At 34.5% G+C, this 72089-nt stretch overlaps 4 protein-coding genes across 4 annotated transcripts; 2 read left to right on the top strand and 2 right to left on the bottom strand.

Moving 5' to 3' along the window:
- Positions 1-10824: 10824 nt before the first annotated feature.
- On the bottom strand, positions 10825-19345 carry LOC133172667 (elongin-B-like). The gene is made up of 4 exons (XM_061307613.1): positions 19242-19345; positions 17130-17273; positions 15448-15547; positions 10825-11323 (listed from the first exon to the last, which is right to left on the bottom strand). The coding sequence occupies exons 1-4, from the start codon at positions 19326-19328 to the stop codon at positions 11208-11210; spliced, it is 447 nt and encodes a 148-aa protein (XP_061163597.1). The 5' UTR covers positions 19329-19345; the 3' UTR covers positions 10825-11207.
- An 8745-nt stretch (positions 19346-28090) lies between these two features.
- Positions 28091-28611, bottom strand: LOC133172138 (interleukin 17-like protein). Its single transcript, XM_061306961.1, has one exon. The coding sequence runs from the start codon at positions 28609-28611 to the stop codon at positions 28099-28101; it is 513 nt and encodes a 170-aa protein (XP_061162945.1). The 3' UTR covers positions 28091-28098.
- A 3305-nt stretch (positions 28612-31916) lies between these two features.
- LOC133172698 (mitogen-activated protein kinase 7-like) lies at positions 31917-38414 on the top strand. Its single transcript, XM_061307648.1, has 8 exons — positions 31917-32475; positions 32736-32921; positions 33180-33287; positions 33451-33662; positions 33951-34425; positions 35256-35384; positions 35517-36747; positions 36869-38414. The coding sequence occupies exons 1-8, from the start codon at positions 31923-31925 to the stop codon at positions 37026-37028; spliced, it is 3054 nt and encodes a 1017-aa protein (XP_061163632.1). The 5' UTR covers positions 31917-31922; the 3' UTR covers positions 37029-38414.
- A 2905-nt stretch (positions 38415-41319) lies between these two features.
- On the top strand, positions 41320-48307 carry LOC133172139 (uncharacterized). Its single transcript, XM_061306962.1, has 8 exons — positions 41320-41368; positions 43184-43228; positions 43440-43790; positions 43989-44237; positions 44328-44405; positions 46216-46287; positions 46514-46672; positions 47568-48307. Exons 1-8 carry the CDS (start codon positions 41320-41322, stop codon positions 48305-48307), a joined length of 1743 nt encoding a protein of 580 aa, XP_061162946.1.
- Positions 48308-72089: the final 23782 nt, after the last annotated feature.

Consider the following 72089-nt stretch of genomic DNA (forward strand, 5'->3'; position numbering starts at 1 on the left):
TTTAATTTAATTTAATTTAATCAGTATTTTATTATGTAAAGTCAGTTTACATAATTGGATTGGACATCAGGCATGGCCTATATAAGTCCTCTCCAAGAAGGTCAAGGTTACAAATGTTAAGAATTGACAATGATTTACAATCATGATGAAATAATTCATAATAAGTTACATTAATTTCTTCTTTTTTTTTTTTTTACCAGAAATGGGAAAAAAAGAGAGAGATAGATTAATAAATTCACAAGAGTTATTACTTAGCATGTATACTCACTATACAATATAATGAAAAAATAAAAGAGTGCAAAGAATAAGTAAACAAATGAAGTGCAAAAGACAAATATGCAAGGAAATTAAAAAAAAGAAAAAAAAAAAGCAAAGAAAATAATATTAATAATAACAAATAAATAAATCTGGAACAAGCAAAAACACTGGATAATAATAAAGAAGAAAGAAAAAAAAATGAAAATGCAAAAGACAAATATCCAAGAAAAAATACAATATATATACTTGGAAATGCTGAGATTTGAAATAAGTATAAATATCAAAAATATTAGGAAATTAATATTAAAACTTAAATATGAAATAATATCAAAATCGCTTTGAAAACTTGATGTATAGTTGGACTGCTTCAAAAATTAAACAGTTAGTTTTATCAGGTAATTGCCTATCACCAAATAGCAAATTATTCAAAATTTGATCAGGAGAGAGGGTTTCTAAATCTATTATACTCTGAAGACTGTCAAAAAGTATCATTCTCTGATTATTATAGACAGGGCATTCTAAGAAAAAATGATAGTTATCCTCGTTTGGATATCTGCACTTAGTACAATATGCCATTTCACTTAAATAATGATTATACAAGTGAGCATTTAGATTACTAGATTCATTACGTAGTTGACAATGTATAATGTTTTCCTTGCGATTACCATAATTAAAGATCTTGACATTTTTTATTCTGTCTATAGTAGGTTTCTTTAAGATATTCTTGAAACTTGAATAGGATTCAATACATTTTGTTTCTAATGGTAAATTGTTCCATAATTGTATAGTAGAAGGCAGAAAACTGTTGAAATATGACACTGTCCTTGCTTGAGGTATGACAAAATTAAAATTACCAATATTCCTAAGATTGTAACCATGATTTGGTGGCATAAAAGGTAGGACCATTTCTTGCAAATAGAGAGGGGCTATACCATACACAATTTTATAAAATAACAAGAGTTTTTGTCTTTCGGAAACGGGAAATTGTCCAGGTAAGATGATTACTTAATTGCTATAGTCTATATCAAAGTTTTGAATTCGGAGAAAGAGAATCTACGGAAAGAATAGGAAGAAAAAAAATCTGTCCGTCTGTAAACTTTTCACATTTTCGACTTCTTCTCCGGAACCACTGGGCCAATTATTGCAGCCCGGAGGACCGGGCTGCTCTATACATATAAGTTTAAGTGTGAGTATATCGGGATTGAGGTGGGAGAAGTTATTCAGAATTAAAGGTTTTCTAAACATTAAAAAGATTGTTAATCAGAATGTTCTTTCCCTTTATAAATTACAAGATACACAATATATTTACTTCCATAAAGTGAATCTGTAAAAATATATATGTTTTTCATATTTAATATATAAAGTTGCTTATCATTTACTATCGAAAAAACGACAGGTCCCTTTTTTTTGAACATCGAATTTCACTTATCGCATAAAAACGTAAAAACGTACTTTACACAGCTCGTGTTTTATATTCTTAAGGTGAAAGACATTTTTGAAAATAGGTGATGCATGTGTCTGGTTTCAAATTATATTTTATGCAGCCAAAATTTACTTGAGGAATTGATAAAGTTTAAAAGGGTATCGTTTTTGTTCGATTTTCATCCGACTATAAGTTTTCAAAATATTCTCGACTATCGTCTCCATCATTTAGACGCATGACTTTTTCACACATATCGAAGCGGTTTGATGATCAAGACTCATTTCCATTGTTTACTTTATTTATTTCTTGTTAATTTTGTGTAACAGAGTTGAAAGTGGCTATGCGTTGTATATGTAGTGAGGCCACGCTCCTACTAGCACTAGCTAGTGGGTTAACCCTTTAGATCAGTCGGTAGAGCGTTGGATTTTAAATCTGAGGGTTATAGGTTCGAACCACAGTGTGAACACACCTGGCTAATCGATCATATTTGCATTAGATATTTTGATTTATTTTGGTAATTGCAGAAGAAAAAATATTTTAAAACATAAAAAATATCATAAATACTGTCTAATCAAAACTATAATTATATTTACTAGTATATGATACTTGTTTTAAATTAAAAAGAAACAGGATGAACTGTGATAAGGATATTTGTCTAAACTAGAACTGTCCAAAAGGGACAAATACCCCCCGCTGGGTTTTTCAGAGAAGGTACCAAGTCACTAATGTTTTCTAGATGTGAGAGGTATTCACAATTTGCTTAAACATTTAGAGTGAAAATTTAATTACTCATTATATTTTTTTAATGAATGAAACTAAGGTGCAGTCTAATAAAACATCAACACTAATAATTACAGTGTTTTTTATTACATTGAAAAAATAGTTTGCAAGTATCTGTCATCTTTGTGAGACATGACACTCTGCAAATTGATTGTTGAAAAAAAAAACATAATTAATTATACAAAATCAAATTGATCTTAATACCTTTATATCAAACTCATTTTAAAAATAAAAGGCTGGTTCCAGTAACTATGTATTTTGACAGACATAAATTACAATTAAGAGACTTAGACAACAGAGATCTTTATATCTTTCTGCCCAATTTCCAGGAGATATAGATAAGACCTGCTTGATCAGAGATGCCCTAACAGCTTCCCACACTGAACTCATTAATCTTTAACTGGATGCATGTCCACTCATTACACCCAAGGGACAAATGGATTTACACTATCTGCTGTGTAATGTAAAAACAGTTTTTAATACTTTGCGATTTTTTTTTAGTTCTAATGAGTAGTTTTAAGCTGTAGTTCACATTTTTGTACAGATGTTCTAGATTCTATGTCTCAAACCTTAGACATGAACCCGAAATGACCAAGTCAATAAAAATAAAAAAACACCTGTAAAATGCAGAAAATTATCAAATAATGTTGAAAATACCAGGTGCACATCTTCATATGGTAAATAATAAGTGTAAAAATTATCATACAAATCTATACAATAGTCTCTGGGAACAGATCCGGACAAAACCACATAATAAAGATAAAAAAAACACCTGTAAAATGCAAAAAAAAATTCCAATCATGATGAAAATACCAGGTGCATACCTTCATATGGCGAATAATAAGTGTACAAATTTTCAGACAAATCCTTACAACAGTTTCCAAGAAATGGTCCGGACAAAATCTCGTCTACGGACAGACGGACATGCTGATTCCAATATAACCCCCCCCCTAAACTTCGTTTGCGGGGGGTATAATTATCAAAGGAGAAACTTCAGACGTACATGTACTGTGATGCAGCATATTCTAGAACTTGTGTAAATCAGAAGTTGATTCTCAAAAACTCGAGTGAACTTTTAGAAAATTTAAAAGAACAAACTTTTTCAGAAGTTATAGTAACATGAAAATGTATGACTTTTCTAAACTTAAAACAACCAACCCTAACGGTAAATTAATAAAACTAGGCTTTTGATATCATAGAGACTAGTCTGCTTCTTCAATAAAAATGGAACTCCAAAATTTTTCATATCTTGTGATTGATCATCAACAAAAATATTTATTTTGTTAAAAATCACTCTGATTCTACACACAAGTACTCTGAAGATGATATTTAAAGGATGCTGGAGTTTCTCATTCAGAACATCTATGTAATCTTTGGAGAACTGCATGGTCTTCCACAAACTGTTGGATTTCGATAGGCACTAATTGTGCTCCTTTATTAGCTCACCTGTTTTTATATTCCTATGAAACAGAATTCATTCAATACATTTCTTTCATATTTGGATGTTTTACTGACTATAGAGTGTTTCTCGTGAATTTATAAAGCAAAACAGAGCATACGAGGGCTGTTCGGAAATTATTGAGACATTGTGTATATTTTTTTCTAATGAACGTCTTTCGGTGAAAATTTGCTCATACGTTTGACAAACACTAAGAATTAATAAAAGCAAAACATATTTTACAAATATTTTATTCCTTCTTTTCAATTGTATTATAATGTGTCAATGGTAGGGGTACCCAACGCAGTCACGAAATCAGATACTGAAAATATGTAACACCAACGTTCAAACTCTCGGTGGACTCATAGTAAGAGCAAAAATATTTCAATTTATGTATATAATTTTTCAATTTTATTTTGACTTCATTTTGTTCAAGTTTGTTAGAATTTCGATCAGAAATACGGAGAACATAAAAACTTTTAAGCGCGGTATAAAGAAATCTGATGACGACAAAATGGATTTTGAGGTCAAGGCGTCGCAGCGAGCATACCTAAAATTTTGTGTAGCGCTATGGAGAACTCTTTTCCAGACTTAAAGGGGGAGGAAATAAGCACCTCCTTCAAATTTACCTGGTCTTAGAACCCCTGTCAATCATCTGAAATTAAGCCTGGGATTGGATACTTGGATTTGATTGACATTTAGTTTTCTGCCGTTGTGTATATCTTGTGTACCTTGTCTGAGCTTGTACCGACCATCGAATTTACATTCAGGCCTTTGATGTCAACCGCAAATGCCAGCGTGATAAAGAAGCAATCTAAACATTTTTTAATGCATAAGAATATGCCATAAATATAATCATTTTGTCAAATAATTAAATAATCAAATAAATGATAAGAAAAATCATGCTTACATATTAAAATTGTAATTTAAAAAGGGGGGATTTCATTTCACGATTACAATCGATAATTATAATTTGTCAAAACATAATTTAACTGACGTACATTTATTCTACCCTAACAAAATATACCAACCCGCGTTTGAAATATGGAATTAAATAAAATTATTTTTTTTAAGACAAGTATGACAAAATTGTAATATTGCTCAAGTGAAACTTTATAAGACATATACGTGTCGCTTTTCTTCAAGACATGGTGACGAAATTACAGTATAATAAACAGTTTTAACAGAGAAACTATAACATCTTGCTTTGCATATAATATTCGAAATTATGAATCCCGAAGGAAAAAAAGTACAATGCAGGTGATTCAATTCCCGTTTCACCTATAGCTGTCGGGGGAATCACTCCCGCTCCAAAGCCCTGGCCATTTTTACATGCGTCATGGAAAAATCACGTAGGAATTATCCTCTAAAAATATTTATTTATTCTATTATATTTCTACATAATTTAGCCTCCAAATAGTGTTTCTGAGTTTGTTTTAATATTAGTGAGAGAAAGAATTTGAGTAGAATTATGTCCGCAACAAAAACATTTCGCATGCTTATTTCATAATTTTACGGTCAACATTTCAATTGACCTACACAAGAAAAACAATGACTTCGTTTTTCTAAGTCGTAGGAAAACGTATACAGGTAATACATTCAGGTAACATCCTGTGTATAAAAGTAGGTATACACAAGCCAGCGTCGTTCCCTTGGGGCTTCTCACCCGCTTCGATTAAGCTCCACCCCACACCAAATTTACCTGAGGAAAACCGACCGGTTCAAAACCTCGGCCTTTAACGACCTGCTAAACCAATAACATTGTGTAAAAACATATCTAAGGGTTTGTTTTTTCATTGGTATATATATTTTTTACCAATAATTTCAACCAGAGTAAAAACAAAAGCTCCGGACAACCATCAATTATTACGGACTAAATAACGTTGACGCGCGTTGCATAAATCGGTACTGCATGATGCTAAGTCAACCTGTATATATGATACATGTATATTTTACACTGGGGTACCAACAGCACACTTTTTTTTTTAAAGAATCGTTTAAGAAAAAAGACAGTTTGATTTTTGAAATGTTGTATGTGACGACAAAGAAAGAAGAGTAAACGTTTCCCGATGTTTCACTTGCGAAAACATCTCCGGCTGACGTGACGTTAAAATGACGTAGCGATGCTGCTCAAGGTTGATATAGACATGTTTATAATTTCACCGGAACGTATCTAATTATCCTATAACTTAGAATTTTGCACATTTGTTGTTTCATATTTGCATATTTTTCCAGAAAAAGACGTTAATGGTTATCTTACAACCCATCGTCGGTAACCCACCGGTGATTCACATCGATTCTCTCTATCATCACAAGGTAGCTTGTGGACTCAAAACCGTGGTTTGCGACGATGCTTACAACCAAGTTTTATTATAAACGTGATGACTTTAACTTTTCAATCGTCAACTTCCCTTACTTATGCAGCAATATTTACATTCAGTGTGATTTTCTTTATGAAATCCATTAGAAATCTACAACGTTCAAATCTCTATAACACACACCAAACCTTGTCACTGCGCGGTAGGATACACAGTAGGACCTACATGTATATGCATTTTGAATACTCTATATAGGAACACCAAAATGTATATTGACAAAAAAAAAAAAAATTACCCTGTAAAATTTAAAATACAACAAATGTGTGTTTAAAATTAATTTGTTATTTTTTCCCTCGCAATGTTCATTTGCGTTATATAACTTTCCACGTCACATACGGCTCTTACGTCCAGTTATGAATGGCGCTGAATTCATAATAAAGATTAACGAAATAAACATTTATGAAGAGAGAAAATTAGAGAATGTAAATATAATTTACCGGGTAAGCATTGAATTCTTATTTTTGGATGTCGTCTGCCCTATAACACACCTGGCTCTGCCGACAAATTATACCGCGCTAATGCGCGGTATTCAATTTTCGGCACGGTAAATATACCCTTATCACCTGCATATGGGGTGTATATCTCTCAGTTGATTCGATACGCAAGAGCATGCTCTATGTATGAATAATTTCTAATACGAGGTAATTTATTGACGAACAAGTTAATTGATGAAACAAGAATATCAACAATCTCGTTTAAAGTCATCATTTTTCGTAAGTTCTATGGTTGATAAAATGACCTTGTCAGCAAATACAATCTATCATTAAGTCATATGATGACTGACGTTTTTCATACTAATTGTTAGGCCATTATTTACACACTGAATTGTCAACGGATTTTTCCGTTATTTACCGATCATGACAAGGAGCAAACGGCGGGTGTGACCGGTCGGTAGGGGATGCTCACTCCTCTATGGCACCTGATCCCACCTCTGTTTTCAGAGGCCAGTGTTTGCTCTGCTCCCGGTTTATATTGTTTAAATGGACTTTGAGCTTGAATACTGTTCGTTATCTCCACAGTTCATTTTATTCGTTCTTTATAAAATGTTGATGAATTTTCATGAATTTATCTCTGGTCTTTATGGAGTAAAAGTAAATGTCTCAATAATTTCCACAGCCCTGGTAGCCCCATGCTAGAGTCTTTCGGAAAATAGGATGATTGATCGATTGATTATTGCTGTTTTACGCGAGTCGACAACATTTCAGCCATATTTCAATATATAAACTAAGTTAAACCAAAAAGATTTTAATATAACAGTATACAATGATATCAAAAGAACATAACCTATTTAAGATGTTTGTTTAAATATCAATGCTAACTCAATAAATCTCCATATGTCCCATGCAAAATCTGAAAATTTCGTTGCTCTTGTCTGAGATAATTTTGACCATAATATAATTATAACTAGATTTACTTAATATCATAAAATATTGAAATATTTTGGATGTTAGTAAATGCGTTAGATTGGAAGCCATTCGGTATACTAAGTGCGCTGTACCTCTTTGACTGCGGAATATTCCGTCTTCCTGATCAATACACAGGGCTTACAGCAGGTGTGACCGGTTGATAGGGGATGCTTACTCCTCCTTGACACCTGATCCCACCTCTGAAATTTCCGGGGATCCGTGTTTAATGCCCTGTTCACAGTTTTGTACTGACTGTAGATTTTTTTGAGATCGATCACTGTTTCTTACCATCTAGTAAATGATTTCCAACATTGTGTTTTGTCCAAGCTATAGGCTGATAGCAGACGACTATGTATCGCACTTCACCCCCCCCCCCTTTTTTTTCTCACGATGGGCAAATGCAGAAAGATTCTGCAAAGACAACTTGTATTTTGAACTTATTTGATAGCATCATTTTTTCCAGTTGAAGTTTGATCCAGAGAGTAATTGCTTGTAGAATGTTTGGAGCACCTATATCCAAGAAATCATGTCAAAGACTAACCGGGATAAAACTATAACTAGATCTGTAACTTTTCATTATGCAGTCACACACAAACATTCAGCTTATGAATTCGCAATTTTAGCTTCTTTTCATGAACTCCTTATGGAGGAGAACTAGACATAAATAACTCAACAACCAAAAAAAATATATATATATAGAAATATGTCCATAGGACGTGAAAGCCCCTCTGGGGGTATATATCACGCAACATGAAAATTTGCATAAGTGTATGAAGTTTTATGAGAATATCTTAAATAGTTTCTTTAAAATTGAAATTGAAATCTAAAAAATTGGATATAGATAATAAATTCTCACCATATTATGTATAAGTGCATAAGCTTACATAAAAATATCCTAAACGATTTCTTTAAAACTAAGCAAAATGCAAATTTATGAAAAGTGAGGTCAAGATCACGGGAGAGGTCGAGGTCGACAGTTTTTGATGCAGTTGAATAGCTCTCTTTAATACGTATCAGCAAATTGAGTTTGATAAAAATATCTTGAATGTTTTTTTTTTTGAAACCGAGCTAAAGACTAATACCCGGTATATGAAAAGCGAGGTCAAGGTCAAAAGAAACTTAAAGGTAAAAAAAAAAAATGGTGATGCAGTTGAAAAGCTTACATCAGTATGTATGAGCTAATGAAGTTTGATAAAAATATCTTCAATAGTTTCTTTGAAACTGAGTTTTGAGCTGATTAAACGCAAAGCGCAACGGAAGGACAGACGGATGAAAGGATGGAGAGATGGAAGACAGACATGACAAACTTTATATGCCCTGGCCATATTCATGGCGGGGCTTAAACCAGAAGTTTCTGACGAGACTGTAGCTCTACTGGTTTGTACTTATAACACAGGAAGAGAAAAGTATCATTTGGACTCGAAACTTTGTAACAGCAATAAATAGAATAATGATCCTTGGTTTAGGCTCTTTTTGTGGCAATCGGACTAAAATTGTAGGCGAAGCCTTTTGAGAGAATTTTACTGAAATAGGAGTAGTGTTTTGAAAGTATTTCACAGAAATTTCTATTTTTTGTAACCATGGCACCACCATTCTCCGAAATTAAAAATTAATATACAGAATTATGTATCTTAGTGTAGTCTACTTATGTACCACGTAATATTAAAATCAGATCAAAACTGTAGGAGGAGTAGCGTTTTCAAAGTATTTCACAGAAAATTCTATTTTTAGTAACCATGGCAACGCCAATTCAACCGATAAACAGAATTATGTATCTTAGTGCAGTCTACTTGTGTGCCAAGTTATATTGAAATCAGATCAAAACTGTAGGAGGAGTGGAATTTGAAAGTATTTCACAGAAATTTCTATGATTAGTAACCATGGCAACATTGTTCATCGAAATCAAAAATTGATATACAGAATTATGTATCTTAGTTTAGTCTACTTGTGTGCCAAGTTATATTGGAATATTGGAGTAGCGTTTTGAATTTTGAAAAATTGTTTACAGACGGACAGACACACACATTGGTATCGCATAAGCTCTTCTGGTCTCTGACCAGTAGAGCTAAAAATCGCTTTCATGGACAGGACTAGGTTACAAGGATGATTGCATTGTGATACAGACACTTAGCTGTATTATTAAAGTATGGATTGCAAAGTCAAACCTGTTTTTTTTTTCAAAAATTTATGCATATTGATATATGATTTTAGATATACATGTACTTGATCCTGCTTATTTTGGAGGAAATATTTCTTTGTCACACGAAAATCTGTTTCCAGCAGAGGTCTAAATTAAGTAAACTGTACATACACATATTTCTTGCCATTTCAATAAATTAATGGAGCAAAATAAATTGTATCATACAATACCTGCAATATGTGACCTTTATAAAAGGGCTATATACGATAAGTCAATTTTGGCACCGATAAATTAGTATGTTCCACAGAGATTCAGGGTAGATTGTTTTCCAATTTTGTAAGTTTACATTAGACACGTCTTCCATTCATTTTTCTAATATATGCACTCACTTAGTATATCGGTAATATGACATCAGAAATGATGCTATTTTTGCAATCTAATCAAAATGTATATGCATTTTTCTTGATGTTCTTCCTATGGGAAACAGAAGGGGTGCTTGAACAAGCAAAATTTTTCTGTATGTAATTAGTGATTGATAGATATATCTTTGATGAAATATGTTTGTTCCAGCCTGCACTTAATATTTTCTGGAAGAAAATTGCTTTAGAATGAGCAATTTATACAAAATATGCCAATATTGCAGGGAAAAGTGAACTTTATGATGTTATATATCTAAATTAAAGGTATCTAGATAATACTGAAAATCATAACTAAACATAACCAGTATAGCTGTGTAAAGTTTTAATACAGGTTTGACTGCACATCTCTCAGAATTTTTTATACAGGTTTGACTGTATATCTCTCAGAATTCACTACAACATCTTTCATAATTCTTCATATAGGTTTCACTGTAAAGCTTTCAAAATTCTTAAATTCAGGTTTGACTGTTCATTTACAACATTTTAATACAGGTGTCTGTAGTTCTTTCAGAATTGTTGGACTTAGTAAACAGTTGTATGCAGTAGAAGTGTACTTTGTGAAGCAAAACAGTGAACACCATCTGATACTTTTTTTTTTAATTATTTAAAAACAAGAATGTAACTTTCTTAACACTGAAACAATTTTCAAACTTGAAATAAGTTGTACATAGTATTGTTTTTGTTATGTAACACGCAGGGGTAATTGAAGATGGTACAAACTGTTATTAAATTCCAGCAAAAATGATCCACTACTTTAGAGAGTAAATGCTTCCATTACATAATGCATTGCTGCTTTATATTAAATAGCACATGGAACAAAAACTATTTCTTAAAGCTTCAATAGACACAATATGCAGGACACTGGTCACAAGGATAAGACATTGTACCATTGGCTTCAGTCTGAACAATTATATAAACTTACTAATGAACCACTTGAAGAAGAAATAAGTTAACTACAAATAAGATTAAGACGCCGTTTGTTCTTGTGCATGTGCTGATGTGGAGTCTTGTTGCTTCATCACATCTGGTAGTTCGGGGGGACTGGATAGGGGCGTGATCTCTAACTGCTCAAATTCACCATCTTCAATACATCAAAAGAAAATATAAAGATACAAAATCTCTAAAAATACGGCTATATAGAAAAACAAGAAGTGTTTGTGAAACACAGATGCCCCCGTATGAGAGTTTATGGCGAAGGTTAAAGTTTCTCAAATGCAAGTCAAAATCCAGGCCAAAAGATAAAAAATGTTGGTACCCAAAGAAAGGTCTTGTCTCGAGGAATATACCTGTGAAATTTGAAAGACCTAGCTGCAACTGTTCAAAAGTTATGGCGAAGGTTAAAGTTTTTTAAAAGTAAGTAAAACGTCAAGGTCAAGGTCAAAGTGGTTAGTATCCAAAGGAAGGTCTTGTCACAAGGATTACATATGTGAAGTATGAAAGCCCTAGCATCAACCTTTCAAAAGTTATGACCAAGGTTAAAGTTTTTTAAAAGTAGGTCAAACTCCTATGTCAAGGTTAAAGGGTCAGAGTGGTTGGTATCCAAAGGAAGGTCTTGTCACAAGGATTACATATGTGAAGTATGAAAGCCCTAGCACCAACCATTCAAAAGTTATGGCCAAGTTAAAGTTTTTTGAAAGTAGGTCAAACTCCTATGTCAAGGTCAAAGGGTCAAATTTGTTGGTATCCAAAGGAAGGTGATGTCACAAGGATTACATATGTGAAGTATGAAAGCCCTAGCATCAACCATTCAAAAGTTATGGTCAAGGTTAAAGTTTTTCAAAAGTGGGTCAAACTCCTAGGTCAAGGTTAAAAGGTCAAAGTGGTTGGTATCCAAAAAAGGTCTTGTCACAAGGATTACATATGGGAAGTATGAAAGCCCTAGCTCAAACCATTCAAAAGTTATGGCCAAGGTTAAAGTTTTTCAAAATTAGGTCAAACTCCTATGTCAAGGTCAAAGGGTCAAAGAAATTGATATCCACAGAAAGGTCTTGTCACAAGGAATACACGTGAAGTTTGAAACCCCAAGCACCAACTGTTCAAAAGTTATGAACAAGGTTAAAGTTTTTTCAAAAATAGGTCAAACTCCAAGGTCAAGGTCAAAAGGTCAAAGTTGTTGGTATCCAAAGGAAGGCCTTGTCACATAGCATACACATGTGAAGTTTGAAACCCCAAGCACCAACTGTTCAGAAGTTATGGCCAAGGTTAGAGTCTCATAAAATTTTGCAAAAGTGGGTCAAACTCCAAGGTCAAGGTCAAAAGGTCAAATATGATGGTACCCAAAGAAAGGTCTTGTCACAAGGAATACACATGTGAAATATGAAAGTCATAGCTCCAACCAATCAAAAGTTATGGGCAATGTTAAAGTTGACAACAGACAGACAGACAAACAGACAAACAAACAGGACAAAACAATATACCCCCAGGATCTTTCGATCTGGGGGCATAAAAATATAAACAAACGAATTCAGTGAAAATACAAATTATTGATATATGACAACTAAAAGTGGGCTCTCTTTATTTCTTCAAACTATATGATCTACAACTGTATGATCCCCTGAAACCAAGGGACTAGCTGCCATATTACAAGGCATTGTAAAGCCTAGCTGCAGAACTGTAGCTCTCTGCTTGAGAAAATTCAGACAGACAAAGCAGAGAGCAACAGATCCAAGCGTTGTAAAAACCTTCGATTTACGCCGCCGCTTTTTTGTCGCTCGCTTCGGATATTATTTCTTGTATTTTATGCTTTCCCCCGCTTTAAAAACAGTATACGATAATTAACCATATATTTTACTCCTATTCTTGATACCTTAGTTACCTTTCAACGGTCTCAAACAGACCTTAATGGTTTTGGAATGTCGGTTTAAAAAATTCCCATTCCGACGTCCATGTTGGGGGTCGTGCGAAAAAAAAGTCTTTCAAAAAACATATACTTGCCAAGAAAATGTAAGTAAAAAATTCAGGAGATTCAAATATCATGTAGATATTGTCTACAAAGAATACAATATGTATGTAAAAAAGAAATGAGATAAATAAATTCGGGTGTTTTATTTCAGGATGACACCAACGTCGACGTCGGAATGCATTTTTTGAAACTGATATTCCAAAACCACATAAAGCCGTCTGGAACCGTTGAAAGGTAAATAAAATATCAGGAATAGGAGTAAAATATATGGTTAATTATCGGATATTATTTTTAAAGTGGGGGAAAGCATAAAATACAAGAAATAATACCCGAAGTGAGCGACAAAAAAGCGGCAGCGTAAATCGAAGGTTTTTATAATGCTAGGATCTGTAGCTCTCTGCTTTGTCTGTCCAAATTTTCTCAAGCAGAGAGCTACAGTTCTGCAGCTATGTATAGCTTATCTTAGGCGATGTGATGCAACTAACATCTCTCCATATTTGTGGATCTATATGGTCAATCAAATTAAAATAGAGTGTTAATTTTTAAATTAAGCATAACAATATTTTTATGTCACTAATTTATATGCATTTTAAGTATTTTAAAGGCCACCGCTATAAAGATAGGACATTTTTCCTGTTCAATATATGTTGGTGAATACTGTCCAATCCATGGTAAATTCTGGTTCATTCCAAAAAAATCTTTTTTTAATAATATTTTCTCAAAAATAGCATAAAATTGTGTCACAAATTCATATTTTAATCACATTATACATGTTTAGTTCCATTTTCATAATATTTGGTCGGTAGTGATATCGGTAAAACTTGTCAAGTACCAGGGTGTCCCATGCATGGTAAAGTCACTCTACAATCTTATTAAAATCAGATCCTTTGATCTGCTCACATAGATAGGATCTGAGGAAACTCCATTTAGGGTCATCTCCTGGTGACCTTTCTAATAAAAATATTCGTTAAAATTTTGACTAATCAGAGAGATCGTACTTAAGCGACATTCGGGAAAAAGAATGTAGAAGTGAAAGTAGCTGTGGAGAAGATCTTATCATTTCATACAAAACAAAGAGCTAAAAAACAAGGCAAAAGCAAATACTAAATATATTTCTGTACAGAAAAGACTGTGGTCATTCTTTTGACAGTCTATGGAAACCAGTTCATGATTTTCAATTCATGTATCATCAGGATTTTCTCTTCTGAAACTGAATTCCAAGATACTTTTGAATTCTCGGAAGCAAACATTTGATTGGATAATTGAAAGGTCACCAGGAGATGACCCTAAATGGGGTTTCTTCAAATCCTTGTGTAGCGATCTATGTGAGCGGATCAAAGGATCTGATTTTAATCAGATTGAGTCACTCTACTTTCATGTAATACACTGAACTGAGAACATTACTACCCACTCACCGTCTTGCTAACAACCCAGTCCATAAGTGGCTACTGATCAATACTCACAGTCTTGTTTACAAGTCAATTCAATAGTGGCTACTGATCACTACTCATTTACCATCTTGTTTACACACCAGTCCAATAGTGGCTACTGATCATTACTCAGTCATGTTTAGACGCCAGTCCAATAGTGGCTACTGATCATTACTCAGTCATGTTTAGATGCTAGTTCAATAGTCGCTACTGATCACTACTCAGTCATGTTTAGACGCTAGTTCAATAGTGGTTACTGATCATTACTCAGTCATGTTTAGCCGCCAGTTCAATAGTGGCTACTGATCACTACTCAGTCATGTTTAGACACTAGTTCAATAGTGGCTACTGATCATTACTCAGTCATGTTTAGATGCCAGTTCAATAGTGGCTACTGATCATTACTCAGTCATGTTTAGACGCTAGTTCAATAGTGGCTACTGATCATTACTCAGTCATGTTTAGACGCTAGTTCAATAGTGGCTACTGATCATTACTCAGTCATGTTTAGACGCTAGTTCAATAGTCGCTACTGATCACTACTCAGTCATGTTTAGACGCTAGTTCAATAGTGGCTACTGATCACTACTCAGTCATGTTTAGACGCTAGTTCAATAGTGGCTACTGATCACTACTCAGTCATGTTTAGACGCTAGTTCAATAGTGGCTACTGATCATTACTCAGTCATGTTTAGACGCTAGTTCAATAGTGGCTACTGATCACTACTCAGTCATGTTTAGATGCTAGTTCAATAGTGGCTACTGATCATTACTCAGTCATGTTTAGACGCCAGTCCAATAGTGGCTACTGATCACTACTCAGTCATGTATAGATGCTAGTTCAATAGTGGCTACTGATCACAACTCACTTACCGTCTTGTTTACATGCCAGTCCAATAGTGGCTGGTGCCTGTGCTCTGGCTGTAGCAAATGTAAATCCGTAATCTCCTAGTGTTTTGTTGTCATCTAGTGGCTAAAAATAGGGAAAGAAGATATCAACCAGTATACCATATCATTATCACATGGAAGAAATCTGATCACACAGTATAGTGAGTATACCACATTATCACATGGAAGATATCAACCAGTATACCATATCATAATCACATGGAAGATATCAACCAGTATACCATACATCATTATCACATAGAAGATATCAACCAGTATACCATATCATTATCACATGGAAGATATCAACCAGTATACCATACATCATTATCACATAGAAGATATCAACCAGTATACCACACATCATTATCACATGGAAGATATCAAACAGTATACCATATCATTATCACATGGAAGATATCAACCAGTATACCATCACATGGAAGAGATCTGATCACACAGTATACCACACATCATTATCACATGGAAGATATCAAACAGTATACCATATCATTATCACATGGAAGATATCAACCAGTATACCATATCATTATCATACTTGTTCATCATGGCGATTGTCTATTCTTTTATGATATGGAGTAATACATATACCGTAAAAACCGTGTTTAATCCTTTGCAAAATTATTAAATGGTTTGTTATTAACCACCCAAGGAAGTATAGTGAGTTGATCAAGTATATAGCAGACTTGATTTTGCTATACCTTATGTTCTGTAGACTTGCCCAACCCAATAAATTTCCATAGTTAGCAACAAAGTAATTGACTTTTACATGATATAGGCTAAGTAAAATTAATATTTCGGTTTTCGGGCCAATTTTCTTAAAAAACAGATACAGACATAACTTTTTTTTTAACCTTTTTATCAGTGATAAATTAGATATGGGAGGCATTCCCCCCCCCCCCCCCCAAGAATTTTCTGTAAAATAACAATGAAAATTCTTCCTTTATAATTATACTGGAGTCATTCTGTAGAGTTATTAAACATCTCACAAAATTACCAAATTGCTGTTAGCTTAAAAATGATTTATAATGCAAAATTATTTCTATGAATAATACCGCCATGCTTTCAATAAGGAGTATCGTAAGCTCAAAAAACAAAGTCCGTACAAAGTATGAAAAGTTACGGTGCTTATAATTTCAATACATTATTTCCACAAAGATTTTAAGTTAAAATTACCGCGATGTAAAAAAGACAACATTACTGCTTGGTCAATTTTTTGACAGCATATAATACAACCGAACTGCGTTTTTTCCTTAATTTTCAAGCCAAAACTGGGGATGCGTATTTACACAAATGCGTATTATATTCAGCCAAATATGGTATGCACATCTTTCTTTTTTTTTTTAACAAAGTGCCCATGTTGTTGTGCATGTTAATAAAAACTGAATACCACAAACAACAATCAAGTGCAAAACTATGAGAAAATGAGGGTGGAATTTTTTTCCCCTAGATTGGTCTCTGCATTACCAACTTTTTATTTTATTGAAAACAGATGTGCATTGGCCCAAGAACCATAATTTCAATATTACGAAGCCTTATTTTAAGAACTTTCTTTTAAACAATAAAACAGTACTGAATATCCCATATTTAAAACAACTGAAACTGCAGACCTACGAATCATATTTGGGGGGGGGGGGGGGTTCTACCTGATCATCTTTGAACAACTTTTGATCTTCTGGTCTAATCTTAAGGATACCCTCCACAATTTTTTTCACATCACTGACTGGGGTGGACTCCTTTGCATCTGTAAAGATGGTTGTCTTTTTCCTTCTAATCATCAAGAATACATCCTTTAAGAAGAAAAAAAGATGGATTTAAAAATACATGTATATTTTTAAAAATCAGAACTTTTAAATCATGAACAGAATTTGCACCATAGGTCCTCTATTGAATTAAAAAATCTGATACTTTAAATTCTTCCATTCAGCATTTTTCTATGATGTTTATCTTGCAAGTTGGTTAAACTTGGATAGAATGATTAATAGTTTTTGTAACTGTTCAATTAATGAAATGTCAAACACTTGATTATGCTGGTTTCCTTTTTTATCCACTGCTGCTGAAGATCGAATCATGATTTAACAACCTGTTACCATGGTTACCACAGAATTTTACACAGAATTATTAGCAGTAGTGTAATGGATATTACCACATTTCTTATATATAGGCTTATTTTTGTTAAACAGTTACGTCAAATGTTTATACTTTTTAACTAAATGCCAGCATGAGACCTCTGTTTTAAAGGTCATAAGACTCTCATGTTATTAATCAAAAAACATAAAGGCTGTTGTTTTAACCTATCAAACTCATTTACTAAAAAGATAAAGTTCCATTTCCTTATATTTGGTGCACGATAAAAACAATGCGCAACATTTCCAACGTTTTGAGGAAAACCTCTTTTGCAAAAATAAGAGTATATACAGCTTAACTTCAATATCTCGAACATGGATGTCTCGAATACCATGGATATGTCGAAGTGATTTGAAAGTCCCAAACCCTTTTTCTTTAAAAATTTTACCCTCAATATCTCGAACTCTTGGATATCTGGGACTTATATACTAACGGGATAGGCAACTCCTTCAGCGCCATGTTTATTTACCCAAAACGGCACACACAAAACTGCAAGTTTTTCGAACTACTTTTTTTCCCAGTAAAAAGCTTGTTTTCTGATTAATGTAATCTGTTCTTTTTGTGTATCGGAATGGATATTTAGTAAATTTTAAAGCACATATCATAAAATAATTTAGATATTAAGTAAACAACCACTAAAATCGGCGATTTCTCGGAAATACGGCCGATCAGGGGCACGCACTGATTTTTAAATAAACGTAATTACTTCCAAGATTAGGAGTAAAAACAGTGTTAATAATAAATCTTGAATAATTTTTTGATAGATAAATTAAGATTTTATTCTGAAATATTTGATAGCAAAAGAGATATATTTAATTAAAATTGACTTACAAAATCCCGCAACTTACAAGGTATTGTGAGACTTGCGAGAGTTGCCTATCCCATTAGTATATAGGTCCCTGATATCTCGAAGTATTTTCTTGGTCCCATTGAGTTCGAGATAACGAGTTTTGACTGTAGATTAGAGTATTTAACCATTTTACAATACAAAATAAAGAAATGTGAAACAGCTTTGAAGTTTAAGATTTGAATGATGTCAGTTATATATGTTTCAATCAAAAACAGATTAACGAGCACTGACTGCTACCTCATCAGTATCCAACCAAAGCAATAGGAATTCAGCTTAAAATTAATAGTTTAGCTTGTACCTTAAAATAAACATTGGGCTTAACTTAATATATGCGAGTATGACAACCTCATTGTACACAATATTTTTTTCAATAAAGCTAAACAAATCATATCACCTGATCACAACAATATTTACTAAACCTCATTTTTTCAATTTTTGATCTTACGGTAATGCACATCAATCTTCAAGTGACTTATATTCCTCATATAAAACGACATCCCAAGAAATTTCCCAACTACTCTGCTTAACTTACAACTGTTTAACAAACCCACATTTTTGAGAGTTCATCGGCATCTCTAAGCCCATGGCATGCTTTGCCTTTGGTAACAAGTACACTAGTCTCATTCGTGTGATTCTCTCTAATAAATTAGCTAATTTTTTTATATTTGAAAGAAAATGGGGACTCAGATTTTTAGTACATTCATCTTGACTTAAATTCTTATCTCTTTCCATTCAATCGTCGAAATTTCACACAAATAAAGTGTTTACAACAAATACCCACCATCTTGGATACTTCGGTAAACTGGTACTCTAAATCCCCAGCGTTCCCAGTAAAAATGGGAACCAATTTAATTGTAGGTGCTGCCATCTAGCTGGAAAATGTGCATTTCTCTAGATATGATTGTATTTCTCTCTAAGAAAACTTGATTTAACGGTTTTAACCCCTTTAATCTACTTTGACCAGCCGCACGGGAACATATGTCAACGGTGATAAAGAGTTTTCTAGAGCTGAAAATGAAATAATACAAAAAAAAAAACAGCTTGATAGACAAAACACACACAAATACACAAAACATATATTTTTATAACAGAAATTGTTCATAAAAACTTCATGGCAAGAAGGTGTCTGAAAGTTTTGAACATATGAAATTTATATATTTGGCATCACGCAACAACTAGATTTCATATCTATCCACTATATATTTTAGGGATGGGTATCGCCAAAAATTTTGTATCGTGATATATATGATGATTTTTTTTTTTTTAACAAACATAATAATACGATAATATCATGATATTTCTACTATGATTACAAATGAATTTCGTTAAATTTTCTAACAAATATATTGTGAAAACTTTCTTCATTTTTTTTTTAAATTGACTTTAAACATATAGACAAACATACATACACAGACACACTGTAGCTGGAAGGCTTAAATATAAATTTTGAGATTATGCATGAAATACAAAAAAATATGAATACACAAGAAATGCTACTGACAATGACAAATATCAAATACATGTATACAGTTCCTATTTATCCACCTTCTTTTATACATATGATTTTCTTTTATTTGGATGCCAGGAATTAAGCCGTTGTTTTACTGTTTTAAATCATTTTTTAACAATTACAGTAATTCTAAAGTCTGAACAAAAAATTATTTATGAAATTTATAGTAACGTTCTAAGTCCTGGTATTTTAGTCTCCGTATCATGATACGTATTGCGCAATTAAAAAATCATGATATACTGGTATACCGATAGAATCTCTCATCCCTTATAATATTTCTTACCCCCTCCCTCCTTCCCACTTACCCCCAACTAAAGAAATATCAGGAAGTCAGGAATATGCTAAATAGCTTTTTTTTCAAACAAAGATTTAGCATATATGAAAATGTTCATCGATAGGCCGCCCCCCCCTTATTTTTGTAGTATTAGTCTAAAAACAAATTGTTGGAACCATAACTCCATGCACCCTCCCCTACCCATACACCCACCCACCTCCCCCACGAAAAAGGATTTTCGAGTTTTGACAACTTTCCTTTTATTGTTAATTATTTTTACCCCTTCCCCCTTTTTTTTAGAAAACGATACTAAGTGCCTGTGCATAAATGTGACGAAAAGAGACTGGTTTCCTTAAAACGTCAGGGGTCCTGAGTCCAATCGTGGACGTGGATCGGACCCACGGGTGGATTTAGGTCCCTTGATGTTGTGAGGGTGGCACATATTGAACAATAATACTTTGGAATGTAAAGTCATTTGCGGATTGAAAGGGGGGGGGGGGAGGGGTTGCGCACCCTTCGATAATCGATACTTCGATATTTGATCATTTTCCGTTTTTAGCCGGGCTTTGCTGAAAGCAAAGTCCTGGCTGTAGGCATCGTGATCGACTGCCTTACTATAAATAGCACATGTTCAGAAAAGTAAACAAATAGCCTAACAGCGTCAAAGCAGACGCTTCCGATAAACAAAATAGTCACATTGAAAGACGATACTTAAACAAATATTTTTTACATCTCAATCTACGGAATTGTTAATTGATCAATATTTTTGTTTGAGAATTAAATTGAAAGAGGAATTAGATATTTACTTTATTAGGGTAATCGTGATATAACAATTTGTGCACATACGCTACTGAATGCATATTGTAAGCGAACTATTTTCAATAAGCGCGGGCTTTTCGACAGGTTGCTATATTTCATATCGTTTTCGTCGATGTTATGTGAGTGGTTATATTCTCTGTTTTGTCTTTCAGCAAATAAATAGATAAGTAAATTGGAGTTTAAAGAATTAATTAATGTGCGTTATGCCTGAATTAGGTCGCCTGACAATTGTACATGGTGTATCTGGTGTATCTAGTCGGCGATAAAAGTACTGTTTGTTTGAAATTTTAAGAATATCTCTAAAAATATGTGCATTTCTTTAACTATGAATTACATAAATTATTAAACCAATATGAATATAATTTTTTTTTTAAAAATTAAATTCTAATTCAAATATATCTAAAGAAAAATCAGCAAACCATATGGTTCAACATTCTTTTTAAAAAAAAAGTTTGGCAATTGACAAACATTTTTTGTAAAAAAATTAATTGTTTTCTTAAAAGTTAAAATTAGTGACCTTAAATGTTTAAATTAGTGACATTAAATAAAACAAATGACTTATATATTCTCCTCACTAGCCATATGTTATTGGTAGAATTAAAAAAAAAATAAAAAATGTGTAGGAGGTCAGTCGGGTATAACCGGAAATAAACACATTTTTTTTTAGCCTAATGATGTATGTATGTAAATATTCATGAAGATTAATCTTACAGTTGTAATACTGGTAATGCTGTAATGTTTTCAATATATTACTACTCAAATAAAAAAGTTAAAATTTGAATGCGTTTAAAGAAAAGGGTTTGAAAATACGGTATTACTTCGATAACCCTGAATGCAATTAAAATAACTTTCTCCTTTCTAATAAATAATTTCGAACAAAAAATCCTTATGATGGTTAAGATCTTGTGTTTGTTTGTTTGTATGTTGTTTAACGTCCCTCTTGAGAATTTTTTCACTCATATGGAGACACTACCACTTGCCGGTGGAGATCTTCAAATTTTGTCCTATAAACAGCACTTACGGCTTTTGAGCAGTGGGGGATCTTTTTCGTGCAAGCACCTATTGCGACACGGGACCTCGGTTTATACGGTCTCAACGGAAGGACCGGTCTCCACGTCCCACAGTGGGATTCGAACCCGCGACGTAAGGATTAACTCCTTACTTCGCGACTCTAGAGCAGACACTCTTACCACTGCGCCACGCGAGCGACTAAGATCTTGTGTAAAGGTGATGTAAATGAAGTTCAAAACTATTTGTTTTCTCTCATAATATGAAATAAACAAGATTCCATTTGGTTAATATTTTAATTTAATAGTATTCATTTAAATGACTGGGATAAAGATTTATATTCTGTGAAGCATGGAATATAAATAAATAAAAATGTAAACTTTAAGATAGAAATTTCATGTGAATATGTTTATGTATAATATATAAATTATTTATACCCATTTAACAATCAATTTAGCGTCGAAAATTTTTATGCTTACAAATTCAGATCAAATTTTTGGTGAAAAGTCAATGGTATGTTTTGAATGTGAAAATTTTGTTCGAGACTTCTCACCTTGGATTCATCTCGCATGTGCTCCCAAAGCGCTTCACAGTATATTGAGCGTGCGCGCACATCCCCCCCCCCAAAAAAAAAGGTCTTAAAACACATGCAAGCTCTCAAGGGTGCTGGGAAATAAAAATCGTTTATGTTAATATATAATTAAAAGAAAACAACATATAAAAATGTTCATAAGTCTTTATCTAAGTACAACACATTATAATTTTTCAGAAAAAGTTGGCTAGTCTTTGCTTCAAAACTTCCTGTTCAGAATGAAGAGCCATCTATGTACGAGCCATAAAGACCTGAATACATCATGATTTTCTCAGGCAATGACCATTATGGCCGAACCTGGAACTAGAACTAGACTCATAGTCATGTCATAAAGATTAGATAATTATAATTTTCGTGCAGCTGGTTTCCTAGATAAATTTCCAAAAATAAAGAATATTTCTTTTCTGATTAATACAGGCATGTAGTATCATTATCAGAAAAAAGGAGAATTGTCCAAACCCGAAAATCCTATTCCGTTGGAGAAGGAATAGGGGTGGGCTACAACTTACTTTCACATTTCGAATTTCATTAATTCATTACCAAATTACCGTACTTTTAATATGCTACAATAAAATGATGGGTACAATCTAATTAAAATTAGACTATCCATTTTGCTTTTAGTAAATCTGTTCGTCGCTCGTGACAAATACCTGGTATATATTACGAAGAGTGAGTTGAAAGTTCTAATTCAAATTTGATTGCGAAGAGTCAATCAACCTTTCAATGTACATTGTCCATTGTAAAAGTTTATGTTTGAAAAATGGTGACACCCCTAGCTCCTCCGATACTATATATGTGCCTGTATGAATCAGCAAAACCACTCAAAGTGCACTGTTACCATGCATAACCATTGTGAGCTTAATGTTTAGAAAGGTATAAATGTATTTTCATTAAAAATATCACCAAGTCCTATCCTGGGGTCTTAACGTTGGGTTCTGGACCGTAAATTTTAATTATTGGTAGATGGGTTATTGTTAATCATAATCATACAAACTCTACCTGTTAAATATCAATGGTCAAAAGAAAGATTTCAAATATGTGCTAATTTAGGATTGGACAATACACTCGAACATATTAAAGCCCGGCTTTCAGTACTTTCAGTACTTTGATTTGTTAAGTTTTAGAAATTTCCTCTTTACGGTATATATCAAAATATCAAAGTAATAGCATGATAGGCTAGGAATACTTGTATATTTCATTTTGCTAAGTTATCGTGACTAAAAAAATTCTCAGAAGGAAGGGGGGGGGGGGTACACCAACCATTGATTCGTCCGGTGCCAGATCCCACCTCTAATACTTTTAGAGTGTTTGCTCTGCTCCCGATTTGTATTGTTTTAAGGGACTTTTGAGCTTGATTACTGTTCGCTATCTCCATATTTCATTCAGATCATAGTTCGAGTCAAAACATCCTATTCCATATAGTTTTTAATCCCAGTGATAATATGGTGTATTGTATATGTTTTACATCCTCTGCTGGTCTTTGAAAATGTCGACATCTTTGAGTTTTTGCGCTGGCCTTAACCACACTGCTCAACGCGTTATCGGCTATTCGGTTGTTATCGGGCATTCGGTGCAAGGAAAACAATGTTTAGAAAACATAGGTGATTTTAAATTTCTTAATTCAACGATAATTGCGCACTTAGCAAACAAAGTTTGTGATCTTTGGCAGATAAATGATTATACTTTCAGCAGCAAAAAGCACAAACCAAATCGCTCTCTTTCTAAAGATATGCAGCTCTTTCAAATGATATTTTATAAAAATTTCGGAACATTTCATCACACTTTAGCTTTTGTTGAAGTCAAAATCAGTTTATTCTATAAAACAAAATGGTTTATTTATTCCATGGACAATCACATACCTGTAGGTAAGCAGACTGAGATCAAAAATCCAAATTAAGGATTAATAAACAGGCATTTAAAATGTCTCGTTAAGTGAAAACATGTTATCGTCAACAAGGTTGATGTTGCCGGATAATTCGGTTTTTACCGGTGTACGTTATCGGAAAATCAGGTTAAAAAATTTCTTTCAGCTTTAGAAATAGATTGGGGAAAAAAGTCAATTATAATCTGTCAGCCCTTGAAAAAAGCAAATAATGTGTTTTAAGGATATCCGATCCTCCGCCAGGAAGGATAACTCTTAAAATTAAGTATTATTTAATTTAAAAAGTCTCAACATGTAGCTTGTAATTGAAAACTTTTCATGCAATAACTTTCATTTTATGCATCTTATATTATATTAAATGTATTTTAGAGGAACTTGGATTTAATTCTACAAGTGGTTATCCAACTTATACTCATAGTTCCCTTTCTAAGGAAGAAATTCTTCAAAATCATATGTCAGTTTTGAATATTTTTAATATTCCAAACAACCAAAATGAATTCGAATTACCATATTTATATTGGATTCCGAAACTTCATAAAAATCCTTACAAACAAAGATACATAGCGGGTTCCAGTAAATGTTCAACCAAGCCTCTATCTTTACTCCTCACTAAGATATTAACAGTGGTGAAGGAGAAACTTCAAGAGTACTGTGCAACAGTATATTCGAGAAGTGGTGTAAATCAGATGTGGATACTTAAAAATTCCATGGAACTTTTGGAAAATTTGAAATCACAAGATTTTATCAAAATCAACAGCTTAAAAACTTATGACTTTTCAACTTTATACACAACCATTCCCCACGATAAATTAAAGTCCAGGCTTTTTGATATCATTGACAGCTGCTTTTTCAATAAAAATGGAACTCGTAAATATACTTACCTTGTCATTGGTCATTTGCAAAATTATTTTGTTAAAAACATTCTGATTGTACATACAAGTACTCTGAAGTTGACATTAAAAAGATGCTTGAGTTTCTGATTGACAATATCTATGTGGTTTTTGGAGACCAGGTCTTCCAACAATCTATTGGAATACCTATGGGTACAAATTGCGCCCCGTTATTAGCAGACCTTTTTTGGTATTCATATGAAGCAGAATTTGTCCAAAATCTTGTACGTGAAAAGAAGAAAACACTTGCTGTGGCGTTCAACTCGACATTTAGATATATCGACGACGTATTGTCAATTAACAATGGCTATTTTCATTCTTATGTCGATACGATATATCCTGGTGAACTTGAGATAAAAGATACCACAGAGTCTGACACATCTGTTTCATATTTGGATATTTTACTTGAAAAAGACGTTAATGGTAATCTAACAACCAAGCTTTATGATAAACGTGATGACTTTAACTTTTCAATCGTCAACTTCCCTTACTTATGCAGCAATATATCTTCATCACCTGCATACGGGGTATATATCTCTCAGTTGATTCGATACGCAAGAGCATGCTCTACGTATGTACAATTTCTAAAACGAGGTAAATTATTGACAAATAAGTTGATGAAACAAGAATATCAGCTGTCTCGTTTAAAGTCATCATTTCGTAAGTTCTATGGTCGATACAATGACCTTGACAGCAAATACAATTTATCATTGAGTCAAATGCTGACTGACGTTTTTCATACTAATTGTTAGGCCATTATTTACACACTGAATTGTCGACGGATTTTTCCGTTATTTCCCGATCATGACAAGGAGCACACGGCGGGTGTGACCGGTCGGCAGGGGATGCTCACTCCTCCATGGCACCTGATCCCACCTCTGATGTTTGGAGGTCCGTGTTTGCTCTGCTCCTATTTTGTATTGTATAATGGACTTTTGAGCTTGAATACTGTTCGTTATCTCCATATATTGTGGACAATAATTAATGTAAGGTAAATATACGGATTTTGAGGAAAGAGGCTATATGCAGCAATGACAATCAAACAAAAACTTGCAAAATATTACAAATTTTACTTTTAAAGTCTTCCCAAGACTCACTGATACTATAATAAGATATATTGGGGCTTTATTTCGTATCTGTATTCATTCCTGTTCACAAAAAGCACAAACAACATTCTCTGTTTCTATTGTTACAGTGTTTATTTGCAACAATTTACTAATCTGTCAAAAGTTGTTATCCACCGAATGCCCGATAACAACCGAATAGCCGATAACGCGTTGAGCAGTGTGTTAACCCTTGAAGCCTGTTGAGCAGGTTTGTTCTGCATTACATCTTCTATATACATTTGCACAAGAAAGTCATTAAATAAACGACTCTGATATCATGCATTATAAATTCTTAATTTAGTTATAATCATAGCCTAAATGCTGTTTTCATGGCCGTAGGAACGGGGGGGGGGGGGGGGCACGGGGGGGGCGTGCCCCCCAATAATTTTGCCGATATATATATTACTATAGAAAACATAGCTACTATATCCTTGTGCCCCCTCAATGAAAACGTCTGACGACCTTCTTTTTTTTTTTCCTTGTCAAGGAATTTTTGGTTGACAGTGCCCTCTCAACTGAAAATGTACGGCTGTGCCCCACCAAACTGAAATTGCTTCCTACGGGCCTGGTTTTAGCCAACTTCGATTGTAAATTTAAAACAATCAATTTTAATTGTATTTAAGACATGTTTGACCTGAAAATCTGTTTTGATGTATATAGCCCTTATTTTTATAGATCTTCTGTAGGTCCTGTGTAGATCTTCAGTAAGGCAGGCCGGAATACATCCCTAATGGCAACGGATTCAATGCATTTGAATACATAACAGATGTGTAGGAGTCGAATACTCAGTATATTTAGACATAATTCCCATTTGTTACTATTAGCATGTAAGGGTGAGATGTGTCCTTATTCATGACCTTGAATTTTGGTAAGAGTTATCTCCTTCTGTTTTTTAATTTATAAAAAATCAATTTAAAAAAAAACTTATTTGGTAAAAAAAAATCGTTTTCAATTGTCATTCTATTTCTAATGTTTTAATGCATCTTTCCACGACAGTAGTTATTGATATTCTTATTATTTGAATTTTTATTTAAAAAAAAATCACTTGTCCACATAGACTTCAATGCAATCTTTGTTAATTAATTACTGCTTAGTTAGTTACATTTTTAAACTTTCTCATGGTAAATCCTTTTCTACTTTAAAATGCTTTAAATTAATATAAGAGAATTATGTACGTGATGGGCATTTAAGGATAGAGAATTCGGTCCTATTAGGGATGGAAAACCTTAATGAAGCTTATAAGGAATTGGGTACTATTTGAGTGTAGGGGACCATTTGATAAATATCAGTAATGTTTTCGTAATAATTAGCACAAACTTTTCATATTTTGTTTTTTATTAGCACCACATATATACTTGTATATATTTTATATATAACATGCATGGGTATAGTCATAAATATTTTGGTTAGCAGTGTGAATCTTACGTAGTCTAGTCTAGCTATCTTACGTAGTCTTTGAATTAAGCTTAAGATAAATACTTCTTTTAATTCATTTCTATTTCAAATTGGTATGCAAAATCAGTTAATTATGAGTAAAATTTGAATTTCATTCAATATTCAACCAGTCTCTCGTGTCGCTACACACGTGCATGCAACAGGTACTTCTTCTATATCCACACGATACATTTTGAAGCCATTTTGATCGCATTCATTTAGAATTTCTCTCAGCACTTTTCTGTAAGTTTTCACTGTCTCACATGAGAAACCAGGATTGGGACGACTCTGGCGGCCAGACGAAACATTCATAATGCACTCGGTACAACTGCATTTCGCTTTTGCCATTGTAACAGGAATTCTGGTTTTGTCCACAGACAGTTCAATATACCATGGACAACTTGACCGGAACATTGCGTGGCGTTCAAACGTGTCGAGGACAGAGGGACATGTGCTGTTGCCGAATAACCTTGAAGATTTGTCCTTGACCTCCTTCTCAAATTTGTCGAACTTTGTTCTCCGCTGATGGATAGGTGGAATTATATTGAAGGACATATCTGTTTCTCTGGGGTTGTAACCTAGCTTTTGTTTGATTCTCCAGTTTGACATGTCCTTGCAAGAATTGATGCGATACATTAAGGCATATGGTATAAAAATGATCAAAGTCGGTATCTGAAACAAAATAAACAAAAAATGTTTAAAGTATATTTATTAATTAATAACTTCAGTTCAATTCTGCATGGGGTTTTTGTTTGTTTGTTTGCTATCGTTGTTGGTTTGTTTTGTTGATTTGTTAATTTTTTTTAATTACCAACACGAAGTTTTGCCATTAAAAATGAAGAAAAAATATTCGAGTGTGTAACTGACAGGAAATATCAGGACCAAATATGTTATAATGTAGGTAGTATCTGAATTTCTTCACATTCGAGCTGAATATAAGGAAGGCTTCATATTAAATAAAATCACACTCTCAAGTTGAATAAGTCTTCACATTCAAGTGGTCGTCCCCCGTAATTAAGGAAAACAAAAACTTGTAAATTTTGCATTTACATACACCCAGATAAATTCAAATTTACAACGTGATATTTCCTTTTTAAATAGTCGATAAAGAAGTAAAGCACATTCACGAGTACGTTAAGAAGCGACCTTGTCATAATTCTACACGTTTCCTTATAAAAGAGTATGGTGTACTATATTTACTTATTTAATTTTAATTCGTCACTGAATTTACACATATCACATGCCCAACCTTAAACTTTTTTTTTATGTAATATAACTTACGTATGGTTTTAACAGCATCATGAATGGGATGTTTAGGCAAACAGCGCTAACTCGAGATCAAGAAAAAATTAAAGGTAACAATACTTTTATATACAATTTAATTTCCTGTGGATTAACCTGTATGTGGCAATCGCGGAAGATAAACACATTCAACAATTCGCTTCTGGTTTACCTATAACATCATTATTTATATTCTAGGATAAGTCGGATTTTTCTTATTGGGTAGACGAAATAAGAAACATATAAAGCATTCAACAGTTATTTTGAAGTCAGTATGAATATCAAAGGCCAAATATTATGGAAATTCATACGTGACAGTAAACTGCCATTGTTTACTGCCATCTGTTTATTAATTATTTACTGCCTGTTCTCTATATAAATAAAATTAAATATGATTTGACTCTCCGTTCATTGTTCGTGTCAAGGAAGATGTGTTCGTACTCATATTTTTCTAATTTTGAGGGAATGTTTTAGAAAATTAGAGAGAAAAAAAGGATGTGTAGTGTTCGTTTTTTGCGATCCTTGCATGGGTGTCATGTTTCCTGTTCATATCGCTGTTAAGTAATTAATAAGCAGGGCCGTACTGTGCAGATGGGGGTGGGGGTGGCATGGTACAAAAAATTGAGCCAAGGGTATGGATTGTCCACATCCCAACCTTACAATCTGAAGTAACCTGACCACAAAGTTTTGAATAAATTTAAACATTTCAGCCGGGTTGTAGAGAGAGTTTGGTCCCGACGATGGGCGGACGCAGGATGACAGAAACTGAGTGAAAACTTAACATAAGGAAAAATGTCTTTGTATGAACACTCATTGATAATTAATGATTATACCATTGTTATTTTCAAGACTCCATTTTTGTAAAGTTCTAAGTAAAAATAAATGAATAAACAAACAAATAAATAAATAGGTAAATAAAATGAAATCAAACATGAATTCCACGATTTATCCTCCCCCCCCCCCCGGCTTCTACGGGCCTGTGGAATGAAATTTTGGTGATTATTTAATTTTAATTGTTATATTAATTTAATGATATTTCAACATTTAATCAAATTTCACTTTGAAATTATTATTCATTAAATTTAAAGCTCACCATATATAATACCATCCAGGAGGGAGTGGGGTGTTGATTATCAGGTTCTCTCTCTCTTTTTTTTTTTATCTTTCGCGTGTTTTTGTCGTCATACACCAATACAAGAAAAGTGAATTTAATGCTAATCGGTTTTCAGCCATAATTAAACATTCAAAATTAATTACGAAACAAAACATGTACAAGTTACTGTAAGATTATAAAGCCGAACAAATCTTCGCCGACCTAGCTAAAAAAAAAGTCTAATAGGCCTAACTTATTTGTTATTAGAAGATGATCATCTAATGATTTAGGAAAAAAATAAGGCACATATATATTTGGTATGAGCGTAAATATATGTAAGAACTTAAGGAAGTTTTTTTTATTTAAAATACTTCGCAGTTGAGTGTTTATGTACGTAGAGATGACACATAATCTAAATATAATTTATCTAATTTTAGAACAATCCAGCATCCAAATCAGTGACTTTGTGTCTTAATTGCAATCAAGAGAGTGAGTATGTGATTTTCATACATATTTTTTTTTTAAATTTTGTTAAATTGTTCCCTTTTTTACAAGCTGACTTTATTCTAGGCATAGACTTGTGTAAAGCTGTACTTGGAAAACCGTAGACATGGTAGACGTGTTAAATTTAGGTTGGAATTTCTGGAGTCATCAACTTTCTGGAATTTCAAGTGTCACTAGTCTGTCCAAACAATAATTGAATTGAACAAATATACGTGATGTATTTGTAAACGCTGAAAAGTAGACTGTGCTTCCTAGAATTGCTTATAGCCGCTTCCTTGTTGCCTTGTACCTAATTTTGTTCTTTAGAACAAACCTGCAGGGATTTATTTTAAGTAGACTATAATGGACTGTTTCATGATAATTGTTGTATTGCTTTTTTGCAGTTTGGTGAAATATGACATTACAGCAATTGTTGATAAATGTTAAAATATTAATAAACGTTTTGAAACAGTTTGATTAATTAAACAACCTCCCTCCATTCCAAAGCATCAAAGGTATTTCTTTTGTCCTTTAAAAAATTCCATTTGTCATAGCTAAGATTTTGCATGACTTACTAGAAATCCCAGATCTTTTAGAAATCACCCAGGAAGGAAATCATTGATGTTGATAGATTAGACAATCAATTCAATTGATTGTGTAAGTCAGTACACTTAAAGGTATTGTGATAAAAATAAAACTCTGTAGTCAGACAGTCTTGAAAAAAAAATAGAGATAAAACTTGAGTCTGTGTTATGTTTTTATTAGATATATAATGAAATTAGAAACATTTTGTTTTAATTATATATGCATTACACATTCTGTTCTAATAAAATTTAATTTTACAACACGATGACATAGATTAAAAGAAAAATGAATACATTTATGCATACTGTATTTATAATGCTGCCTCCTCACTCAAGGAAATTGAATGTTTCTTGAAATTGAAGGGTGGAAATGCATATCAGAATATACATGTACTTTTATGAAACCAATTATTTAGCTTAATTTCTAATGAGCAATAAAAATCCAACTATACTTTTAAATTGCCATGAAAGACTCTCTTTTTTCTTTTAGATTGTAAGCAAAAATCATGGATAAAGAAAAAATTCTAGGATTCAAATCCAACATGTCAAAGGAAGATATGAGGAAGAGTTTAATGATGAAGGCTTATGAGGTGAAGTTTGACTTAAGTGGAACAGACTACATTCCCCTGGACAATATAGGAATTGGTGCTTATGGAGTGGTGTGCTCCGCTGTTCATGGAAAAACCAAAGACAGGGTGGCCATTAAAAAGATTCCTTACATCTTTGAAGACAAGAGGATTGCCACTAGGACCTACCGAGAAATCAAGATATTAAAACACTTTAAACACGACAATATAATTTCCATAAGAGATATTTTAAAACCTACAGAAACTGTAGATAGATTCCGAGATGTGTATGTTGTGTTTGACCTGATGGAAAGTGACCTACATAAGATTATATACTCTAAACAAGAGCTAACTGAAGAACATGTACGGTACTTTTTGTACCAGTTACTGAGAGGATTAAAGTACATCCACTCAGCTAATGTGATTCACCGGGACCTCAAACCCAGTAACTTACTGGTCAACGAGGACTGTCAACTGAGAATCGGAGACTTTGGTAATATCTGCAGTGTCTGATCCTTTAGGAATCTTTCTGCATTGTTTGCAACATGTTGAACATTAAAGCAAATTTAAATGAGAAAACCCTAGAGTATATGGTTCAAAATTAGATTTCAGCACAGCATTCTTTATTGTTCTGGGAATGTTCCATTGTGAATATCTTATTATTTCAATAAGTAATACAAATATGGTGGTCACAAATATACATTGCAGCCTTTATATATTAGTGGGTATCATATATTTAGTTGTGTCTTGTAGGGATGGCAAGAGGAGTCAACATGTCATCAGAAGAACAGAATGCCTTCATGACTCAGTATGTAGCCACTAGATGGTACAGAGCCCCCGAGATAATGTTCGCTTTGATTGAGTACGGAACTGCCGTGGACATGTGGTCAGTGGGGTGTATCTTTGCCGAGATGTTGGGAAGGAAACATTTATTTCCAGGTAAAATAAATTTAGTTCTGAGCATGAGGTAAAAATTGCTGGCATACATAATATACAGTATAGATTAGCTGAAGATATGAACATTTAGAATACAGATAAAGATTTTTTATATTTTCTTAATTCTGAATAATGAAGATTAAATCCTAGTCCTGTCCTAGTAATTTTTTTTGGTTGAAATACTTGTGATGAAAATTGACATTCAGGTAGAGACCTAGTAAGGATATGCATTTTACATTGAAAATGAACTTCTTCATTCAGGCAAGGACTACATCAACCAGCTGAAGCTGATAATCGGCGTACTGGGCTCCCCCGAGCAGGACCTTCTAGATCTCTGTCAGTCAGATCTCATCAAAAAATTCATCAAGCGTAAGTCTCCACAGATTTCAGGATTCTCTGCAGCAAATTTAAGCAAACAGAATACAGTAAAATCTGTTTATTCAGAAGTAATTTTCTTTTACTCTAGTCATTTCCTACCTTTTTCAATATCACTGCCAATATATCTTTTTTAATAAAATATTCAATGTTTCAGAACTGGGAAATAAAGAACCAATAGCCTGGTCTACTTTGTTTCCTAAAGCCAGTAAAAAAGCGCTGAGTTTACTGAGTAAAATGCTGATCTTAGACCCACGTAAAAGAGTCTCAGTCACTGATGCTCTTACCCACCCCTACCTCAATAAGTATCACGATCCTGATGATGAGCCCATCTGTGTTCCAACATTTAACTTTGACTTTGAAAAGCAGGTGGGCAAAATTACTGCTGTTATTTTTTTATGTCTTTTACATGTTTTAGACACTTTGCCTAAAAAAAAAAATCCTATTCATATTCAAGATAAAAAAAAATTAATGTAATTTTTCTTAAATTTCAATTTTGCTATATAATGAAATAGATATTTAAAATTGGTACTTTATATTTTTTTTTATTATATTCCCAAGGTCAAGAAAATGGGCTGGAAAATAAAAACTAAGTCATGAGGATAACTTTTAAGAGTTTGGAGTAGATTAAGATTTAATTTCTTTAGCATCTTGTAGAAATTAACATCAGAAGAGTTGAGAGAACGAATATATAAAGAGATAATGGACTTCCACAAGCCTAGAACCCCATCACTCAGTTTCAGTGCCTGTCTTAAACCAGTACCCAAGGATACAGTGGACAAGAAATCAGAGATGAAACAAGAGGTGTCCACTCCAGGTCTGACAAAAGAGTTCCAAGGAATTCAGCTTTTTCCTTCAAGGGAAATAAAGGGTGATTTCCTGAAGCCAGACATTAAACCCGTGGGAGTGGCTATCAAGACAGAACAGCTGGAAGTGTCTGCAAGCGATGTAGAAATGTTCAGTGCCAAGTCTCAAACAAAGGCAAAAGAACAGGTGTGTGATGAACAAGAAACAAAAATCCCCGAGAAGGGGGGAACAAAGGAGGAGAACCAGGAAACTAAAACAATCTCCTCTGACACCAAGGCACTCATCAAAGCAGCACTACTCAACTCCAATTTCAGAAAAAGAAGTGGTAAGTAGATTAACGTTCTTCTCCAGCAGAGACAATATCAAGGAGTTTGATTAAAGGACTCAAATATACATAATTTTATGAAAAATATTATCTTAAACCTTGTTTATTAAAATGCTGAATACAAAAAATGTTGTTGTAAGTATATTTTAAGCAAAATTTAGAGCTGAAATTCAAATACAGCAATATGCATATTTCAATCATATTTCAGTGTCATATACTACTTGACGTCATATGCAGCAATTCAGTGATGGAGATATGAGAATTTGCACACTGTTAATGCAGTTATCATTGACAAAAGCAGCATACTTTCGAAAAATCCTGGCAAAAATTAATTTTAGATGTGCTTTTCAATTACTATAGAAATATGAGCTAATTCAAATTTAAGATATAAACATTGAATAAAAGATATAAATATCCATGTATTATTACTGGACTGCATGAGGGTGTACCTGGTGTAGTCATTTTTGTTAAAGAGCAAAAAAAAAGAAAAACGGTAAGGGTAATGCTCAAAGAAACTTGCTTATTTTTAGCGAAGCTTGTCCATTTAAATCACAGTCTATGATTATAGAAGAAAAGTTAATAAGTAAAGATCCTGTCATCTTTTCAAACCACAGGTACTCTAATTAACAAGAGAATTTTTTTTATATATCTACCAATTATTAAAGGTACATTTCAGTAATCAATGCTTCATTAATCTGGACAATTTGCTCGGGAACACCAGTGTCCTGATTAATGAGGTTTGATTATAGTACGTTTAAATGAAACAATTTTACATGAATTTGTTCCTAGGTGACACATGAATTCACTCATAATTTTAATCTGTTTTTAAGATTCTTGCACTGAAGTGGATGATAAACCTAAACCAATCACTGCAGCTCAAAGACAGAAAGAAAGGGAGGAAAAAAGGAGGAGAAAGAAAGAGAAGGCACTGGAAAGAATGAAGAAAAAAGAAAAGAAAGGTAGTGTGTGTTTGTTGTATGTAATAAAGATTGCTCAGCCTTGTTATCTCTAAATTCTCTTCATTTGCTTGAGATCAGATTTTAAAATGTTTTGTTCTTCTTCAATGAATGTGTGTTTTTTTTCTCCAACAGAACAGAAACCCGATCAGCTGCTGACGGATGAGGATAGGGAGCTTCTACAGAGGTGGGCTAAGATGCAGCAAGTGAACCCTCCCATAGCTCCAAAACCAGAGTCTAATGTACAAAGTCAGAATCCAGGAAGCGGTCTGTCCAGTGTACCAATGATGCCTCAGACAACACAATCTCAGATTATCTCTAATCCCTCCCAACTCAAATCCTTCCAGGCCAACTCCTCAGAAATGTCCGGGAGCTCCACCCAACAGTCCAACACAGGGAAATCCCTGATAAATGTGGACACTATGCATATGCTTCAACAAAAGTTACAGGCTAGGAATTCAGTGGCAAAAGACAATGTGAATACCTCTGTGTCTCCAGCTCTGGTGACAAATGACCCCATTACTACCAATGCGAGTCTGTCCACTATTAGCATGGAGGGTGTTAAAATGATGGGTTTGGCATCTGGATTTCAGGATGTGTCCTGTAATGTAGGTACGTCAAATCCATCACAGCCAGTCAGTAACTCTGACATTGGTTTAAGCAGACCAGAGACATCTTCAAGCTTCCAAGATTACCACCAGCCTGTGTATTCCAATCAAAATTCACCTCAGAGGGACTACAGCAACCATAGTTCACCTGAGAGCTATCAATCACAAGGGTCACCTGACCCCTACAATCAGGACTCAAACTCCAGCTGTGATGTTCAAAATAATAAAGTCAACAATTTTTCTGAAGCCAGTGCTTTACCTAGTCACCCACACTCCTCTCAGCAAGTTGGAATTCCTCCTCAGATAAATCAGCAGTTTGATGTCTCGGCTACAAATCCTTTCGCCATAATCAGCTCTCAAACTCAGACATTTACTACACCTTTTCAGAGTGAAAACACTTTTTCAAATGTGATGCTACCAAATCAACAAGAATATTCATCTCAGCAGCAGTATGGAAATATCTCAACAATTCCTTTTGCAAGAGATGAGCAAACAGCGGGCCATTCTCAGAATATTCAACCTTTTTTTGATGCAAGGTACCAGACTCAGACACAACCACGGCAGCCATATTCTTATCCCCGAGTCTCAGTTGACACAAGCCAACAACCACATGATCTGATATCTGTTTTAGCGGAGCAGTTTTCCAGTACACAAGTAGGGGACAACTTTCCTCCTTTGTTGCCTCTGACTCCCAGGGGAACAGGAGCTGGGTATGGTGTTGGGATGGACCTGGATTCATTGATGGAAGACAGTTCCAGGTAAAAGAACAATTACATTTTATCAAAGGTGTCTGTTTACCTGTTGAGAAAGATTTGCTAATGAATTCATGAGTTTTACATCTTTTCCTATTTATTTTATAATTTACCGGTCTTGTTTCAGTTTGCCGCCCCAGCAATCTCCCCTGTCCTCTTCCCTTCTAACAGACTGGATGGAGGTCACAGGGTCACTCAATATTGACATGGATGCCCTGGAGCAGGAACTGGGACTCCAGTCTCCAATGTCACTGTCCTACAACGATCTGTCAATGTATCAGTCATGACATATCAGTGTATCATACCTTATATCATCTAATATTGCATCATTCCAGGCTGGGACTCCGGTCTCTGATACATACAGTGATCTGTCAATGTAACAGTCATGATATATCAGTGTATCAGACCCTATATCATCTAACATTGCGTCATTCCAGGCTGTGACTCCAGTCTCCAATGTCACTGTCCTACAACGATCTGTCAATGTATCAGTCATGATATTTCAATGTATCAGACCCTATATCATCTAACATTGTGTCATTCTAGGCTGGGACTCTGGTCTCCGATACATACAGCGATCTGTCAATGTATCAGTCATGAAAATCAGTGTATCAGACCTTATGTAATCTAACATTTTGTCATTCCAGGTGAGGGTTCTAGTCTCCTATGTCATTGTCATACAATGATCTGTCAATATATCAGTCCTGATATATCAGTGTATCAGACCTTATATCATCTAAAATTACAATATATCATTCCAGTCTGGGACTCCAGTCTATGATGTCACTTTCGTACAACAATCTATCAATGTATCAGTCCATCTGAATGACAATGAGCCCTGGAATAGTCCTGATATCATGATTTACCTCTGTGATCATGACATCAATGAACCTGTACTGAAAGTACCTGTTAAATTATCTATACTGATAAAACCCTGGTATTATCGATGTCATTGATGATATCATCAGCAGTTAAGATTATCAGTAGTTATATCATTGACATATCATTTCTGATTTTGATATATAACCCTTTTCCCCCACCCCTTTGCAAACAAAGTTTGTTGTCAGTTTAAAATTTACCTCTTTATTTAGTATTAGGATCATGTGCCAAGCTAATTTTTACTTGACTACAATATTACTTTTTCACTATAGTTATGCCTATATTTTGTATTTTTTGTAATGTGAGGTTTTTCTCAGTGTGACTGACAAGATACTACAGTGATTAAGACTGAACTTATTATTATAAAGCTCCTAATGTAGAATCTTGTCCCTGTTATTCAACCTATCGGTAAATGAGTAGCTGAAGTTCAACTGTAGCTCTCCTGATTATTTGACAAAATCATTTATTATTGTGTCAGTTTCATATATATTTTGTTTTGACTATTTAATTACATGTCAAGGAATCATGCATTGAAAATTTGTAGACTAGATATAATGCACTTTAAAGACATACACGCTATATAAACGCAAGTTATAGCATGTATATCTTTAAATAATTATATTTCCATTGTTTGAATAGCAGATGAGGAATTCGATGGTTTATAGCATGTACTAGTTTTACTTAAACTCGGGTGTAAGTACTATACTGCACTTCTGAAAATGTGTGCTCAAGATTCCACGTGCTTCAGTGGGCAAATATGTTTCTTTCAAGAATAAAGAAAACGATAACTCAAATGCTTCCTGAATTTTTATTTAGCAAGAAGATCATGGTCAGCAATGGTCAAGTCTTTATGTTACAGATGAGAGGGATTACTAATATAAGACCCCTTCATGGCTGATGCATGAAATAAACAGAATTTGAGTCGCAAAGGGTCATTGGTTTGAAAAAGATTAAATGAAGTCATAACTGTAGGGGTAAAGTCATTGTCATCGCTTCATCGTCATCACACCATCGACTCTTTAGTCGATGTTCGATGGTGCGATAGTGAGCTGGGAAGCCCTATCCGGATTCAATACAGTGAATACACCGTTGCGTCATCGTCATCACACCATCGACTCTGTAGTTGATGTTCGATGGTGCGATAGTGAGCTGGGAAGCCCTATCCGGATTCAATACAGTGAATACACCGTTGCGTCATCGTCATCACACCATCAACTCTTTAGTCGATGTTCGATGGTGCGATAGTGAGCTACGTGGCCCTATTTGAATTCCATAGTTTTTACATTATTTAAACAACGTTAGCTTTATGCCATTCCCATACCTCTTAGGCTTATAAAAGTACACAAGTCTACATACATAAGTATCAAAGACAGATAACTGTTTCGACAATCAATGAAGGCATGCACTTTTAAGCTGTTGCGTGTTTTTGAGTTTTCGAAAATTGAATAACATTCCAGGAAAATTAAATTCATCGACAATTTCAACTATTTCATTATTGTAAGACCATTTTCATGGTATCGAATCTCCCACCATTCCACATAGTAGTCATACTTACTTAGAGAGTTTAACATTTGTTGTAAACCCTCGATCTCTGAGCTTTCAGACATAAAAATCATATCATCTACATGCATAAGAAGGAACAAACTAATTTTACATCTATACATGGACAATTTTCTTTGATAAAATTCATTCCAAAATCATCCACATATACACATTTTTTTTCTAAAATTCTCTTATTCTCTCATTTGGATCTTCCTTCTTTTGTTTCATGTTTGTAAATCCTTTTTGCTCCTCCGGGGGCCCAAATTGGACTAATACAATCTTGTATAATGAAAACAGCAAAGGGGAGAGTGTTTCACCTTGCATCAACCCCATATTACATGTATTAGTAAAATATTCACCAAACAAGCCATCATATATTACACGGCTTTTATACTATCATACAATGAGTTAATAATTTTTTAAACAATTTCCCTTGTATATCAATATTAAATATTTTCCTCCACAGTTTGATTCTATCCATAGAACCAAAAGCTTTTTGATAATCGATAAAACAGCAGTATAAACGCTTTTTCGTATGTAGATACCTGTAATACGAATATTGCATCAACTGTTTTACATTATAATCGTTTTTAAAACCAACTGTGCATCAGAAAAAATACCTTAGTAGTTAGTAATTATTTTCCCAACTTAAGATTCTATTATTTAAAATCGTAGTAAATAATTTCTTCAAAACATCTAACAATAGTTATTTTTCTATAAATATTCACATCATATACGTCACCTATCTTATACACGGGGGCAATAATTTAAACCCCTTTGTCCAATATTCAGGATAGCATCCACTTTCAAAAATGTTATTGAATAATGGACTTGAGTTAAAATTGTTTTAAAAATCCCATTCAAAATCTAATCCCCCAAAGCTTTTATCAAGCTTAGATTTGCCTGTCGTATCCTTAATTTCCTTCTCGCGGATTACTCGGTCTAATCCCGCATATGCTGCATCCAAACACAAATCAAAATATGTCCGTTGTCTGCGGGTGTCGTTGGCGTTGTCGTCGACAATTTTTCAAATACTTGTCTTTTTCTCCAGAATCATTGTGCCAATTTCAAATAAATTGGAACAAAGTATCTTTGGGTAAAGGGGATTCAAATTTGTTCATATAAAGGGTCATTCCGTTTCCAAAAGGGAGATAAGAAACGGGATATTTAAATTGGGATTGTATGAAAAATTTATCTTTATGAATCACTGAGGCTGAAAAGATGAAATTTATGTAAAAGCTTCCTGAAATAGTGTATATTCAATTTTGTTCAAATCATGCAACAACCCCCCCCCCCCCCCCCCCCCGGTAGGGTGGACCGTAATAGGGGATCAAAGATTTACATTGGAATATGCCCTTTCAATAACGTCTTTTTTTAAAAAACTATTTATATATTCATTTATTTATTATTTTTGCTGTCAAGGAATTTCTATATGTAAGATTGAGCCCCCCCCCCCTCTTCAAATTGATTCTTACGGGCCAAACTTGCGGATTTTAAGAATTCTTATAGCATTATTAATGTAAACATACCTTTCTTCAATTTTTTCCCTATTAGTGTTTCATGTCTTGCTATATGATTAGACTAACTTCTGAGAAAACCGCAATCAAACAAACGATTGCTTTTGTGGCAATTTGTACCAAGACAAGTCAGTCTAAATACATCCCCTATACAAGTTAGAAAAAAAAAGAGAAATGGATTTCTCCCACGATCTGAAAACTATATGCATGTCTCTAAGGTTTCAAACATACAAAATTAGATGATACGTGATCAACATTAATAAGAAGGTAGAAATAGTTCCACCCTGTTGTATGCCGTTTTGCGTTTAAAAGCATAAATACAGTGTACTTTATAGGCTATTTAGATGATTTTTTAAAAAAATCAATTATTGAATTATCACACACACAAACATTAATATTTGATTTAAATTGATTTTACGTTCTACAAACTTCTTATGAGAAATCGATTGCTGAATAGTGACCTCGTTTGTGAGTTATGAAGTATGAATAAGTAAATGGATGATTAACTGATCGCGGTCCTATAAATCTGACACCGCTTTAGATGGCATTCACGCTCTGTCCCAGAATATTATCGATGTCCGTTGGTGGTGACATTGTAAACGTGCAACACAACTAGGAAGGAGAGAGTTGGTTTCTCAGGATGAGGCTCGTGGTGCCGGTGGTACTTTTACTGCTGGGATTCGCATCAGGTATGGTCTCTTTTTTTAACACTATACTTTGCTACATTCAGAGTAGAAATGTTTGTTTGAAATAAAAAGTAAACATTTTACTTTAATGAAATAATAGATAAATGACTTTTTTTCATTATATAACATGCATAGAATGCATTGTTGAAATTTGCAGTGGTTCGATACCTGCCGAATATTGAGATCATTTTATGAAGAAAAAAAAAAGAGTAGAATTTTCATGTTTTTTTTGGGGGGGGGGGGCAATTTTTGTGCTTAATACACAAATTTTATTTCATACTTATTAAATATGTGTGTTTTCCTCATTTTTATTTTCATACCGCTGGCCATTAATTAAACATTTAAAAACATATCAGTATTTCGTAGCCTATTGTCAAGATTTTTCTATTTTTCTTATTTTTCGAAATTCAACGCTCATACCACTAAACACCAGTAACCGAGAAATAGTGCAATATATCCTCATATATAAATCATCGTTGGTGTGTATGATTTGATTTGGCAATTTTTATCTGGAATAAGCAATATGACGGTGATTATTTTCGTACAATTCTAGACATAAATCTGTAACTCGTGCTCACTGAGGCGTGAAACATTTGACGACCGATCGGACATTTTATTGACAACCCGTGCAATATTTTTTTTAAGTCAATACCATTCATGATAAGCGTACTATGACTGTATGAATAAGGTTTAAAGGTCTATTTTTTATGGTAAATGTTTGAAAATTAGTAAATTTTATGAAAATTTGCTTTCATTAGATATTTTGTATTCTTGAAATGGACAAAAATGATTACACAGAAGCGGAACATCCATTGGAATTAATGGTTTTCTTCCAAACCCTAATAGTTTTGACATCGAGAGAGAGAGAGAGAGAGAGAAGAGACTGTTTGTTCGTAGACTTTTTTCTTTTACAAGAATAAAGTAATTAATTTTGTTCATTATTATTCATGACGATATCAAAAGTGTTTGATATTTGAAGACTGACAATAGAATTTTTATAGCCAACATACAATTTTGCTGATTTTCCCCAAGTTCCTCCTATGTATCATAAAATATGATAATTTATCAAAAAATAATTTACAATTACATGTATTTATCTGTTGCATTTGTACAAGAGTCTCTAAGTCTATAAAATTAAATGACCATCATGTACCTTTTATACGAGTTGATTATTTCATTTGGGCATAAAAGCCTTTAAGCAGAATCCTACGATCTAGCTATAAAGGTCACGCCTGTAGAACGCTGGTTGGGGGGGGGGGGGCTTTTTCTGAGTATATTATTTTGCTATAGTAAATTTCCCTTTAGATGTTCCAGCCCCCACCCCACCCCCCCTTCCCCACCCCCACCCCAACGTTTTTGGTTTTTTGTTTTGTTTTGTTTTGTTTTTTTTTTTTTTTTTTTGTTGTTTTTTTTTTTTTTGCTTGTCAGATTTTTTAGGGAAGTTGCCCCCCCCCCCCCTTCCCACTTTTGAAACCGTTGCTACGGGCCTGAAGGTAAAACGATTCCCCAAACTCTTGTATAATTTCCATTGGCAGGTGACCCGATTCACTTTTCCTTCCTTTAAACTGTTTGTGTGTGTGTGTATGTGTGTGTATAAATGAGTGATAAACTTAAATGACAAAAAGAAATTCTGATTTTTTCGAAAGAAATGTGCTATCGTGATAATAAAAGTAATTCGTGTCTTTTTTTAAAGTTATCTCACTTTTTATTTTCTATTTTTTTTTTAATTAGAGTCAGTACCTTTAATTCTACGATATTTTAAAAATGATATGTACTTAATTATTATATTAATTAATTAATTATTATTTTGTTTTCCAGTTTTGGGTTATGGCAAAGGACCAAGAAAGGGGAGTTTTCTCCCTCGTAGGTATTTTACTTTAAATGGGATCAACATGGGAATTGTGATAGATACCTTTATATTTATATACTAAACAATTTTGCCTCATTTCGATTCTATTTCTTTTTTAAAATGAGCTTCAGTAATCGAATACAGGTATTAAGTCACACAAAATAAATGAATTTCAAAGTCTATGTACTTATATTTATACTATTTTTGTATATTTATTTTCTACAGCGGCCTACTCCCCCGTTGGATTTATGAAGCCCCCGTTTGTCCCTTTTCCTGGACCATTTATTACCAAACTGAAGCCCATTCACGTCAAAACAACAGTCACCTTCCCCAACGGCTTCACGAGGGTGATTTTTCCGAATAGAGGAGGGAACTTCATACCTTACGGTGGGGCACCTCTACCTGAACCTATTCCGGTGTTTCCAATAGCCACGAGCGTGGTGCGTCCCAACATGGTCAATACAGGTTTTCCTGTACAAAAAGTCATTAAACACAGCAACCCCAAACCCGCACCTGTAAAACCAATCATTGGAAAAACGGAAACGGCCAAACCAATTGAAGAAGTCGGAAAACCAGGTATGGCAAGTATATACAATATTCTGATAGTCTAGGTTGATGAATATTCATTATTATTCTTCACTTCGCCATGATAGGCATCATACCATCATAATAAGTCATCATCATCGTCATCATCAGCACCATCATCCATTTATTCCTCTAACTCCTTCACTTGTATCAACATATAATTTACAAAATTGTGTAATTTTGTTATAGTATTTGGTGGGACGTTTGTTGTAAACATTGATAGAACCAAAGATTTCCGTCCCCCTCCAATACGAAGTGTGCATTTTGAAAGTTTTGAAGTTCCCGTGAATCCTGGTCCTCTACCCGCAATTCGAAGCCCACCACCCCCAGAACTCCCGCCCCCTCAGCAAGTTTGGCGCATAGGAAACTCTGTAGACCACCGACCTAGGAATTTTTTCAGACAGAACTTCAATAATATCGAAAGAAGATTTAATTTAGGTAGAGAATTTAAAAATACATGAAAAATTACGAGTACTCTTTTCGATACCTTGGTTTTTATATTTTAATGTGATTTTTTTTAATTTACAGTACCAAGAATAAACATAGACGTCCAACAGCCTGTACGGGAATTCCGACCGGTACAACCAGTCTCTCCTCCTATACAAGGTACAACTTTCGTATTTAACCATTTTTCTTTTATCAGAGATATTTATTTAATTTTGTTTTTTGAACTTATAATTTTAAAGGGTATATGTATGTCGTTCTAGATGTAGACACGTAGCATTGACAGACAGTGTCAAAAATTTTGGTGATAAATATACACAATTTTCTTAAGAATGCTGGGTCAAGATCACAAGTCCTATATTTCACTTTTGTTCAGTGGTCTTGTCTTTAAGGGCATAATTTTAAACACGGGTACTAGATTTAGGAATACCATACCAGATATGGAAAACCAATCATTTTACAATAGCTTAAAAACTTCAATATAAATTTGTCAAATGCATGTATAATATAAGCCTCCAGCTTTCCATTACAAAGTTTGATTAGAAAAAAAAAAATCAAAAACATCAAAATGAATATGTCGGAAATACAGTTATTTAAATTTTAACTTTACTTTTTTAATTGTAATTTAAAGAATATCGATAATTTAAAATTCTCTTTTTTCCCCTTATTTTTCACAAACGGTGAAGCGTAAGCAGACAAATCCACCACATTGCATGTTGATGAAAGATTGTAAATAGCAAGTGTATTTTCATTGTAAACAAAGTATTAAAGTTGGATATAATAATGAAAACGCTATCTTGTAGGAACGATTTAATGGGAAATAAATTAGCAGACTGATAATATTTTATGATTTGATGGAAAATAAATTAGCAAAGTGGTCATATTATGTACAAATACGTTTATTGTATCCACTGGGCCACATGTTTACTGCTATTGAACGACAGCTGCCTCAAATTAGTATGCTAAAACAACCATCTACTCTTAAAATATTCAAAATAAAATACATGGTTGTTGTTCTTGCACAAGTGTTAATAAGACTTTTTTGAAATTATGATGATTATGATCCAGCAATACACAGGTAAATCAAGCCATAGGTAGCTTACAACAGATACTATAGTTCCAAATTATTCTTCAGGATCAATTCTTTTGATTCTCTCTCTCTCTCTCTCTCTCTCTCTCTCTCTCTCTCTCTCTCTCTCTCTATATATATATATATATATATATATAAAAGAAACAAAATCACGATATAAGATGTATGCATGATATTAAAGAAATCTACATCCATATTTTAAATGCCCACATAGTTTCAGAATTGGCGTGTCAGTCTTTATAGAATGAATGTGAAATCAAACATTCATTGAATACCTTTTGATTTAAGATAAACATTTAGTTCAAATGTACGTGGTATTTTTTTAAAATAATGACGATAAAACTGATATCATAGGTGGTGTGCACTACCTTAAAACCAGGTGTTGTGTGCTACCTTAAAATCTTAGGTGTTGTGTACTATTTTTGAGTGGAAAACCAAAGAAAATTATGTCAATCAATAAAATGTGTACAGACACTATGACATTATGTAAATTGTACCTGCTCTGCACAATGTGACGTGATTTGAAAATGACGTCATAATAGGCTTACATAATACCCTTACTGTAAAAATATAATTTTAATTCGCATTAGTTTACTTCGCATTAGTTCTCGTGTGAACTCAATCTAATTCGCATTAGTTTAATTCGCATTAGTTTACTTCGAATTAATTTACTGCGAATTAAACTCTCCGTGTGAACAGGGCATTAAAATCATAGCTGCTGTGCACTACCATAAAATCAAAGGTGTTGAGCACCACCTTAAAACCATTCTTGTTATATACTACCTTAAAAAAGCTTTGTGTAAAACATTAAAAATATGTCCTTTAACTTTTTCTTTCTCCCACTCTTGAAAAGTTTTTTAAAGTTTTTTGCCCATGTTTTAGAGAACTTGCCGCGACCACCACGTTTAGATCCGCCAAGGATAACGGTGGAGAATGTTGTCCCGCCAGCTCCTGGTAAGAAAAAAGAGTAATCCCTAGTTTATTTTTACTGAAAGCATCCGATACATGCATAGGTTAAAAAAATGATAAACCAATAGGTTAAAAATAAATGATATTAATTCGCTTCGTAAAATCGAACTGGAACCAAGTTATAATGTGATTTGCCTTAAACTTTGCCAACTAAAAATAATATATTTTTTTCCCATTAAAATGCATTTGTCTATTACATTTTATTTTATAGTTGAGAAAATTCAACCACTTCCGGTGATACCGATCCAGACTTCTCATCCTGTTGACCCACCATTACTTCCGCCGGAACCAGTTCTTCCTCCCGCTCCCCAGCCGGACCTCCCTCTAGTTCCAATAGCAGAAATTAAACAGGGACCTGTAGATCAACAGGGTTAGTCTTAGCTGCAGAAATGTAGCGTTGTGGTTTTATATTTTAGTCTTTAACCATAACGCTACAGATCCCATAATGCAAATATAGTGCAATTTACGGCGCAAGATTTTCTGCGCACGGTTGGGGAGAATTTCTCCACTTCCAGCTTTGGGTATACTCAACTACTTTTCACTCCCTAAATCTAGGCATCTTCTTTAACCAACCTGTATATTTTATCTACCTCCTAACTCTTTATAGTCGTCAACTCGCTTGTTTTGAATTTTTGTCCAATGGCAAACATTTCAAAAAAGCGAGTTTATTGGTCTGTAAAGACGACTATAAAGAGTTACGTACGGGTTGGTCAAAGTATATGTATAAAATAAGGGAGTGAAGAGTAGTTGATTGATCAAAGCTAGAAAGTGGTGAAATTCTCCTCAACCGTGCGCAAAAAAAAAAAATCTTTGCACTAAATTTGCATTACGGAATCTGTAGCGTTATGGTCAGAGACTAAAATATAAAACAATAACGCTACAGCTTCAGCTAGGTTAGTCTTGATTTAATAATTAAACTTTTATGCTTTTAAAGTCCGTGAATTTATCTGTACAAAAACGTGTTCAAAATTAAACGCAAAATATGGCGGGGATTAATATTGGCCCAATTATGAATTAATATTAGACGTATTGTATTGAAATAAAAATAATTTCTTATAGTATTCATAAAATAGCACTTAAAGGATTGCGCCAAAACGTGAATCCCAAAATACATGTAAAGCAGCGATGCAGTAATTTTAAAAACAACTCGTATAACTAGATGTGAAAAGTAAATAATGGTAAACAACACTCAACTTAGTGAAAATAGAAACCTTTTAAAATAAAATTTTTAAGTGCCCAACTGAAGCTTTTTTATTTTGATGCAGGACCGACCCGAGGGGATGTTCCTAATATAGGCCTAGTTTCTCCAGTGCCCGGGGATCAGGGTAATGTCATAATGGATTTTAAAGAGGCAAATACTGGGAAAAGCAACGTTGACGTCATAAGCAACGAATTCTCCGACGCTGGTGGCGTTAGAGCCACAAAAATAGACATCAATCAAGCTAACGGGGCAAAAATAATCAGTGACCCAAGCCCTGCGATAAATGTTGGCCCTGGCCCTGCTCAGCTGATCGACGCTAGTGTTGGTTCTGACTTTGTCGACAATACCCGTATGATAGCAGCAGACAATGGCGTATTTTCGAATGATCTAACAATGGCTGCCTCTGCTATCTCTGGCCATGGTCAGTTTATTGGAGCGGACAATAGCTTTGATCATGTAGATAGTATCAACATAAATATCGACCCCAGTCTCGGTCTCGATTTCGGTCCCCCTATTGATCCAGTTGTTGGTCACTCTGATGTGTCGTCCCAGTTCAACTCCAAGAATGCATTTGGACAATCTTTTGATGGGAAAGGTATTGATAACAGTCTTACCTTCGGTAATAAAATGTCTGATTTTGAAGCAACATCAAACTTTGTTGAACCTGTACCAATACGTCTAGCAGAAGCTTCTTTTGACAATGCAGCCATGTCTTCTAAAACTTCTAAATCGAGTGGATTTGACCACAGTCATATCATCAAACGAACAACTACAATCAAAAGAACCTCAACGAAATCCATATGAGTGCTAGACGGCTAGCACATTCTGTATGGGTAAAAATAAAGAGTTAATACTGTACATATACTTTAAACTGAGAATTCTATAATTGTGCACGGAACATGAAGTCGTTATAGACTGTGCATTGCTAATATCCATTTTATTAAATCATTGTTTTCCATTCCTACGCTGGCTCTATACACTGCACTTTAAAGAAAGCTAGTTCTACATAATGCTCATTTAGAATTAAGTTGTTAAGGACATGTTTATTAGAAGGAGCTTAACGTAAGCAGACGCTAAAATTAGAATGACGGACTTTAAGTATAAACTAACAAGTGTAAATTTTGGACATTTCCTTAGACCTCTGATCGTCCTGAGGGACACTATCAAGACATTTTATTTAAAAATATTCTGTTTGCCAGTTCCATCGTCAGTTTTCTGTGTGAATCGGATGGATAGATTCCAAAATGTCGAAGTATTTTCTCTAAGCACGAGCTTGTTCTTTCTCATGAATTGGAACGATCGTGAGTCGCTTCAATTGATAATTTATTAGTTCTGTATTTACAGGCTTCAAATAAAGTACTAAACATGACAATGTTCTTAATTTGTATATTTATCTTATTTTCAATGATTTGTCATATTTCTGGAAAAATTAAAGAAATTGGCTTATTCTCTTCATTATTTGAAACAATTAAATTATCTGTAATTGTATCTATAAAAGAAATACATGTGGTAATGAATGACATCTCTAAGATGGCCGAGCATTAATATTATTTCAGTAATCAATAAGATTCCATCAACTCTGTCCATTTTTATGTCATGTATATAGAAATATTACAAAGGTGAGACGTAAGATAATTTTCAGAAAATATCAGATCGATGGCAGAACTGTTAACTGATTATGGGAGGTGAAAAAGGAACAATCACGTCCTAGTGTATAGTCACACAAAGGAACAGTCACATCCTAGTGTATAGACACACAAAGGAACAGTCACTTCCTAGTGTATAGTCTCACAAAGAAATATTCACTCCTAGTGTATAGTCACACAAAGGGGAAGTCACTTCCTAGTGTATAGTCTCACAAAGGAACAGTCACGTCCTGGTGTATAGTCACACAAAGAAACAGTCACGTCCTAGTGAATAGTCACACAAAGGAACAGTCACGTCCTAGTATATAGTCACACAAAGGAACAGTCACATCCTAGTGTATAGTCACACAAAGGAACAGTCACGTCCTCATGTATAGTCTCACAAAGGAACAGTCACATCCTAGTGTATAGTCACACAAAGGAACAATTAGATCCTAGTGTATAGTCAAACAAAGGAGCCGTCACGTCCTAGTGTATAGTCACACAAAGGAACAATCACGTCCTAGTGTATAGTCACACAAAGAAACAGTCACATCCTAGTGTATAGTCTCACAAAGGAACAATCAGATCCTAGTGTATAGTCACACAAAGAAACAGTCACGTCCTAGTGTAGAGTCACACAAAGGAACAGTCACGTCCTAGTGTATAGTCACACAAAGAAACAGTCACGTCCTAGTGTATAGTCACACAAAGGAACAGTCACGTCCTAGTATATAGTCACACAAAGGAACAATCATGTCCTAGTGTATAGTCTCACAAAAGAACAGTCACGTCCTAGTGTATAGTCACACAAAGAAACAATCACGTCCTAGTGTATAGTCACACAAAGGAACAGTCACGTTTTAGTGTATAGTCACACAAAGAAACAATCACGTCCTAGTGTATAGTCACACAAAGGAACAGTCACATCCTAGTGTATAGTCACACAAAGGAACAATCATGTCCTAGTGTATAGTCTCACAAAGGAACAGTCACGTCCTAGTGTATAGTCACACAAAGAAACAATCACATCCTAGTGTTTAGTCACACAAAGGAACAGTCACGTCCTAGTGTATAGTCACACAAAGGAACAGTCACGTCCTAGTGTATAGACACACAAAGGAGCAGTCACATCCTAGTGTATAGTCACACAAAGGAACAATCATGTCCTAGTGTATAGTCTCACAAAGGAACAGTCACTCCTAGTGTTTAGTCACACAAAGGAACAATCACGTCCTAGTGTATAGTCACACAAAGGAACAGTCACGTCCTAGTATATAGTCACACAAAGGAACAATCATGTCCTAGTGTATAGTCTCACAAAAGAACAGTCATGTCCTAGTGTATAGTCACACAAAGAAACAATCACGTCCTAGTGTATAGTCACACAAAGGAACAGTCACTCCTAGTGTATAGTCACACAAAAGAACAATCACGTCCTAGTGTATAGTCACACAAAGGAACAGTCACGTCCTAGTGTATAGTCATACAAAGGAACAGTCACGTCCTAGTGTATAGTCACACAAAGGAACAGTCACGTTTTAGTGTATAGTCACACAAAGGAACAGTCACGTCCTAGTGTATAGACACACAAAGGAACAGTCACATCCTAGTGTATAGTCACACAAAGGAACAATCACGTCCCAGTGTATAGTCTCTCAAAGGAAAAGTCTCGTCCTAGTGTACAGTCTCACGGGTGATAACATGTAGTTATCAAGTTGTCTCACGAAGGATTCTACTTTTTGCATTCTACGTACGAGAAAGCTCTATTGAAAATGATGAAGATAGCGAGATGAAATCATTCTCACAAACCCTTTTAACAAAACGAAATATAAAGAGAGCTAAAAAAAAATTCTCCGGAAACCCAAGATTCTTTATCAACTGCCCTAGATGAGTAGTATCCCCTGTCGACTGGTCACAGCCGCAGCGAGCCCTCTCTATTGACAACATATTGAAAGACTTTAAAATCTACATTGATTTGAAGGACTGATAGGTTGAACATTTCCAACTCTTTCAATGAAAGACGAACATCTAATTAGCTACAAAACAACGTCAGAAGTACATAGAAGTCTACTGGCTATACAAATATAATGTAAGAAGAACATAGAAGTCTTCATACCACATATAAACACAATGTCAGAAATACATAGAAGTCTTCAGCTACACAAACAAAAGGTCAGTAGTACATAAAAGTCTTCTAGATACACATACGTAACGTCCAAAATAAATAGAACTCTAATAGCTTTAAAACAAACGTCAGAAATACGTATCACTCTTCTAGTTACGCACACACATAATGTCAGAACTACATAAAAGTTTTCTAGCTACATAAACAAAACGTCAGAAGTACATAGAAGTCTTCTAGGTTCACACACATAACGTTAGAAGTACATAGAAGTCTTTAAGGTTCACACACATAACGTCAGAAGTACATAGAAGTCTTGAAGGTTCACACACATAACGTCAGAAGTACATAGAAGTCTTCTGTTTCCATAAATATAACGTCAGAAGTGCATAAAAGTCCTCAAGCTTAACAAACAAAACGTCAGAACTACATATAATTTATCTGGCTACACAAATATAACTTTTCTAGCTATCCAAACATAACGCCAGAGCTATGTTTAACGTCAGATCTACATTGAAGTCTTCTGGTTACACACATAACGTCAGAACTACATTGAAGTCTTCTGGTTACACACATAACGTCAGAACTTCATTGAAGTCTTCTGGTTACACAAATAACGTCAGAACTACATTAAAGTCTTCTGGTTACAGAAACATAAAGTCAGAACTTCATAGAAGTACTTTACCTACACAAACTTTTTTTTTATTTACATTATCCATTGTATACATGTCAATATATAGTAACATATAAATATCTACAAGGCAGTATACAAAGGATTTTTTACACACGCAAACATTCACACATCCACTCGCACATATCGGATTGAACTGGAATTATACAGAAGGAAATTGAAGGCTGCGTTAGAAAGAATTCAATTTATCAATTATTCACCAATAATAAAATGCAGTTATCAAAAACAGATATAAAACATTCAATAATATTCAATAGATGAGGCTTTAAACAAAAACAAAAACATGTCAACTGGGTTCAAACATTTTCTTCCATAAGTCCCATTTTTTATCAAAAATTGACAGTTTAGAGTTATAAATTGATACAGATCTCTCAATGTTATATTTCATTTTCAAATGATTTATTAGACCAAGAAGGTTTGGCTTTTTACACTGTAATGAGCAAGTAAAAATATACTGCTTTGTGTATAAAATAACAAAATTTATAATTAAGTTATCTTTAGTGAGTGGTATTTCACCCAAAATAATATTTTTGATATTAAAACCAATTCTTTTAGCAGTTGTTCTATAGATATACATACTCAAATTTCTCCATAAGTCCACTATGTCATTACAAGTTACAAATACATGTTGAATAGTTTCAGTATCCTCCTTACAAAAGTTGCATGAATCAGATGTTTTAATGTTAATTTTTTTGAGATAGTAGCCAACAGGAAGAATTCTATGAAGAAGTCGGTATTGAAACCACTGTACAGAAGAATCATTTATAGTCTTGAAACACACTCGAAAAACTTCTTACCTACACAAACTTAACGTCAGAACTACATAGAAGTCTTCTGGTTAAACAAACATAATAATTACATAGAAGTCTGCTAACTACACAAACGTAACGTCAGAAGTACAAAAAAAGTTTTCGTTTTACACACACATGACGTTAGAAGTACATAAGTCTTCTAGCTACACACACATAAACCCTTATCACCTGCATACGGGGTTTATATCTCTCAGCTGATTCGATACGCCAGAGAATGCTCTACGTATGAACAATTTCTGAAACGAGGTAAGTTATTGACAAACAGGTTGATGAAACAAGAATATCAGCAGTCTCGTTTAAAGTCATCATTTCGTAAGTTTTATGGTCGATACAATGACCTTGTCAGCAAATACAATCTATCATTAAGTCAAATGCTGACTGACTTTTTTCATACTAATTGTTAGGCCATTATTTACACACTGAATTGTCGACGGTTCTTCCCAAAATTTCCCGATCATGACAAGGAGCACACGGCGGGTGTGACCGGTCAGCAGTGGATGCTCACTCCTCCATGGCATCTGACCCCACCTCTGATGTCTTAGAGGTCCGTGTTTGCTCTGCTCTTATTTTGTAATGTTTAATGGACGTTTGAGCTCAAATACTGTTCGTAATCTCCACATATTTCATTATAAAAGAAATATCCTCAGGTAGTGTAGATTCAAGTTTGTTCCAATCATGACCCCTGGGGGTAGGGCAGGGCAACAACAGGGGGTCAAACTTTACCATAGAAATATATAGGAAATATCTATAAAATCTTCTTCTCAAGAACAGATAAGCCATTATTAGTCATATATATACAGAAGTATCCTCAGGTAGTGTAGATTTAATTTTGTTCAAATCATGACCCCAGAGGTAGAGTGGGGCCAAAACAGTGGGTCAAAGTTTTACATAGGAATATATAGGTGTAATGGTTAAGGGGCATTTGAGTAAAACGCATTGAAGACTTCAAATAGTGGAATGAACTGACAACCCTTTGAATGGACTGGCCAAACCAAAGGGTATATAAGGCAAAGCTTTGGGAAAATCAGGCATACAGAAGCTAGCTGAAGAAGGATGTCGAATCAGCAGTAGGTATTCCGTCCCTAATAACAACAGATTCAATGAAATTGAATACATAACAGATGTGTAGGGGTTGAATACTCAGTTTACCTGTATTTGGACAGACATAATTCCCATTTATTACCATTAGCATGTAAGGGTGGGATGTGTCCTAATTTATGACCTTGATTTTTGGTAAGAGTTATCTCCTTCTGTTTTAATTAATAAAAAATCAATTTTTAAAAAAAAATTATCTGGTAAAAAAAAATATTCGTTTTCAATTGTCATTCTATTTCTAATGTTTTAATGCATCTTTCCACCACAGTATTTATTGATATTCTTATTATTTGAATTTTTATTCTAAAAAAAATCGCTTGTCCTTATAAACTTCGATGTAATCTTTAATTAATTACTGCTTAGTTAATTACATTTTTGAAACTTTCTCTTGGTAAATCCTTTTTAAAATGCTTTAAATTAATATCAGAGTATTATATACGTGATGGACATTTAAGGTCAATGGAAGCATCCTTAGGTATTGTAAGTTAACCCCCCCCCCCCCCCCCCGTTCAACATTGAACTTATTTCTGCTTCTTCCTAGCCAATGTGTGCTCAGGTGAGCGCTGTGGCCCATGGGCATCTTGTTTTAATGATGGCGATAAACAAAATTGAATTAAGGTAGTATGGGATACCTCCACGTTATGACGTATTTCCGTTTGAAGTATTGTTTTGATTTGCATGAGTGCTTATTATCGGGTCAAAATTTGTAGTTACACCGTTGAAAAGAACACTCTGAAGCCTATTTCAATGCAAGTTCTCACAAGTCGGCATTTTAAGTAAAAACAGACAAAAAAAATCGCAAGTATATAAATTTACTTATAATTGTACAACGGACATTTAAAAAAGCAAACCCCTGTAAAAGGTAGTTTCAACATTGCTGCTTTTGAACACTTTTAAGCAAAAGCTGTATTTCAATTGTTTGAGTAACTGTACAGCACCTTGTGTGCGGTGAGGCATGGATAAGTGTGATTACTTCACATTGTGCTGAATTATCACCAATCAATTATCACCTTAACCACAGCTGGACTTTTTTGTTATTTAATTCAAGAAGTAACTGTTTGGTCACAAATCAGCTAGCTGTTGTATATAGTCCCAAAACGTTCAGATGAATGCAATTGCTCTGAACAAGACACGTCCTGGAAAGCGATTGTCCATGCATTGTTTTCAAAACCGCTCAAAGTTGAAAACTACAAAGTGCGATTTTTTTATGGTTGGGAAAAAATGCTCATCATTTCTAAAATAGCACCCAGGTTTTTTCAACCCTTGGAAAATAAAGAAGGATAACTCTTCCGCTCGGATCTTTTAATTCAAAAAATTTTAAATGCATTTTATATTTTCCATTTATACATATATTTTCAATTTGTTTATTTCACTTTGCTAACATATTAAGATACATTCTTATGGTAGACTTTCATGAAATGTTATCCGTCTGTTTTCAAGAAATAAAGTTTTCCCAGTTTTTTACGCTTATTTTTTGTTGAAAATTAAAAAAATACTAAGACATATTTCTTGTCATTTTTGTTTTTATATACACTTTATATTAGCAAACGCCTGCCTATAATATTAAGCTTATGAAAAAAGAATTATGCAAGGAAAAAATCATTTTTGTACTTCTCATTAAAATAATAAAAAAAATTATTAAAATTACACTTTAATATACTGAAAGGTGGGGGTATTTCAAATCCTTCTAATTTGGGTACATAAATATGTAGGAGAAGTTTCGTTTGGTATCCCATACCACCTTAATTCAAAGTCGACGTTATGTATGGCATTAATAGTACGATAGCATCCCTGATGCATTCATCTATATTAAACCGTGGTAAAATTTTTAAAACCATTTTTGAAAGAGAGTGGACATGTTTGATTTTTTTTACTCCAGTTTTTAATGAATTTGTTGCAAAGTGATGAAAATTACCACATGTCTGACACGCACATATTACAGAAAAAATACAATGCACCTGTCCTCCAAACAATTGAACCCGGAACCATTTGATCGTGTCCGGTAAGGAAAGACGGTGATAACGGGAGTTGACAAGTTTGTCTTATACATCAGAGAATTTATAATGCCGCTGAGCAGCCCCCCCCCCCCCCTTTCCAAAAAACCAAGATAGTAAGAAACCTAATCGCTACATGTACATATTGAATAATTATCATTGTATGCACTAGTATGTTTTTCCAAGAAATGCAAAGATTAGTTTGCTTACACAACGTTTCAAGTCCACTTTAGGCAGCGGTCCCCCATAATTTAACATCCACTGTAAACGTATTACAATCGGCTATGTATTCTGTTTTGCATATATGTTAGAAAAAAAGCTTCTGCTTAATCAAGTACATGTACATCACTAAATTTAATGCATATACATATGAACATATACATGAAATTTCGCTATTTAGAAATAGGTTTCCGACAAATATCTTTCACACTAAATAAAATGCATTTACAAATGACGTATTAAGATGACGGCGTATTATAAATAAAAATAAAATTAATGCACACAATAGGAAATAAGATGGACGTTTCAAAGTTCTATCCTACTTTTGGAAATTGTTTAAAATCGGAGAGGAACTTTCGATCCCTCGTTTGGTTCATCTCTCTTGGATTGCCGTAGAATTGTGTTCCCATAAACTTGCTAAAAGTATGCATACTAATAACCTGATTCAATAAATGTTAACCCAAACAATTCTGATTTTAGTTAAAATTATAACAAGTTGCTGTTCTTTAAAAAAGGACTGCAATACATGGACCACATGCATGTGTTTCTACACGAAATTCAAAGAAAATTTCTAGATTTAGTGATTTTACAAAGTTGTAATTAAATTTATTTTTTTTTTTACATGTATCTTGTAATTTTCATCGCTATTCAAGTTTGCTTAATTAGGCTGTAAAGATAAAAAAAAACCATGACCTTAAAAGTATGTGAATATGAAATGTTCAATCCAATTTATATTTGATGTTCCGAATCCGCTACCGCTTCTCAAAAGAAGCGGTAGCGGATTCGGAACATTTAATTTTAATTAGATTGTGAAATATTGATCTAGGTATCTATCACAATTGTAAACATTGGTAAAGTAGCCTTTAAAATTAACAACAGAATTAAAAGGGGCCTAAGCGTGCAGGTGTCGTAATGGTTGAATTGTAACTCCGTTGGCGGATCGAGGAAAGGGGGGTTCGGATGTTGTAACCCCATTTATTTTTGCAGAAAGAGGAAGAGAGAGAGTGTGTGTTTTTATCTGTAATATAGATATTTTTACGTCTAGTATTTTCAATAAAATAAGTACTTCAATCTCTGCACTTTCTACTCTCTAGAGTTTTGCTTATTTCTTTTCTCCTTGTACTTTCACAACCCCGGCCCCGGGCCTCGACCACCCACACGTAACATGAAAGATTTCACTTCGATATCATCGGAAGATTCCGGCGAACGTACATAGCTATTTTTTGGACCATCTTCTGGAGAAACTAACTTTAAGAAGTATGCATAAAAGGTCTTGAAAGGGAGTATGCATAAGAGAATATTTTTCTCCTTATGTTATGGGGATATTTTAGTCAATAAAGAGAAAGGTTCAAAATGTCCCCGTGGTATGTTGGGGAGGGGGGCTCACTTTTAATTAAAAAAATAAACTTTTGTTATACTTTGAATATATAAGTTTTGATTTGCATTGCAAGCTCCCCCGCACTTTTTGTTGCGGGAAGGTTCAAAATACGGACAATCAAACATTTAAAAGAAATCAAAATGTACCGAAAAGTTTAGACGAAGTTCCCTTCCCCCGAAATAGGATTTTAAAGTGTGGATCACAGGTTGTTATTTTAATTAATTTATTTTTTGTTGCTTGTCAACTCTTTTTGGAGGTTGCCCCCTTTGAAAACTGTTGCTACGGACTTGAATATAAGTGCCTGCAGTGTGACCCTTTCAAACACTGCCGAATCCGACCCTGTACTGGAGCACTAGAGGGTCTCGGCACTAGAGGGTCTCGAGTTATTTAAAACGATGCTAGGTTATCGATTAACTCGATCAACTTAAAAAAAAATTATTTTGTGTGTGTGTGTGTGTTTTTCTCTGTCTCTTTTAAATAACGGAATGGTTAATATAAAACACCTGCAATCGCAACTTCTCGGCAAAACAACGTGTTTTTCCGAGCTCGCCAGAAGGTCTGAGAAGATGCGATTGACAATCTCATCGCACTTGTGTAGACCTAGGCTATTTGGTCTTGCAAGCACAGGTGTGTGCACTGTTTGCTGGTGACGCTTAGACTGGTGACGGTATTTGCTACGGACATGAAGAACTATACACCAGTTTCATAACATGTGCAGTTTTTTTTTTCTAGTGAAAATTTGAGTAATTGAAAGTCGAATATCTTGGATATGGGGTAACCCATATCTATTCTTGTTACAACGACCGTCAATGCATCCATGGACGAGTTCATTGGTTACTCGGAAAGGTGGCACAGATCTACCTTTCGTTAACATTTTTAATATATTCGATCAGTGCATATTATCTATTCAAGATATATTACTAAAGTCAGGTACTCTTCACACAATTGCTCCGAAGAAAATAGTTCCATTCATGATCAGTAGATACAACATTACAACAAATGTTAAGAATAATGATGTATATTTAATACGTTAAAGAAAACAAAATTAACGTAAAAAGATTTTAAGAAAATCACTTTTCCCAAGAAAAGGAAATAAAAAGTTTTCATATTCCTACGCTCGCTGCCTCCTCAGTCTTTTTCACGAAAATATATAGGTCATCCTTCGATTGATAGTGATAAATCTTTTCACCAATTATATAACTGTCATGATAATTGTTCGTTAATTGCCGTATATTTTCTTTTGAGTGAGAATATTAATCATTAACTGTGTGTGTGTGTGTGGTTTTTTCTCTTTTTTTAAATAACGGAATGGTTATTATGTTGTTAAACACCTGCAATCGTAACTTCTCGGCAAAGCAACGTGATTTGCCGAGCTCGTCTGAAAGGATCTTCGCACGTGTGTAAACCTAGTCTATTTGGTCTTGCAAGCACAGGTATGTGCATCTTTCGCTAGTGACGCTTAGATCATGTAGACTGGGTATCAGTATTTGCTACGGACATGAAGAAGAACTATACACCAGTTTCATAACAAGTGCAGGTTTTTTTACTCAAGCCCTAGACTGGGCTAAAGGGGCTGAGTTACCTAAAACGATGCTAGGTCATTGATCTACTCAGTTTAAAAACACGAAAATATACTATTTTTGTAAATAAAAACATTTCTAGAAACAAAAATGAAGTTTATCTTCAAAACGTCTCTATATTCAAAATCTATATAAAGTGTTAAATGTCGGATTTTATTCTATGACGAAGGAGTGATGCTCCACAGCCGCAACCGATCTCGCGCTTTCCTTTGCGTTTAACAACGGCCGTCAATGCATCTCTAGACGAGTTCATTGATTACTCTTGTTGACCCATCTTTAACATCTGCCTATACTTTGAGTTAAAGTACTTTAATAGCACAAAATTAAAAAATAAATTAAAATCTATCCTTGATAGATCTATAGTTTTGCTATTTATAAAAATTGGGCTATCTTTGATCTTTGCTTGAACTTGTTTCGAATTTTTACAGAAGATTCTAACATTGGAAAGTTAGATGGTACACATGTAGCACAGGCCCATAGTATGCGGGATTTTTTCGGAGCCCCCCCCCCTTTCACTTTGAAAACGTTGCTACAGGCCTGTAACATGCTATTTGGATTAAATATTCCTGAAAATGAGTGAGCTGTTAAATACATCTTTAAAATTATACGGTTAATTATATTTAGTCTATGTTCTATGTGAAATTAAAACTTTTTCTATAGGCATCTGCAACGTTGTGATAATAAAAGTCACTAATCGCATGTAACGTTATATACATGTATGTACATGCAGTTTCCTTAGTACATGCATATTTTATTCAACAAAAGATGTTGAAACCCAGTAGCCTAAATATTATGTCATTTTAGGTTATTTATGGCCATTGTATAGTTGACTTTCTACAGCTTGAGTATCTCTGACGTTTTATCAGTAAATAGTTTTTTTTTTAAAAATTAGAAATCATCTGAGCACAATGAAAATTCGAATAAATTAAAAGTCGAATATCTTGGATATGGGGTAACCCATATCTATTCTTGTCTACAATGAACTGCCTACTTTGAGTGATTGTAGTTTCATCGCAAAGTTGTTAAATTTTATTCCCGATTGGCCTATAGTTTTGTCATTTTAGAAAATCGGGCTATTTCGATACATGTAAGGGACTTAACATCTGCACTAGATTTATACGGAAGATATCCTATCATTGGAAAGATAGATGGTACAGATTTTTTTTTTATGTCTCTCCCTCTCCCCTACATGGAAAACGTTTCTACAGGCCTCTATCAAGCTATATTTGGATTGCTGTCAATCAAATTATTTTGCGAACCTTGATGCACAAAACTAATGCCGGTAAATCTTTTAAAACCTAGTAGTTGAATTAAGTTTTTAATTCAACATGTTCAAGCTGTTAAGCTATCTATATAAGTTTTTCCTACTTATTTAAAATGCTTGTACCATAGAATTTAGGTTGTATATAAGGATGTATGTATTAAAGCGAAATTCAGATATTGGTTACGTCAAAGAATAAATAAATACGATGTGCAGATTTTAGAGCGAGGTTTGCCATTGGCATATTCTAATTCGAAAAGGGCAAATTGTTCTAAGGGCAAGATGTCTTAGAGGCGAACTCTCTAGCATTCTCGCGCATGCGTAGCCTGACGTAAGCCCATGGCATCCGGTTTAACTCCACTTATATATTTTCTGCGTGGACCTCAGGGTCCACGCAATGAAACAATTTTTAATTCATTCGGCATAAAAAAAATCAGCATTTGCAGATTTGCGAGAGTCTGCTGTATTTAACAATAATACACGTATCATCAAATAGAAATAGAAGAATAATATGTTGACGGTGCGACCGTTGGGGCGAGCGCATATTTCACTTCATTCGTTAAGATCCGCCTCTTCAAACCGCACGAGACATTTGGAACGTCTAGACTGTGACGTCACATGACGTCGTATGTTAGCTGCATTTCCATAAATGAAGTTTAAAAAATGCACTGATTTTAACAAAGAACGTTTAATCTACTATCTGTATGCAATATCCATTGAATCAAGGTGAGTTTATTTTGTGTGAATTTTTAGTTGTTGTTACCGCGCGAACGAAGTTAGCAGCGAGAACAAGAAGCGATGCATTGTGGGTCCAGTATTACTGCGGGAAAAAAAATCTATTGAATGAATGTGAATTAGTCCGAATTTTCTCTTCGCCCAGGCGTTGTCGTTAGAGCTTCGCGCCGCTCGCTGCGCACGCTATAACTGCTGCTTCGTGCACTTCGAATTTTCCGCGACAAGCTGATAAAAGATACCACAGAGTCTGACACATTTGTTTCATATTTGGATATTTTACTAGAATAAGACGTTAATGGAACCTAACAACAAAACTCTATGATAACGAAATGACCTTAACTCTCTATTGTCAAATTCCCTTATTTATGTAGCAATATACCCTTGTCACCTGCATATGGAGTTTAAGTTTACCAGTTAATTCGATACGGAAGAGCATGTTTTACGTATGAACAATTGCTAAAATGAGGTATGTTATTGACAAATAAGTTGATGAAACAAGAATGTCAACAGGCTCTTTTAAAGTCAACATTTCGCAAATTCTGTGGTCGATACAATGACCTTGTTAGCAAACAAATTCTATCAGTAAGTCGAATGTTGACTGACGTTTTCTATACAAATTGTTAGACCATTATTAACACAATGAATTGTCTACGGATTTTTTTTTTTGTATCCACATTCATCATGACGGGGAGGACAGGGCAGGTGTGACCTGTCGTCAGGGGATGCTTACTCCTCCATAGCACCTGATTCCACATCTGATATTTTAATAGGTCTGTGTTTGCTGTACTCCAAATTTGTATTTTTTTCAATGGAGCGTATTACTGTGTGCGTTATCTTCATGTTTCATTTAAAGGTTCCGTAAATAATGCAAAGGGAAGCTATATAATACCAACAACATGTATTTCTAGGTCATTGAAATTTTTTACCGACTATTCAAAAAGCTAAAGAAAGTCATCCAACTTGAATACAGGCTGAATTCTGTGATTATAGATATTGCCTGGTTTTTAAGGCGCCACGTTTTACGGAAGACAGTAATTCTAAAAAAAAAATCCGTCTGTTCCTTAAACTTAATTTTTCCAACAAAGGAATTGACCCCGTAATAATTAGTAATATTCCTAATTGCAAAAGGGTACAGATTTGCTTTCCATCATATTTCAAGTTAAAGTTCACATCTTGTATTTCTTACAAATCCTCCTATGCGTTCATGTTCTTCTCCCTGTCAGTATAGTGCTGCTGGAAACGTCATTACTTGTGACCTGAATATAGTTAAAATAAGGATCCTCAATCATTTATTTTAAAAGGGTCAAAATTTATTGAACCCCGGTCTTTCAACTGGCGACAAAATTTCTTAATTATTATGAACCCTTTTGAAGATTATGCTAGAAGATGGGCAATTGGACTTTTGCGAGAAGCGCTGATTTTTACAATCGACGGCTTACTTTTACACTAGGACAGTGTATGGAAGCTCTTTTGCGATATAAATATTAAGCTTAACAGTTAGGATAATAATGGGCCATTTCGAAGCATATATTACGTTGTCTAGGAAGGAAACAGCAACTACCCTACCCTCAGTCTCCTCCCTTCCAACATTAACCAACTCATGCTTAGTTTTCCGTCCGGAATGTTTTTTGTTCCTTATTTGATTCCTTTAGAAAATGAGATTGAAAGGAGGTACGTACTAACCCTCAAGAATAAGGTAATTTAAGCTATGTAATACTGCCTCCCATCATCTCTTGTATTGATTGCATACCATTAATTATGTTAGTGTCCAAAACAAGATACCTATAACCACTATTATGGTTTTCTTATCTATTATCATTTCCGTACCTCCGTACATAAGGTAGGTTTAAATGTTCAAGTAAGCTGTCGACTGTGTAAAAGTCAGTGCTTCTCGCAAAAGTCCAATATGAAGACTAACATTTTGTCAGAATAGATTATAAATTTAAGGTGGATGTTGGAATATATCTAAACCGTCAATCCTTCTGTCTTCAACAATTCAGATGTGAAAAAAGAATTAGATTACATGATGAATATGTACTGGTCCCAGTTAATTCTGCAAATAGTAATCCAACTTATAATTCCCTTTCTGAGGAGGAAATTCTTCAAAATCACATGTTAATTTTTTTTAATATTCCCAACAACCAAATTGAATTTGAATCACCATACCTATACTGGATGTCACAATTCATGTCCATAATTGTTTCCATATATTTTATCAGATTACTTTATAACTAATATTTATTGCCCAAAATGTTCTCCATACTCTTAAGCTTGTTCAGCAGGTTTTACCCGGCGATTTAAATCCCGTGCTATTCAGAAATCAGATTGGGCGTAGCAATTGACCAGAGCAGTCGTGTTGTAAGACAGCTCAAGTTTTTTTTCTTAAATGTTTAAATAATTGCTTAATATTTAATGACCAGAGGTCCACCTATTCTGGGTAAGTGTAATTTATTTATTATTATTAATAATATGGTTTATTGACGGTTTTTATTCCTGAAATGGCCACAGAACTTTGTTCTATATTTTCATTCGTAAGTTAGATTCAAAGTAGTATTTGCTCATGTAATGTATGTATATTATAAGTAAATGTAAAAGTGTATGAGTATATGTATAATGTAGACGTAGTGTTGCATGTACAAAGTATGGCGTATAGAATTCGTCTTAAAGAAAAGTTATTGTCTACAAGTAGTACACTTAGTCTATATGTGAACGTAAAGTTCTGTAAAGTAAAGTAAATTGAAGTAATGAAGTATATGTACAATGCAGTAAAATGCACCTTAGTGGATGTACAGGAAAATGTGCAAGTATGAGCGAAGTATGTTAAGTATATTATATCTTAATCTAACTTTAATTTATATTATAGATCCCATAAAGCCATTAAACCATTAAGCCATCATGTCTTTGTGCCATTGTGCCATTATGCCATTAAGCTATTATGCCATTGAACCATTCAGCCCTTGAGCCATTAAGCCATGCAGAAAACGCGTGTGTTTTGTATATTTTGTAAATAAAACTATTTTATAAAAAAAAAATTGAATTGTAATTTTGGGAAGCCGCCAGCCACTCTGTGACAAAATTGGTGTCAGAAGTTGGATTCACAATCCCAGGATATCCAAGGATATCAACTTTAACTCAGGACGACGTCAGGATAGACAGTCAACCTGGAAACTCAAATCTTCTATAAATAACAAGTTCCAAATACAGGTGTTGTTTTCGGTTATGGAACCTCGCAGAGGAAATCTACATGTCAACGACAGTGTCTGATGTCCCAAAGCAAGACGACTTGAATTCATCTTACAGGAAACTCACTTAACAGTTTATTTCAATTGAAACAATTATTGTCAAACTGTAAGAAAAGAAACTTTTACTGAAAAAACTTCACAATTTGATACAAAAGACTGTTACAAAAGTTATTAGAATAGTGAATTACTTGCTTTAAAATCTAGTGAATATTTCATATATGTTCTCTGATTGTATTCTGTATGTACATGAAGTTTGTAATCATTCTTACTCTTACAACTGTTATTGTAGGCAATGTTTCATGGTCATTTGGGATCCAGAAGGTTTCTAGAAGTAGTGAGGGGTGAACTTCCTCAGAGTACATGGAGGATGGTCAGTGTAAAAATAGTGTGGTAAATAAGTCAATAATATTAACAATTGTGTCGCCCATTCTCAAAATTGCAAATTCAGTAGGAAGTAAAATTCCAAGTATAGTAGTTTCTTTAGTAGTACATATAGTACCGCAGTACATAGAAAGTAGTATTCAGAGTAGAGTCGTTAGTAGTACATGTAGAAGTGCAGCATATATGTGTTAACACAAAAATGTGTTAGAAATGTCTTGGTGTTATGTTCAAAAGGTCATGTCCGTAAAAATGGACTCGGTACAAGATTTAATCGCTGCAGGCGAGAGGTTAGGTTATGAAAATGAAGAGTTAAGAAACTATGTTACTGAACAACAGAAAATACAGCGTGAAGAGAGAGCAGCGGCTCGACAGAGGGAAAAAGAAGAACGAGAATATCAGCTAGAGATGGAACGTATGTATCATGAGATGAAGATTAAGCAGTTACAAGAGGAACACGAATTAGAACTGGCAGAGAAAAATGCAAAAGATAAGGTTAGTGACGTTATGGTAAAACCTAATGTACCGAAAATTCCTCCTTTTGACGAGAACAAAGATGAGATCGATAGCTATTTGAGAAGGTTTGAGAGGTATGCGACAGCCATGAATTGGGAGAAATCTTATGGTCGACACACCTCAGTGCTTTATTGAAAGGGCGAGCGCTAGATGTATACGCTCTCATGTCTACGTCAAAAGTAAGTGATTATGACGAACTTAAAGCAGCTTTACTATGTAGGTACGAAATGACAGAGGATGGTTTTAAAAAGAAATTTCGTTCATGTAGACCTGAAGATGGGGAAACATTTTCACAGTTCACTGTTAGACTTGCTTCTTACTTGACTCGATGGGTCGAAATGTCTAAAATTATTTGTTCATTTGAGGCTCTTTTCGATCTTATGCTTCGAGATCAAATGTTACATGTGTGTAATTTTGAATTGGCAGTGTTTCTGGAGCAGAATGTTCCAAAGACAGCGGATCAGATGAGTATGTTAGCTGATCAGTTTAGGGAAGCTAGAAATACAAGTGCTGTTAATTTGTGTTCAAAGGTAATGAACAAACCTGAGGTAAGTAAGGTACCAGAAAAACCAAAAGATGTACGCCAGCATCAGCAACAGAAGTCAAGGTTTGTTCAAAACAATGAAAATAAATGTTTTGTATGTAACAAATATGGTCATATTGCACCCCAGTGCAGATTTAGAAGTAAAAACTCAAGTGCAACAGTGTGCAAGGAAGGACGTGGAGCAAATCAAACAGGTGGTGGTAATGCAAATCCAAATAACTGCGCAGCGCTGATTTACAGTCAAAACCCGTCTATTTATAGTCAGGTAAGTGACCATACAACCGTTTTAACATCGGCATGTCATTCCACAGAGAAACCAATGCCTCTTTCAGCTGGCTATGTTGAAGGTCATCCAGTTACCTTACTGAGAGATTCAGGATGTCGGAACATTGTAGTTCGCAAGAGTCTGGTAAAAGAGGAAAACTTGACAGGTAGACAGGAAACGTGTGTTTTGGCAGACAACACGAGAATAGTGGTCCCTGTGACAAAGGTTGTCATTGATTCTCCATATGTATCAGGTGAGTATGAATGTTGGTGTATGGAAAATCCTGTCTTTGATCTGATTGTAGGTGAAGTAGAGAATGCGAGAAAACCTCACGATCCTGATCCAGAATGGAAACCAAACACTATATCAGCGTTAGAAACAAGAAAACAGGTAAAAGAAAAACAGAAAAAGTATAAACCACTTAAAGTTCCAGAAATTGTCAAAGATGAAATAAACCCAGATGACATATTGCGGGAACAACAATCAGATCCGTCACTCGAAACAGCACGCAGGAAGGTCGAACGTCACATGATGGTAAGGTCAAGTGGTTTGAAAAGAATGGTCTTCTGTGCAGAGAATATGAGTCATCAGAAATAGAGGGTGGTAAGACCTATTCTCAACTTATAGTTCCTTCAAAGTTTCGTCATAATGTAATGAAATTAGCTTATGAATCAATCATGTCTGGCCATTTAGCGATTAGTAGAACCATTTCTAGGATTTTGTTAAAATGCTTTTGGCCAGGAATGCAGTCGGAGATAAAACAATTTTGTCGGTCTTGTGATACATGTCAGAGAACGGTGTCTAAGGGTAAGGTGACTAAAGTTCCTCTAGATAGAATGCCTTTAATAGATATGCCTTTTAAAAGAGTTGCTGTAGACATTGTAGGTCCACTACATCCTGCAACTGAAAAAGGTAATCGTTTTAACTTTAGTCGATTACGCCACAAGGTTTCCACAAGCCAAGGCGCTTCCAGGAATAGACACAGAGCAGATTGCTAAAGCCTTACTTGAAATGTTTTCCTATACAGGTATTCCAGAGGAAATATTGACAGACATGGGAAGTCAATTCACTTCCGGGTTCATGAAAGAGGTTAGTAGACTCATTTCGTTAAAACAGTTGACAACTACTCCGTATCACCCTATGTGCAACGTGTTAGTTGAACTGTTTAACGGTACACTTAAAAAAATGCTTACACGTATGTGTATAGATAGACCAGAGACTGGGACAAATATCTACCTACTGTGCTTTTTGCATATAGTGAGGTGCCCCAGGAAAGTTTGGGCTTTGCTCCCTTTGAGTTGTTATATGGTCGTACAGTGAGAGGACCCATGACAATCCTTAAAGAATTACTGACGAAAGAAATTCCAGATCAACAGGTAAAGTCTTCCTACCAATACATTTTAGATCTCCGAGAGCGATTGGAGTCAACTTGGGAGTTGGCACAGGAGAATCTTAAAAGGGCGTCACAAAGACACAAAGTGTACTTTGACAAGAAGGCTAGAGTACGAAATATGAAACCAGGTGAGAAAGTTTTGGTTTTGTTGCCTTCTGATAATAATAAGATCCTAATGCAATGGAAAGACCCTTTTCAAATCGTGAAAAAGATAGGTAAAGTAGACTATCAGTTGGATGTCAAAGGAAAAGTAAAGACGTATCACGCAAACATGTTAAAAAGTTATGTGGAACGTTGTGAACCAGTTGTTCAATGTGTTATGTCAGTTGTAGATTCAGAACAGATTGATGAATCAATCGGTGAGTATGGTGAAGAAGCAGAATTCTTGGAAGTACAGTCTCGAGAATCCTACAAAGATGTTGATGTGAATCCAGATCTCAACAAAGAGGAGAAACAAACTCTTATGGATCTTTTACACAGGTATAGTGATGTTTTAACAGATGTACTAGGCCATACACATGTGCTTGAACATGAAATCAGGACAACAACGGATAAACCTGTTAGAGTGAGTCCGAGACAAATCCCTTTTGCTATGATGGGAACGGTGAAAGAAGAGATAAATAAAATGTTAGAAATTGGGGTAATAGAACATTCGGAAAGTCCATATTCATCCCCTATAGTTCTTGTTGCAAAGAAGGACATCACATATCGATTTTGCGTCGATTTTAGAGCTCTGAATCGCATTACTGTGTTTGATGCGGAGCCTATGCCTGATGTTGGTGCAATGTTTGCTAAATTATCGGGTCATAAGTATTTCTCAAGGTTAGATTTGTCAAAGGGGTATTGGCAAATGCCATTGACTGATTCTGCCCGTACAATGACAGCTTTTCAGACTCCCCAAGGTCTTTTCCAGTTCACCAAAATGCCTTTTGGGTTGGTTACAGCTCCGGCTACTTTTTGTCGTATCATGCGCGAGGTGCTCCATAATGTTTCTAATGTTGACAATTTCATAGTTGATATTTTGATATTTACTCATACTTTCGATCAACATATCTCTGTGCTTTCTCAAGTTTTACAGCGTCTCCGTTCAGCAAATCTCACAGCCAGACCAACGAAGTGTTCTTTGGCTTATCAAAAACTGGAGTGTCTGGGTCACATCATAGGAGATGACAAAGTACATCCACATCCAGATAAAGTATCGGCTATACAACAGGCGAACCATCCTTCGACGAAAAAACAACTGCGATCTTTTCTAGGACTGGTAAATTTTTACAGAAAGTTTATCCCAAATTTTGCCCACATAGCTCTTCCGTTAACAGACCTTACGAGAAAGTTCTCTCCTAGTAAACTTCAATGGACTGAAGCTCAGGAATTAGAGTTTCAAAATTTAAAAGCATTTATTACACAATCTCCGATTTTGAAATTACCAGATCTTTCCAAGGTTTTCATTGTACAGACTGATGCATCCGACAGGGGTATCGGGGCAGTACTCTTACAGGAAGAAGGTGAATTTAAACTCCCTGTTGCCTATGCCAGTCGGAAACTAAAACCAAGTGAAGAACACTACTCGACGATAGAAAAGGAATGTTTGAGTATCATTTGGTCAGTGCAAAAGTTTCACAGGTATCTCTATGGGAAAGAGTTTATTTTAGAGACAGATCACTATTCCCTGGTATATTTGAATAAGACCAAGTTGGTGAACTCCAGACTAATGAGATGGGCTGTCACTTCAGCCGTACCGATTCCGCATCAAGGCGATCAGAGGGAAGGACAATGTAGGAGCGGATTATTTAAGCAGACAGTAAGAATCCGTCAGTAACTCTATGTAAATAAAGTTCATGAATGAAGAATTTTATCTTGTTTTATCTTATGTTTGAAAATTAAAAAAAAAAATCATGTACATAAATTGTGTTTGGAAAAAAATTACATGTATGTAATTTTTCTTTAAAGGGGGAAGGTATGTCACAATTCATGTCCATAATTGTTTCCATATATTTTATCAGATTACTTTATAACTAATATTTATTGCCCAAAATGTTCTCCATACTCTTAAGCTTGTTCAGCAGGTTTTACCGGCGATTTAAATCCCGTGCTATTCAGAAATCAGATTGGGCGTAGCAATTGACCAGAGCAGTCGTGTTGTAAGACAGCTCAAGTTTTTTCCTTAAATGTTTAAATAATTGCTTAATATTTAATGACCAGAGGTCCACCTATTCTGGGTAAGTGTATTTTATTGATTATAATTAGAAATATGGTTTATTGACGGTTTTTATTCCTGAAATGTCTTTGTTCTATATTTTCATTCGTAAGTTAGATTCAAAGTTGTATTTGCTCATGTAATGTATGTATATTATAAGTAAATGTATAAGTGTATTAGTATATGTATAATGTAGACGTAGTGTTGTATGTACAAAGTATGGCGTATAGTATTCGTCTTAAAGTAAAGTTATTGTCTACAACTAGTACACTTAGTCTATATGTGAACGTAAAAGTTCTGTGAAGTAAAGTAAATTGAAATAATGAAGTATATGTACAATGCAGTAAAATGCACCTTAGTGGATGTACAGGAAAATGTATGAGCGAAGTATGTTAAGTATATTATATCTGTATTTAACTTTAATTTATATTATAGATCCCATAAAGCCATTAAGCCATCATGTCATTGTGCCATTGTGCCATTAAAGGCAGAGATTTTAAGCACCGCCTTCCAAAATACCTGGTCTGTGTACCCCTGTCAATCAAGTGCATTAAAGGTACATCATTGGGTGCTAGAACTTGATTAACATTTACTTACTAGTCCCTGTGTATACCCTGTACAAATTGTATGGCACTAGTGGTGACCTTCAAATTAACATTTGATCCTTTGATATTTACCACACATGGTATAAACAATAGAGAAGCTGTACTACTATGGAATTTTTAGCTTGATAATATATATTCATACACACCTTTAGTATTTGAAATAATTATGATATTCTTTATGATAATATATATATCAAAATTTGGTATACCTTTTTTTTAAAGCTCAACAAATATTTTGATAATTAAATTTGTTTTAATGGGTGGGGATGCTTTGACACACATTCAATTACAATTAATAAAAATTATTTAAATTAAACTTTATTTACAACTTTTTATTTCTAACTTAAAATCATCTCAAAATCCCAACATAGGTAAAGTTTGACTTCTTAGGTACTCCACTGTGTATTAAATCACTTCCTGTGTATAGGGATTAGAAGACAGACGACCACAGGTAGTCTGCAAGCCCTCAAGGCATTCACACCTGTACAAAATAAGCCCCTCCCTCACCTGGAATTTACCACCCGGTAAAAAAATCTCTGCCTTTAAGCTATTATGCCATTGAACTATTCAGCCCTTGAGCCATTAAGCCATGCAGAAAACGCGTGTGTTTTGTATATTTTGTAAATAAAACCATTTTATCAAAAAAAAATTGAATTGTAATTTTGGGAAGCCGCCAGCCACTCTGTGACACTGGATTCAAAAAAATCCTTACAAATAGAGATACATAGCGGGTTCTAGTAACTGTCTACCAAGCCTCCTTGTTTATTTCTCACGGAGATATTAAGGAAGCTCTAAACACTGCACACTAAAGAGTTCTATTTGTTTGGTAGTTTTATTAAGCTAGAGTGATCTGCCCTTAGAAGAAAAATAGAATAAATGGGAATCTACAGTTAAAGACACTATATCTTATGAATTAAAGTATGCTTAACATTATTTTACACCAAGATTAAGTAATTGAATACATTATTTCCATTAATTTAACAACAGTAATTTCTGTTCACAGAAATAAGGCAGGCACCCTATGTTGAAAATGAACTAGTACACTGAAAATGTACACCTTTATATGATATATTTTTCTCAAAGTCCAAAAAGCATTTTTAGCTCACCTCGACGAAGTCGAGATGAGCTTATACTATACCCCCGGCCCGGCGTCGGTGTTGGCGTTAGCGTCGGTGTCCCGGTTAAAGTTTTAGGAGCAAGTCCATTCCCAAGTAACTGTAAGCCCTACCTGGACCAAACTTGCATGGATGATGCATCTAGGGATGGACACTACCACACTTGCTTCGGATGCTGGATCTGACCTACATTTTCCAGTTGAGTGACCAGGTTAAAGTTTTTGGAGCAGGTCCATTCCCAAGCAACTCTAAGCCCTATCTTGAACAAACTTGCATGGATGATGCATCTAGGGATGGACATTACCACACCTGCTTCGGATGCTGGTTCTGACCTACATTTTCTAGATGAGTGACCAGGTTTAAGTTTTTGGAAGAGGTCCATTCCCAAGTAACTATAAGCCCTACCTGGACCAAACTTGCATGGATGATGCATCTAAGGATGGACACTACCACACTTGCTTCGGATGCTGGATCTGACCTACATTTTCCAGATGAGTGACCAGGTTAAAGTTTTTGGAGCAGGTCCATTCCAATGCAACTCTAAGCCCTACCTGGACCAAACTTGCATGGATGATGCATATAGGGATGGACACTACCACACCTGCTTCGGATGCTGGATCTGACCTAGATTTTCCAGATGACTGGTTAAAGTTTTTGGAGCAGATCCATTCCCAAGTAACTATAAGCCCTACCTGGACCAAATTTGCATGGATAGTGCATCTTGGGATGTACGCTAACCAACCTGCTTCGGATGCTGGATTCGACCTAGATTTTCCACATGAATGAATTTTCGCCATATTTTAACCAAATTAGCAT

Source organism: Saccostrea echinata, unplaced genomic scaffold, assembly GCF_033153115.1.
Source record: "Saccostrea echinata isolate AGI-Se365-2 ecotype Australia unplaced genomic scaffold, CSIRO_AGI_Sech_v1 ptg000054l, whole genome shotgun sequence".
NCBI lineage: Eukaryota > Metazoa > Mollusca > Bivalvia > Ostreida > Ostreidae > Saccostrea > Saccostrea echinata.

What these genes read in the sequence shown, in the direction of transcription:
- LOC133172667 (XM_061307613.1), bottom strand. Translation starts at nt 19,328, where the DNA reads ATGGCAGCACCTACAATTAAATTGGTTCCCATTTTTACTGGGAACGCT. An exon ending in TTACCGAAGTATCCAAGATG is followed by an intron (nt 17,274 to 19,241) that starts GTGGGTATTTGT and finishes TTCTTCTTAAAG; the next exon opens with GATGTATTCTTGATGATTAG. An exon ending in ACTGGCATGTAAACAAGACG is followed by an intron (nt 11,324 to 15,447) that starts GTAAGTGAGTTG and finishes GATGTATTGAAG; the next exon opens with ATGGTGAATTTGAGCAGTTA.
- LOC133172138 (XM_061306961.1), bottom strand. Translation starts at nt 28,611, where the DNA reads ATGTATCGCATCAATTCTTGCAAGGACATGTCAAACTGGAGAATCAAA.
- LOC133172698 (XM_061307648.1), top strand. Translation starts at nt 31,923, where the DNA reads ATGGATAAAGAAAAAATTCTAGGATTCAAATCCAACATGTCAAAGGAA. An exon ending in AAGGAAACATTTATTTCCAG is followed by an intron (nt 32,922 to 33,179) that starts GTAAAATAAATT and finishes TTCTTCATTCAG; the next exon opens with GCAAGGACTACATCAACCAG. An exon ending in ACTTTGACTTTGAAAAGCAG is followed by an intron (nt 33,663 to 33,950) that starts GTGGGCAAAATT and finishes AGCATCTTGTAG; the next exon opens with AAATTAACATCAGAAGAGTT.
- LOC133172139 (XM_061306962.1), top strand. Translation starts at nt 41,320, where the DNA reads ATGAGGCTCGTGGTGCCGGTGGTACTTTTACTGCTGGGATTCGCATCA. An exon ending in AGTCTCTCCTCCTATACAAG is followed by an intron (nt 44,406 to 46,215) that starts GTACAACTTTCG and finishes CCCATGTTTTAG; the next exon opens with AGAACTTGCCGCGACCACCA. An exon ending in GGGACCTGTAGATCAACAGG is followed by an intron (nt 46,673 to 47,567) that starts GTTAGTCTTAGC and finishes ATTTTGATGCAG; the next exon opens with GACCGACCCGAGGGGATGTT.